The 57,154-nt window shown below is 30.5% G+C and overlaps 4 protein-coding genes across 4 annotated transcripts; 2 read left to right on the top strand and 2 right to left on the bottom strand.

Annotated features, from left to right (window-relative positions):
- Window positions 1-14,101: 14,101 nt before the first annotated feature.
- On the bottom strand, window positions 14,102-16,527 carry LOC127095703 (uncharacterized). The gene is made up of 8 exons (XM_051034355.1): window positions 16,237-16,527; window positions 15,724-16,108; window positions 15,296-15,574; window positions 15,024-15,103; window positions 14,852-14,931; window positions 14,441-14,519; window positions 14,278-14,342; window positions 14,102-14,165 (listed from the first exon to the last, which is right to left on the bottom strand). Exons 1-8 carry the CDS (start codon window positions 16,525-16,527, stop codon window positions 14,102-14,104), a joined length of 1,323 nt encoding a protein of 440 aa, XP_050890312.1.
- On the bottom strand, window positions 16,527-20,158 carry LOC127095702 (uncharacterized). Its single transcript, XM_051034354.1, has 6 exons — window positions 20,071-20,158; window positions 19,919-19,972; window positions 19,745-19,840; window positions 18,701-19,572; window positions 18,421-18,604; window positions 16,527-18,310 (listed from the first exon to the last, which is right to left on the bottom strand). The coding sequence occupies exons 1-6, from the start codon at window positions 20,156-20,158 to the stop codon at window positions 16,527-16,529; spliced, it is 3,078 nt and encodes a 1,025-aa protein (XP_050890311.1).
- An 11,890-nt stretch (window positions 20,159-32,048) lies between these two features.
- On the top strand, window positions 32,049-37,168 carry LOC127095701 (uncharacterized). Its single transcript, XM_051034353.1, has 7 exons — window positions 32,049-32,108; window positions 32,424-32,519; window positions 32,579-33,098; window positions 33,521-33,633; window positions 36,594-36,708; window positions 36,792-36,913; window positions 37,019-37,168. Exons 1-7 carry the CDS (start codon window positions 32,049-32,051, stop codon window positions 37,166-37,168), a joined length of 1,176 nt encoding a protein of 391 aa, XP_050890310.1.
- A 757-nt stretch (window positions 37,169-37,925) lies between these two features.
- On the top strand, window positions 37,926-38,804 carry LOC127095700 (uncharacterized). The gene is made up of 3 exons (XM_051034352.1): window positions 37,926-38,130; window positions 38,332-38,514; window positions 38,740-38,804. The coding sequence occupies exons 1-3, from the start codon at window positions 37,926-37,928 to the stop codon at window positions 38,802-38,804; spliced, it is 453 nt and encodes a 150-aa protein (XP_050890309.1).
- Window positions 38,805-57,154: the final 18,350 nt, after the last annotated feature.

The raw sequence follows: 57,154 nt of genomic DNA, 5'->3' as shown, positions 1-57,154 counted from the left end.
TAGTCAAATATAGATAGAAGGATTTGTAGTAGAAAAAATATCTCAAGATAAATTTCATTAAAATGACAAATAATAATCATTAACCATCTATTATGTAATACTATATGCCTTAAAAATCATAAATATAATAATGTAAAATAAATTGAACCAACAAACTTAATGAAATAATAGACTATATGTTTTAGCAAATTTGATAATTTTAGGCATGTTATATTTGTTCTTTAAAACAATTAATGGTAGAACTTAAAGAAGAAAATTATGAACATAGATTTAAAATATCATATAATACAAACAAATAAATCATCAATGAGAATATGCAATAGTTGATCATTACACTGAATCTCAAATAAAAACAAAAAAGAAAACATGGGCATATCTGTCGCTATCATCATAATGAGTTTGTTTCTTCTTGATCATCATACTAATGTTAAATTTGATCAATGTGAAAACATTGGCATCTTTGTGATAACATTATGAGAAAATGAGAAAAATATATGTCGTACGGTCATTAATGCCACCAACATGAAAGATCTCTCCTATTAATATCAATGTATTGGGGATTGGCAGCCATATTCTACATTTCTCTTGATAATAGCTTCCATGTTGATGTCACTGAAAATCCAAAATCTTCCCTCTTTTCCTTCTCTTATTTCCATATCCTTCTCTTTTTTATCTCAAAAAGTTATTTATATGTTCATGTGCAATAAAACAACACATAAAGGGGAAAATCAGTTTCTCATATAACAACACAACTTTAGTATAAAACATAAATATTAACTAACAATTCCATATATTTTAATAACAATTACAGTCAAGTAAAATGAAATATAATAATTAGAAAGACATAAAGAAAAAAAACTTAAATGGTGAAAGTAAAAGTTCAGTGCTAAATCACTTATCAATTATAGATAAATCATTTCCCAAATTTCTCAACTTTCCTCCTTAAAATCAACTTTAAAGCAAGTACGATGGTTTAAGTAATATGAAGAACTCAGAGGGAGATAAAAATCAAAAGGAGAGTGAATTGTGATATAGGCAAACAATTTTAGATGTTACAGAATCAGTTAAAATCTGAATACAATACAAAAAAATAAACTGAACAAATTTTGCAAATAGATAGTAATTTTGTAGATTCAAGTGGTAACTACCAAGAAGTTATATTGATGCATTATTTGTAACTGCTAAATGGAAGAACATGGAGGTTATATTGTTGTAGATTCAAGTGGTAACTACCAAGAAGTTATTATCATACAATTTTGTTTTATTATTTATTAAAAAATTAAAAGATTAAATAAGGGTAATTTTGGAAAAATAAAAGTCACTCCAAAACATTGTATCCCGTTTATATATAGGTATAGATTCATAATCTCTCTCCGCCTTTTAAGTATGCACACACGTAAAACAATTTTCTGTCCATAAATCTATTTCGATTTTTAACTAAATAGAAAAAAAAGACGGGAAATTGTATGCATCATAGTCAAATATAGATAGAAGGATTTGTAGTAGAAAAAATATCTCAAGATAAATTTCATTAAAATGACAAATAATAATCATTAACCATCTATTATGTAATACTATATGCCTTAAAAATCATAAATATAATAATGTAAAATAAATTGAACCAACAAACTTAATGAAATAATAGACTATATGTTTTAGCAAATTTGATAATTTTAGGCATGTTATATTTGTTCTTTAAAACAATTAATGGTAGAACTTAAAGAAGAAAATTATGAACATAGATTTAAAAATATCATATAATACAAACAAATAAATCATCAATGAGAATATGCAATAGTTGATCATTACACTGAATCTCAAATAAAAACAAAAAAGAAACATGGGCATATCTGTCGCTATCATCATAATGAGTTTGTTTCTTCTTGATCATCATACTAATGTTAAATTTGATCAATGTGAAAACATTGGCATCTTTGTGATAACATTATGAGAAAATGAGAAAATATATGTCGTACGGTCATTAATGCCACCAACATGAAAGATCTCTCCTATTAATATCAATGTATTGGGGATTGGCAGCCATATTCTACATTTCTCTTGATAATAGCTTCCATGTTGATGTCACTGAAAATCCAAATCTTCCCTCTTTTCCTTCTCTTATTTCCATATCCTTCTCTTTTTTATCTCAAAAAGTTATTTATATGTTCATGTGCAATAAAACAACACATAAAGGGGAAAATCAGTTTCTCATATAACAACACAACTTTAGTATAAAACATAAATATTAACTAACAATTCCATATATTTTAATAACAATTACAGTCAAGTAAAATGAAATATAATAATTAGAAAGACATAAAGAAAAAAACTTAAATGGTGAAAGTAAAAGTTCAGTGCTAAATCACTTATCAATTATAGATAAATCATTTCCCAAATTTCTCAACTTTCCTCCTTAAAATCAACTTTAAAGCAAGTACGATGGTTTAAGTAATATGAAGAACTCAGAGGGAGATAAAAATCAAAAGGAGAGTGAATTGTGATATAGGCAAACAATTTTAGATGTTACAGAATCAGTTAAAATCTGAATACAATACAAAAAAATAAACTGAACAAATTTTGCAAATAGATAGTAATTTTGTAGATTCAAGTGGTAACTACCAAGAAGTTATATTGATGCATTATTTGTAACTGCTAAATGGAAGAACATGGAGGTTATATTGTTGTAGATTCAAGTGGTAACTACCAAGAAGTTATTATCATACAATTTTGTTTTATTATTTATTAAAAAATTAAAAGATTAAATAAGGGTAATTTTGGAAAAAATAAAAGTCACTCCAAAACATTGTATCCCGTTTATATATAGGTATAGATTCATAATCTCTCTCCGCCTTTTAAGTATGCACACACGTAAAACAATTTTCTGTCCATAAATCTATTTCGATTTTTAACTAAATAGAAAAAAAAGACGGGAAATTGTATGCATCATAGTCAAATATAGATAGAAGGATTTGTAGTAGAAAAAATATCTCAAGATAAATTTCATTAAAATGACAAATAATAATCATTAACCATCTATTATGTAATACTATATGCCTTAAAAATCATAAATATAATAATGTAAAATAAATTGAACCAACAAACTTAATGAAATAATAGACTATATGTTTTAGCAAATTTGATAATTTTAGGCATGTTATATTTGTTCTTTAAAACAATTAATGGTAGAACTTAAAGAAGAAAATTATGAACATAGATTTAAAAATATCATATAATACAAACAAATAAATCATCAATGAGAATATGCAATAGTTGATCATTACACTGAATCTCAAATAAAAACAAAAAAGAAAACATGGGCATATCTGTCGCTATCATCATAATGAGTTTGTTTCTTCTTGATCATCATACTAATGTTAAATTTGATCAATGTGAAAACATTGGCATCTTTGTGATAACATTATGAGAAAATGAGAAAATATATGTCGTACGGTCATTAATGCCACCAACATGAAAGATCTCTCCTATTAATATCAATGTATTGGGGATTGGCAGCCATATTCTACATTTCTCTTGATAATAGCTTCCATGTTGATGTCACTGAAAATCCAAAATCTTCCCTCTTTTCCTTCTCTTATTTCCATATCCTTCTCTTTTTTATCTCAAAAAGTTATTTATATGTTCATGTGCAATAAAACAACACATAAAGGGGAAAATCAGTTTCTCATATAACAACACAACTTTAGTATAAAACATAAATATTAACTAACAATTCCATATATTTTAATAACAATTACAGTCAAGTAAAATGAAATATAATAATTAGAAAGACATAAAGAAAAAAAACTTAAATGGTGAAAGTAAAAGTTCAGTGCTAAATCACTTATCAATTATAGATAAATCATTTCCCAAATTTCTCAACTTTCCTCCTTAAAATCAACTTTAAAGCAAGTACGATGGTTTAAGTAATATGAAGAACTCAGAGGGAGATAAAAATCAAAAGGAGAGTGAATTGTGATATAGGCAAACAATTTTAGATGTTACAGAATCAGTTAAAATCTGAATACAATACAAAAAAATAAACTGAACAAATTTTGCAAATAGATAGTAATTTTGTAGATTCAAGTGGTAACTACCAAGAAGTTATATTGATGCATTATTTGTAACTGCTAAATGGAAGAACATGGAGGTTATATTGTTGTAGATTCAAGTGGTAACTACCAAGAAGTTATTATCATACAATTTTGTTTTATTATTTATTAAAAAATTAAAAGATTAAATAAGGGTAATTTTGGAAAAAATAAAAGTCACTCCAAAACATTGTATCCCGTTTATATATAGGTATAGATTCATAATCTCTCTCCGCCTTTTAAGTATGCACACACGTAAAACAATTTTCTGTCCATAAATCTATTTCGATTTTTAACTAAATAGAAAAAAAAGACGGGAAATTGTATGCATCATAGTCAAATATAGATAGAAGGATTTGTAGTAGAAAAAATATCTCAAGATAAATTTCATTAAAATGACAAATAATAATCATTAACCATCTATTATGTAATACTATATGCCTTAAAAATCATAAATATAATAATGTAAAATAAATTGAACCAACAAACTTAATGAAATAATAGACTATATGTTTTAGCAAATTTGATAATTTTAGGCATGTTATATTTGTTCTTTAAAACAATTAATGGTAGAACTTAAAGAAGAAAATTATGAACATAGATTTAAAAATATCATATAATACAAACAAATAAATCATCAATGAGAATATGCAATAGTTGATCATTACACTGAATCTCAAATAAAAACAAAAAAAAAACATGGGCATATCTGTCGCTATCATCATAATGAGTTTGTTTCTTCTTGATCATCATACTAATGTTAAATTTGATCAATGTGAAAACATTGGCATCTTTGTGATAACATTATGAGAAAATGAGAAAAATATATGTCGTACGGTCATTAATGCCACCAACATGAAAGATCTCTCCTATTAATATCAATGTATTGGGGATTGGCAGCCATATTCTACATTTCTCTTGATAATAGCTTCCATGTTGATGTCACTGAAAATCCAAAATCTTCCCTCTTTTCCTTCTCTTATTTCCATATCCTTCTCTTTTTTATCTCAAAAAGTTATTTATATGTTCATGTGCAATAAAACAACACATAAAGGGGAAAATCAGTTTCTCATATAACAACACAACTTTAGTATAAAACATAAATATTAACTAACAATTCCATATATTTTAATAACAATTACAGTCAAGTAAAATGAAATATAATAATTAGAAAGACATAAAGAAAAAAAACTTAAATGGTGAAAGTAAAAGTTCAGTGCTAAATCACTTATCAATTATAGATAAATCATTTCCCAAATTTCTCAACTTTCCTCCTTAAAATCAACTTTAAAGCAAGTACGATGGTTTAAGTAATATGAAGAACTCAGAGGGAGATAAAAATCAAAAGGAGAGTGAATTGTGATATAGGCAAACAATTTTAGATGTTACAGAATCAGTTAAAATCTGAATACAATACAAAAAAATAAACTGAACAAATTTTGCAAATAGATAGTAATTTTGTAGATTCAAGTGGTAACTACCAAGAAGTTATATTGATGCATTATTTGTAACTGCTAAATGGAAGAACATGGAGGTTATATTGTTGTAGATTCAAGTGGTAACTACCAAGAAGTTATTATCATACAATTTTGTTTTATTATTTATTAAAAATTAAAAGATTAAATAAGGGTAATTTTGGAAAAAATAAAAGTCACTCCAAAACATTGTATCCCGTTTATATATAGGTATAGATTCATAATCTCTCTCCGCCTTTTAAGTATGCACACACGTAAAACAATTTTCTGTCCATAAATCTATTTCGATTTTTAACTAAATAGAAAAAAAAGACGGGAAATTGTATGCATCATAGTCAAATATAGATAGAAGGATTTGTAGTAGAAAAAATATCTCAAGATAAATTTCATTAAAATGACAAATAATAATCATTAACCATCTATTATGTAATACTATATGCCTTAAAAATCATAAATATAATAATGTAAAATAAATTGAACCAACAAACTTAATGAAATAATAGACTATATGTTTTAGCAAATTTGATAATTTTAGGCATGTTATATTTGTTCTTTAAAACAATTAATGGTAGAACTTAAAGAAGAAAATTATGAACATAGATTTAAAAATATCATATAATACAAACAAATAAATCATCAATGAGAATATGCAATAGTTGATCATTACACTGAATCTCAAATAAAAACAAAAAGAAAACATGGGCATATCTGTCGCTATCATCATAATGAGTTTGTTTCTTCTTGATCATCATACTAATGTTAAATTTGATCAATGTGAAAACATTGGCATCTTTGTGATAACATTATGAGAAAATGAGAAAAATATATGTCGTACGGTCATTAATGCCACCAACATGAAAGATCTCTCCTATTAATATCAATGTATTGGGGATTGGCAGCCATATTCTACATTTCTCTTGATAATAGCTTCCATGTTGATGTCACTGAAAATCCAAAATCTTCCCTCTTTTCCTTCTCTTATTTCCATATCCTTCTCTTTTTTATCTCAAAAAGTTATTTATATGTTCATGTGCAATAAAACAACACATAAAGGGGAAAATCAGTTTCTCATATAACAACACAACTTTAGTATAAAACATAAATATTAACTAACAATTCCATATATTTTAATAACAATTACAGTCAAGTAAAATGAAATATAATAATTAGAAAGACATAAAGAAAAAAAACTTAAATGGTGAAAGTAAAAGTTCAGTGCTAAATCACTTATCAATTATAGATAAATCATTTCCAAATTTCTCAACTTTCCTCCTTAAAATCAACTTTAAAGCAAGTACGATGGTTTAAGTAATATGAAGAACTCAGAGGGAGATAAAAATCAAAAGGAGAGTGAATTGTGATATAGGCAAACAATTTTAGATGTTACAGAATCAGTTAAAATCTGAATACAATACAAAAAAATAAACTGAACAAATTTTGCAAATAGATAGTAATTTTGTAGATTCAAGTGGTAACTACCAAGAAGTTATATTGATGCATTATTTGTAACTGCTAAATGGAAGAACATGGAGGTTATATTGTTGTAGATTCAAGTGGTAACTACCAAGAAGTTATTATCATACAATTTTGTTTTATTATTTATTAAAAAATTAAAAGATTAAATAAGGGTAATTTTGGAAAAAATAAAAGTCACTCCAAAACATTGTATCCCGTTTATATATAGGTATAGATTCATAATCTCTCTCCGCCTTTTAAGTATGCACACACGTAAAACAATTTTCTGTCCATAAATCTATTTCGATTTTTAACTAAATAGAAAAAAAAGACGGGAAATTGTATGCATCATAGTCAAATATAGATAGAAGGATTTGTAGTAGAAAAAATATCTCAAGATAAATTTCATTAAAATGACAAATAATAATCATTAACCATCTATTATGTAATACTATATGCCTTAAAAATCATAAATATAATAATGTAAAATAAATTGAACCAACAAACTTAATGAAATAATAGACTATATGTTTTAGCAAATTTGATAATTTTAGGCATGTTATATTTGTTCTTTAAAACAATTAATGGTAGAACTTAAAGAAGAAATTATATGAACATAGATTTAAAAATATCATATAATACAAACAAATAAATCATCAATGAGAATATGCAATAGTTGATCATTACACTGAATCTCAAATAAAAACAAAAAAGAAAACATGGGCATATCTGTCGCTATCATCATAATGAGTTTGTTTCTTCTTGATCATCATACTAATGTTAAATTTGATCAATGTGAAAACATTGGCATCTTTGTGATAACATTATGAGAAAATGAGAAAAATATATGTCGTACGGTCATTAATGCCACCAACATGAAAGATCTCTCCTATTAATATCAATGTATTGGGGATTGGCAGCCATATTCTACATTTCTCTTGATAATAGCTTCCATGTTGATGTCACTGAAAATCCAAAATCTTCCCTCTTTTCCTTCTCTTATTTCCATATCCTTCTCTTTTTTATCTCAAAAAGTTATTTATATGTTCATGTGCAATAAAACAACACATAAAGGGGAAAATCAGTTTCTCATATAACAACACAACTTTAGTATAAAACATAAATATTAACTAACAATTCCATATATTTTAATAACAATTACAGTCAAGTAAAATGAAATATAATAATTAGAAAGACATAAAGAAAAAAAACTTAAATGGTGAAAGTAAAAGTTCAGTGCTAAATCACTTATCAATTATAGATAAATCATTTCCCAAATTTCTCAACTTTCCTCCTTAAAATCAACTTTAAAGCAAGTACGATGGTTTAAGTAATATGAAGAACTCAGAGGGAGATAAAAATCAAAAGGAGAGTGAATTGTGATATAGGCAAACAATTTTAGATGTTACAGAATCAGTTAAAATCTGAATACAATACAAAAAATAAACTGAACAAATTTTGCAAATAGATAGTAATTTTGTAGATTCAAGTGGTAACTACCAAGAAGTTATATTGATGCATTATTTGTAACTGCTAAATGGAAGAACATGGAGGTTATATTGTTGTAGATTCAAGTGGTAACTACCAAGAAGTTATTATCATACAATTTTGTTTTATTATTTATTAAAAAATTAAAAGATTAAATAAGGGTAATTTTGGAAAAAATAAAAGTCACTCCAAAACATTGTATCCCGTTTATATATAGGTATAGATTCATAATCTCTCTCCGCCTTTTAAGTATGCACACACGTAAAACAATTTTCTGTCCATAAATCTATTTCGATTTTTAACTAAATAGAAAAAAAGACGGGAAATTGTATGCATCATAGTCAAATATAGATAGAAGGATTTGTAGTAGAAAAAATATCTCAAGATAAATTTCATTAAAATGACAAATAATAATCATTAACCATCTATTATGTAATACTATATGCCTTAAAAATCATAAATATAATAATGTAAAATAAATTGAACCAACAAACTTAATGAAATAATAGACTATATGTTTTAGCAAATTTGATAATTTTAGGCATGTTATATTTGTTCTTTAAAACAATTAATGGTAGAACTTAAAGAAGAAAATTATGAACATAGATTTAAAAATATCATATAATACAAACAAATAAATCATCAATGAGAATATGCAATAGTTGATCATTACACTGAATCTCAAATAAAAACAAAAAGAAAACATGGGCATATCTGTCGCTATCATCATAATGAGTTTGTTTCTTCTTGATCATCATACTAATGTTAAATTTGATCAATGTGAAAACATTGGCATCTTTGTGATAACATTATGAGAAAATGAGAAAAATATATGTCGTACGGTCATTAATGCCACCAACATGAAAGATCTCTCCTATTAATATCAATGTATTGGGGATTGGCAGCCATATTCTACATTTCTCTTGATAATAGCTTCCATGTTGATGTCACTGAAAATCCAAAATCTTCCCTCTTTTCCTTCTCTTATTTCCATATCCTTCTCTTTTTTATCTCAAAAAGTTATTTATATGTTCATGCGCAATAAAATAACACATAAAGGGAAAAATCAATTTCTCATATAACAACACAACTTTAGTATAAAACATAAAAATTAACTAATAATTCCATATATTTTAATAACAATTACAGTCAAGTAAAATGAAATATAATAATTAGAAAGACAGAAAGAAAAAACACTTAAATGGTGAAAGTAAAAGTTCAGTGCTAAATCACTTATCAATTATAGATAAATCATTTCCCAAATTTCTCAACTTTCCTCCTTAAAATCAACTTTAAAGCAAGTACGATGGTTTAAGTAATATGAAGAACTCGCAGGGAGATAAAAATCAAAGGGAGGGTGAATTGGGATATAGGCAAACAATTTTAGATTTTACAAAATCAGTTAAAATCTAAATACAATACAAAAAAATAAACTGAACAAATTTTGCAAATAAATAGTAATTTTGTAGATTCAAGTGGTAACTACCAAGAAGTTATATTGATGCATTATTTGTAATTGCTAAATGGAATAACATGGAGGTTATATTGTTGTAAATTCAAGTGGTAACTACCAAGAAGTTATTATCCTACAATTTTGTTTTATTATTTATTAAAAAATTAAAAGATTAAATAAGGGTAATTTTGGAAAAAAATAAAAACCACTCCAAAACATTGTATCCCCTTTATATATAGGTATAGATATAGATATAGATTAAGATAAAATAATTTATCTCAATAGTTGATACATTATTTTATCAAAAAATCAAAGATATGCATTAAAAATATTTTATTTTATCATATTGAAATATCAAATAAAAAAATATGGTAAATAATAACACAAAAATAAAATAATTGATTATTTTTTTATGTTATTTCGGGTTAAGCTTGTTAGTGTTATAGATAAGTATAAAATCCAAAATGGTTGAATATAAAATAGAAAGTAATATTTCTTTAAAAAAAAGTTATATAAAATTACAATAACCGAAAAAATTCGAAATGTTAAATAGGAATTTGGAAGTTATTTAAGGTTACAACTGCCCTACGGCCATTATGTGTTAATTCTTTTTATTTTAATTATTATTATTTTTAAATAATAAACAAATATAAAAAAAGAAGTTGCTTTTTAAATAATAAACAAATATAAAAGAAGAAGTTAATTGAGGGTATTTGTGGAAGAAATAAAGGCCATACCAAAATCACCTATCCCCTTTATATATAGTTATAGATTGGAAATATTAGACTAAATAATATTTTATACTAATTAATAAATGTTTAGACTAAATAGTTAATAAATGTTTAGACTAAATAATAATAATCAGTACAAAAAATATATTAGTTACAAAAAAGTTATATAAAATTACAATAACCGAAAAAATTGAAATGTTAAATAGGAATTAGGAAGTTATTTGAGGTTACAACCGCCCTACGGCCATTATGTGTTAATTCTTTTTATTTTAATTATTATTAATTTTAAATAATAAACAAATATAAAAAAGAAGTTACTTTTTAAAATAATAAACAGATATAAAAGAAGAAGTTAAGTGAGGGTATTTGTGGAAGAAATAAACGTCATACCAAAATCACCTATCCTCTTTATATATATATATATATATAGATATATATATATATATATATATATATATATATATATATATATATATATATATATATATAACAGAATTAATTAATTTTTTTTAAGAATATCGTGTCTATTCAATGTACTGAACTTATAATATTCTTTTATTTATAATTCTTAATCCGTCGTGGGACACCGGTTAATATGACCCATAAAGTATTATTTGTCTTTACTAATAATACGTTAATTTTAATTGTATTATAAATATTTTAAATTGAATAAAATGTTTTAATTACAATTTAACATATATTTATCAATTCTACGAAAAAAAATTGAAAAAATAATTTATCAGGTATTGCAAAGGATATCCATTTTATATATAGGTATAGATTTACATTTTTCTTTATTACAGACTTATCAATATCAGTGTGATGTTATATGATTGCAGACACATAGTAACAATTTCATTATGGATATGTAGGCTAACAGGAACTTTGCATCAAAAGGAAGATATAGGCGATTCTGTATGTTGTTATAGGTTTTGACTATTTTTTGCGTTATTATTATGTTTTCTTTTAAAAGAAAATATGTAGTGGCAGTCATTTGATCTCTTGTTTTCCTTTACATTTTTCATAAAATATAACAATCAATATGATTCTAGAAGTTGTGGACATGACAATCCACTAAATCAATTAAATATAATTAATTAAAGAGTGATTATCCATTAACTAACTACCCTTTCAACATGGTGGCTAACCAATTCGAGGTTAAATGTTTCCAAATCTATATATTTCATTAAGAATTCCTTTCTTATAAATTGATAAAGATTCAAGAATTAACATGTGAAACTGACCACATAGAACTTCCCCAAGATTTTCTGCACTATCTTGTATTTTTTTGGGTGCAGGATAAGGAAGTGAATAATATGAGTATGGGAGTTGGGTCTTTATTGATGTTAATTTGTTTACTTTCACTTTCAAAACATCTCCCTGCAACAGATAAATATTGAGCAAGTCAGTTAAGGACATAAGAAATAGACCTACAATGAATCCTTATAATTATAATCAGATCAAGATTATGACAAAAAGATATCATATTTTACACAATCCATGACTTTTTTGCAACAAAATATCCATAGTATAACTTCAGTCCTTATAAAAAGCTACATGAATATTCAATTGATTTCTGCGTATTTCACAATTACCATTAATTAAGTCAAAAATTCAACAATGGAAGTTGATTTGATGACATATCCTTCATATTTAGAAATACATCACTGTGTTTCACCTTAGACAATAAGAACAACTATCTCTAACCTCACACATCTTACTATAACACCCATCACTCAATCCATCCATTCAAACAGACACTGCAATCCGTTTTAGGCCAAATTAAGTAAGTGATAAAACACAGAAAAAGAGTAATAGAAATCAAAACCTAAACCACATAATCCTCCATATATCAAAAAGTTAAATCAATGAACATTTTCGTAGAAGCGATCCACTGAAATTAAGATTCAATTCATTTCAAACACACTCGTACCTCTTATTTCAAAATGAATTTGAGAAAATGATTTGGTTATGGAAGAGAGAGATATAGTAAAAGAGGAAGGAGGCAAATGTGGGGTTGGTATGGTTATGAATTTTTCTCCTAACTTTGGCGTGGAGAGAAAAAGAAAGAGAGAGAAAGAAAGAAATGTTTTTATTTTTGAAATATACAGTTATCATATATAGTGGTGTAGGAGGAAGTTATTTAGTATAGTTGATGTGTTGGAGGAAGTTATTTGTAGTGTTCATGGAGGTTACATAATTAATAAATGAGTTTTTTTTGTATTTTTTTTTAATTTAATAATTGATAAAGGATAAAATTGGAAGAAAAAATACAAAAAATATTTTTCTCTTTTAATATTTTTCTCTCTCTTTTAATTAGTATAAATAAAAAAAATTTCTCAAATAATATTAAATAAAATACATAACTATACCAGTACAATAAATATTTTAATTGGAAGAAAATATTATTTAGTCTAAACATTTATTAATTGGAAGAAAAAATACAATAAATAATTTTTGGAAATATTAGACTAATAATATTTTATACTAATTAATAAATGTTTAGACTAAATAGTTAATAAATGTTTAGACTAAATAATAATAATCAGTACAAAAAATATATTAGTTACAAAAAAGTTATATAAAATTACAATAACCGAAAAAATTGAAATGTTAAATAGGAATTAGGAAGTTATTTGAGGTTACAACCGCCCTACGGCCATTATGTGTTAATTCTTTTTATTTTAATTATTATTAATTTTAAATAATAAACAAATATAAAAAAGAAGTTACTTTTTAAAATAATAAACAGATATAAAAGAAGAAGTTAAGTGAGGGTATTTGTGGAAGAAATAAAGGCCATACCAAAATCACCTATCCCCTTTATATATATTGGAAATATTAGACTAAATAATATTTTATACTAATTAATAAATGTTTAGACTAAATAGTTAATAAATGTTTAGACTAAATAATAATAATCAGTACAAAAAATATATTAGTTACAAAAAAGTTATATAAAATTACAATAACCGAAAAAATTGAAATGTTAAATAGGAATTAGGAAGTTATTTGAGGTTACAACCGCCCTACGGCCATTATGTGTTAATTCTTTTTATTTTAATTATTATTAATTTTAAATAATAAACAAATATAAAAAAGAAGTTACTTTTTAAAATAATAAACAGATATAAAAGAAGAAGTTAAGTGAGGGTATTTGTGGAAGAAATAAAGGCCATACCAAAATCACCTATCCTCTTTATATATACTAGCGTTCAGACGGGCACTCCCGTGCCCGTCTGCCCGCTTTTTTTAATGCGCACAGCGTAGAGGAAAATAAATATTTGTTTTCTTTTTATGAGGTTTTTACTGTAGGTCGCATTAAAAATAATATTAATACATTTTGAAAACGGTAAATAAAGATATTCAAAATTATATCGAAACATGCAAAGTAATATTGATACTGTGTAATCAATGACGTTCTTTAAGAGGAATGCCGAACATGAAATCTCTATTCGAAGTATTTTCTTTTTCCCTGCAATTGTTTTCCGTAGTAAAGAAAAAATGTAAGACTCTTAAATTAGATTTTTTTTAAAGAAAAAGATAGTAAAAATAATAGTAAGTAGTGTAATATAGCTTTTGCTTACCTTATAAAGATTCGAATCAATTCTTCGTACATCCCTTTATCAATGCGCTCTTGAGATTTAAAAAACTACAAATACATGATGAAATGTCATATTATAAAAGAAATACATTCAGAACACTTGACTCGTTTGAATATAATATGGTTTATTGCGACTCAAATAATACCTGGAGAATGGAGATACTTTGTTTTAGTCTAGATTTCGTAGAACAACAATTATGACTTGTTTCTGAATTACCTGGATTTCTGGTAAATAAGGAAAACAATGGAGTTAGTAAATATATATGGTTTTATTTATATAAACCACAAGTAGCAGTTAAATTCATGAATTCAAAAATAATCTAGAGTAAATATATTCTTAAATGAATTAAATAAAAACCTCTCCATTCTTTGAGATATTATTTCTCTTTTCACCATTTTCCAAAGTTGTGTTTTATCTGTTATTACCGTGGAGCTCCAACCGATGGAGTAAATTTTCAAACGTTTGACCTGTTTCAATGAGGATGATAAAAATGTTAGTGAAAGAGTGATGAAAGTGCAAGAATTTTTTCCATACGTATTACAGAAAAGATAAATACATCTTATTGTCGAGTTTGCCGATGGATGAAATACTTTGTTCATCCTTCCACGTGTTCCATTTATCTTCAAAGTCTGTTATCTAAAATTTATTGCATAAGAATAGTGAGAATAACTATCACCCCATTTATATCTAACATAAAAGCATAAAATAAATGATTAAGTATAACTTACTTTCATGTCGAAGCAAGTTTCAACATTCTTTCGTCTCAACTCCCTACATAATTGGAAGATTTCATCGTGTTCTAGTTTGGCTGTATATTAAAGCAAAAGAAAATTATATTTAGTTATTATCTATCTATGATATAAATAATACAATATAAGCTTGGTATGTCGTGTAACCAAAATGGGAATCAACGTGTGAGCAATTTTTTCATTGTACTTAATAAATACCTGCGAGTGCGATAAAAGAATTTGTTTGTAGACTACATTTTTTGTGTAGTCACCATCTTCTCCTTTCAATTTTCCTTCCCTGGTTAAAACTCTTGTTGTAGTCTGTGAAACACCCCTGGATAAAGCCACATATAACTGTCCGTGACTAAAAACATGTCGTGGAAGATATATTCCAACATTTGGAATGGTTTGTCCTTGTGATTTATTTATTGTAATTGCAAAACTTAGTCGCACAGGAAACTGCTTTCTACTAAGGACAAAAGGCAGTCCATCACTTGCAGATGTTTTTATTTTAATTCTAGGCAAAAAAGCACGTTTTCCTGCGTTGATTCCTGTCAGGATTTCCACATCCAACATATTCATAAATAAACCACGACATAATAACCGGGTCCCATTACACAATCCATATCTAGGATCTAGATTTCGTAACAACATCAATGGTGCACCCTTTTTATCTTTAGAATATGAGGTGGCAAACTACCTTGTGCAATTGAGTTTAAGAATTCTTGCTGGTATAAATTATGATTATCTCCTTCAACCTCGTCAAACGATAACAAATTATGTTCTTCTCCTGGAAACTGATCGATAATCATATCATTCAATTTCTGGACATCATCATTTGTTGGTGTCAAAATAGCTCTTTGTACCATATATGGGGCATCCCAACCATGCAATTCTAGATCAGGAAAAATATGTTGGATAAGTACTTGTATGGAATGTTCACCTTCCCATGGGATTGCAATATGTAAAGGTAACCTCACCATGTCATCTGGTTTGGTAGGTTCGACACCATCACCAATGCGAATAAGAAATTCTGCAAACTCTTGATCATGCAATGATCGCATATTTTGACGCAAATGCAAAATCTTGGTATGAATCCATAAATGAGACTGAACAATAGACGCTGAAATCATTTGTGCCTTAGTACCTTTTCTTACAACAGGAAGAACTTGACGAAAATCCCCCCCCCCCCCCCCCCCCCCATGATCAGAACTTTTCCACCAAATGGAGCACTGTTGCTACAAATGTCTTGTAATGATCGATCTAAGGCTTCCAAACAATTTTTGTTTGTCATTGGTGCTTCATCCCAAATTATTGCGGCAGCAACTCTAATGAGATTTGCAAGATCCTTTTGCTTTTCAATACCACAAATGGAACTCGGTTGAATATCAATAGGTATCTTAAATCGAGAGTGTGCAGTCCTACCATCGGGTAACAATGTTGCAGCTATACCAGATGATGCAGTTGCTAAGACAATTTCTCCTTTACTTCTTAAACTTGCCATTAATGTTCTATAAAGGAATGTTTTACCTGTTCCTCCTGGACCATCAACAAAAATACCCCACTGTGTTTTTGAACAATTACATTCATAATGGTGTTGAATGCAATCATTTGATCATTATTTAACTTAGCAATAGATTCAATATCTTCATTGGGGATATTGATCGCTAACTCCTCTTGTATGATACTTGGAACTGCACCTCTGTCTATTGTATTAGGGGGTAAAGATGGGAGATCATAATCATCAATCTTTTTACCGTGCAGGTTTAAAAGTTCATTCAAGTTCTTCAACAACATATTAGTTAAGTTTGATTCCACAACATTGTTAGCTGTTTGATAATCCTCTACCATATGTGTAAAAAACTCATTCCAAAGGCCTCTAACATCAGTAGGTTCACAAAATATTAAAATCGTCACGAATAACCTTCGTAAAGCATATGGCATTCGGAGACTCGTAGCCTCAACCAAACAATCACGAATACTATGATCAGTCTCTAGAAATCCCCTATCCTCGGCTGATTTTTTGAATGTACTGAAAGTCATGCCATTATTTGTAAGAAGATATTCCCAACTGGTTGGACCTATGACATGCGATAACAACAGTCGCAAGTAAAACTTATCTCCCTCCGAAGGTGATACCGTATAGATTCTCCCGATAACTTTTCTTGTTGATCGCCTACGATGCCATTCCATATCCCGCTTGTTCCAACAATAATGCTCTGGAATCTCTCTATACAAATACTTTCTTGCTTGTGGATCTCGTAGATTCAATGCAAAAAATTGTGTGAGCATTGTTTTGGAGTTGCGTTCATTATTTAACACATCTGCAATTTGTTGATGATCATAAAGGCACACTTGATGGCGGTTCGGCAAGTGGATCTGCAATCTTTCAACCGAAGGATATAATCGGTAAAGAGTGAATCGAAATATTTTCCATAATGCCTCGGGAGCACAAATCCATCTTGCATCAACATATTGCTGAACTTCATCCATGTATGATCCTTTATGAACCTCCATAGCCACACGATCAGGGCCCTTGTACACATATTTGTATAGATACTTGATACTTTTAATGCTACTGCAAATCTCTACATTGATGTGACAGTCATACTTTAACAGTAACCAAGGGTTATAAGGAACCACCCATCTATTATCGATAGACTTATCTCTACCTAACGATACAGACTCATCAAACCTTCTCCTATACTCGGGATATGAGTCAGTGCCTTGACGTGTTTCATCCAAGAACTGTTTGGGATACCTTTTTTTACAATGTCCGTCTTTCATACATGGAGACTTTCGGTTGATTATGCCGCAAGGTCCGTGGATCATATGTCTTACAACAGCTTCATGCAACTGTGGTTCACATTCTAATTTAGGTATTTCTGCTCTTACCATACTATCATAATCTTTTGGGTCACGCAACTTATCGTTACTTTCTAAGACCAATAACATATGCACATGCGGCAGTCCTCGCTTTTGAAATTCAGTGACATACATGTAGCTTTTAACTTTACCCAAGACTCCTTTATTAATAACATCATCCTTCAATTTCTCAAATTTCGAACGAAATATTCTTGTTAGCAAATCTGGACGATCTTGTGGTGTTTGAAAAGGCAAAAGTTCTGATGTTATCTCACTCCAAGAAGGATTGCATGTCATTGTTAGAAAAATATCTGGTTTACCGCCATTAAGAACAATAGCCATGCCATCTTCATAACGTTGTGTCATGTCTCGACGACTGCCAATAAATGATGATGGCAATATTGTTCTTTTTCCAATGTTCTCTACGATGATTCATGAAATGCATTAGTATTAGAATATATGAATTATTAGCATTAGAAGTACAACTAATTATTAATCCAAAACTGTATATTTATGCTATATGAATTTGTACCTGCATTAGTTTCACCAACATGCAAAGCATCATGTAAACCTTGGTACAATTCAGAACGTATATCACTTTGGTGCTCTTTAATCCACCTTAATCTTCCTGATTCAATTTTGACATAATTGTCTACAACATATTGTTGCAACAGTCGACCCGCATTTAACAACATTGATTGATCATTTGGGCGAATCTACAGTTGATTGAAAAAAATGTCGGTGTTAAATGTAAAGTTTTTTAAACAACGCTTAGCTAAGTAGATTATCTACTAAAATTAATCCAAATTTACCTGAAGCATGTAACTGTAATATGCTCGACATGACACTCTTCGTCCATTGCAATTTGTTGTGTTGATGTCCCAACCATGCGTCCCAAATGGAAACAATACAGGGTATTGCAAAGGATCATAATATCCCTTTGTCTCTTGAACTTTCTTGAGATTTCCATCACAACGAATGACATTAATATCCCTTCCATAATCCATCGAATCTGTATCACATCCAACAATAATTGCCGCAACTTGTTCAGCAGTTGGAAGATTGTATTGATGGTGATTACGTGGACGCTCTTTAAGTATGAGGCTACATTCACTGATATTTGGAAGTATTGAAAGTTGCTTGAACCTAATTACAAAAGGATTAAACTGATGGAGCATTTTCTGTAATTTGTGAACTATATTTTGGTGCAGCCGTGGATTTTCCTGCATTCTATTATGTAGCTCGTTATCGGTGTCGTAGATGTATAGTTGTAAGAAACGCGGTCTGACACCCTCATTTGGATAGAAACCTCCTATGTTATGGTAAAAAACACCTTGAGCACGAAATGTGTATATACCACGACCAGATGCAAGAATATTCTCATCAACATGAACACCAATTGAAGTGAATGAAACCACATGGTTATAACTTCGAATATGTTGCCTAAAATGTTTTCCTTCAGCTGAACTATCCAAAAATAATTGTTGCAATACTATAGGAGCATCAACTCGTGAGAATGATACATTTCCACCATTACAACACGTATCACGTGATTCATGATGAAACAATCTTGCATTGCAGTGTCTACAGGTAAATGGATGAGGCAACCGGGCTTTTGCCATCATCATATTATTTTTGAAATTTCGAGCAATATTGTGCTTTGCTCGAAAAGCATGTCCTGATTCTACAGGCAGGAGTTTGATATTGATTACTAAATATTATCTAAAATCTAAAATACAAATAAAAAATATATGCAAGATGCCTCAATTATTATATTTTAATATTGCATGATTTGAAATTTTACGTCACATGAGCAAATGCTACATTTATTTGAAGCAAAATTTTTACGAACATACCTTGAGGACGACGTGATAATGCACCATTTTCTCTGGCATCCATGTTAACATATGATATTACTGCATCCTCTAAAGCTTCGTCAACATCCATATCATCTGATACAAAAATAATAATTAATATATATACATTTGTAAAAATTAATACTCGCATACTTAGAACTATATCACTTATACCTGTATCGGATTGACTCGTGATGTTTTGTTGATTAGGTGATGTACAATTACGATCTGCGGGTTTAAATACATAGAATAAGATATGGCGAAAGCGAACAAAATTATGAAATATAACGTATAATATATATATATATATATTGATCATCACCAACCAGGTGCAACATTATTAACATGTGTAATTCTACTTGGACCGGCTTCACTGTCATGAGTTCCTTGAAAGTGTGATCTTGGAAAAGTCATATTTGTAAAATTTTGAAATGGAACTCTCGACTGACTGTTTATATGGCGAGATGTTTGAGCTTGTTTCTCTTGCTCTTTTCGCCGCCTATAATTTTCACGTCGTCTTGACAAATTGTTTTCTCTCTGCTCGTTGCTCATATTTTGTCTCCTCTTCCTTTCATTTTCGGCCCTTCTTGACCTCTGTTGTTGACTTGATATTTGACGGATATTATTTTCCATTTTATTAATGTAATTGTCAACTGGAAACTATACCGAATCCTCTACAAAAACAATTGATCGAAAACTGATATATCATCAGAAGATGATTTGATATAAATTTTCTTCTTCAATCACTACATATTATAGACTAAATAAAATTAATTATGCATGTTATAAGTTATCTATACCTATATATAGATGGCATAATTTATCTTTAGTTAGTTCTTTTTAAATAAATAACACAATATAATTAAAAAATTGTGTACTTGGTAATTATTTTCATACTATGTACTTGGTAATTATTTTCATATTTAGATGCATAAATATTACACAGTATCAAAAATATTTATTTCATCTTCATCTTTACCGTAAAATTAAAATTAAAAAAAATTGTATTCTATAAGAGAGAACAAAGTCAAAATGCAATGCAAAATAAATATGAAAAAGCATATCACAAAATTGATTATACAAAATTGTAAATAAAATAGTTTAAATGATGGGAAAACTACATAGAATAATCAAAATGCAGGTAATAATGAATTCCGGATATATGAATGACGACAACAATAAAAAAAAATTGGCCATTACATCTGAATAATTTATTTATTTATTATTATTTGGTTGATTATGATTTTTAAAATTTTAGATGAGTATTTTCATTCTTTAATTTAATGTTCTAACAAAATAAAATATAACTGGATTTTTTCATAATTGTTTTTTTTACATATTATATAGTATAATTGTTTTGAGACAGAAATTTAAGAATCCATTACATTTATTCTGTAATTTTATCGGAAAGTTTATATAATGTTTATCTTTTATATTGATTTTTTTTTAACAAAGGCAAGGCACCAAATTTTATTCCAATTGATAATAGCTAATACAGACCCCAACAACTAAACAACTAAACATTCTCAATCACTACACAGACCCCAAATAGATCTTCACAATACAGACCCCAAGTACTAAACATTCTCAATCACTACACTATGAGCTAATCGAATAAGAACAACATAATATATATTTTTCAATTATAAAGTGTGGGAAATGCTAATAAGGGGCATTAGTTAAGAAATTCATTAAAAAGTAAGTTGAACCGTTTTTAAAAAATTAAAAATATATGTTTTTTTCTAATATATATATATATATATATATATATTATATTATATATATATATATATATATATATATATTATCTATATATAATATATACTATATATATATAACAGAATTAATTTTTTTTAAGAATATCGTGTCTATTCAATGTACTGAACTTATAATATTCTTTTATTTATAATTCTTAATCCGTCGTGGGACACCGGTTAATATGACCCATAAAGTATTATTGTCTTTACTAATAATACGTTAATTTTAATTGTATTATAAATATTTTAAATTGAATAAAATGTTTTAATTACAATTTAACATATATTTATCAATTCTACGAAAAAAAATTGAAAAAATAATTTATCAGGTATTGCAAAGGATATCCATTTTATATAGGTATAGATTTACATTTTTCTTTATTACAGACTTGTGAATATCAGTGTGATGTTATATGGTTGCAGACACATAGTAACAATTTCATTATGGATATGTAGGCTAACAGGAACTTTGCATCAACGGAAGATATAGGCGATTCTGTATGTTGTTATAGGTTTTGACTATTTTTTGCGTTATTATTATGTTTTCTTTAAAAGAAAATATGTAGTGGCAGTCATTTGATCTCTTGTTTTCCTTTACATTTTTCATAAAATATAACAACCAATATGATTCTAGAAGCTGTGGACATGACAATCCACTAAATCAATTAAATAAATTAATTAAATTAATTAAAGAGTGATTATCCATTAACTAACTACCCTTCCAACATGGTGGCTAACCAATTCGAGGTTAAATGTTTCCAAAGCTATATATTTCATTAAGAATTCCTTTCTTATAAATTGATAAAGATTCAAGAATTAACATGTGAAACTGACCACATAGAGTGAATTTTCAATACGGTCAACGCGAAGCACTTCCCAAAGATTTTCTTCACTATCTTGTATTTTTTTGGGTGCAGGATAAGGAAGTGAATAATATGAGTATGGGAGTTGGGTCTTTATTGATATTAATTTGTTTACTTTCACTTTCAAAACATCTCCCTGCAACAGATAAATATTGAGCAAGTCAGTTAAGGACATAAAAAATAGACCTACAATGAATCCTTATAATTATAATCAGATCAAGATTATGACAAAAAGATATCACATTTTACAAAATCCATGACATTTTTTTGCAACAAAATATCCATAGTATAACTTCAGTCCTTATAAAAAGCTACATGAATATTCAATTGATTTCTGCGTCTTTCACAATTACCATTAATTAAGTCAAAAATTCAACAATGGAAGTTGATCTGATGACATATCCTTCATATTTAGAAATACATCACTGTGTTTCACCTTAGACAATAAGAACAACTATCTCTAACCTCACACATCTTACTATAACACCCATCACTCAATCTATCCATTCAAACAAACACTGCAATCCGTTTTAGGCCAAATTAAGTAAGTGATAAAACACAGAAAAAGAGTAATAGAAATCAAAACCTAAACCACATAATCCTCCATATATCAAAAAGTTAAATCAATGAACAATTTTCGTAGAAGCGATCCACTAAAATTAAGATTCAATTCATTTCAAACACACTCGTACCTCTTATTCAAAATGAATTTGAGAAAATGATTTGGTTATGGAAGAGAGAGATATAGTAAAAGAGGAAGGAGGCAAATATGGGGTTGGTATGGTTATGAATTTTTCTCCTAACTTGGTGTGGAGAGAGAAAGAAAGAGAGAGAAAGAAAGAAATGTTCTTATTTTGAAATATGCAGTTATCATATATAGTGGTGTAGGAGGAAGTTATTTAGTATAGTTGATGTGTTGGAGGAAGTTATTTGATGTGTTCATGGAGGTTACATAATTAATAAATGAGTTTTTTTTGTATTTTTTTTTAATTTAATAATTGATAGTAATTGTAACAATTGATAAAGGATAAAATTGGAAGAAAAATACAATAAATATTTTTCTCTTTTAATATTTTTCCCTCTCTTTAATTAGTATAAATAAAAAAATATTCTCAAATATATTAAATAAAATACATAACCATACCAGTACAATAAATATTTTAATGGAAAAGAAATATTATTTAGTCTAAACATTATTAATTGGAAGAAAAAATACAATAAATAATTTTTGGAAATATTAGACTAAATAATATTTTATACTAATTAATAAATGTTTAGACTAAATAGTTAATAAATGTTTAGACTAAATATTTTAATCAGTACAAAAATATATAGTTACAAAAAAGTTATATAAAATTACAATAACCAAAAAATTGAAATGTTAAATAGGAATTAGGAAGTTATTTGAGGTTACAACTGCCCTACGGCCATTATGTGTTAATTCTTTTTTATTTTAATTATTATTATTTTTAAATAATAAAAAATATAAAAAAGAAGTTATTTTTAAAATAATAAACCAAATATAAAAGAAGAAGTTAAGTGAGGGTATTTGTGGAAGAAATAAAGGCCATACCAAAATCACCTATCCCCTTTATATATAGTTATAGATATATATATATATATATATATATATATATATATATATAGTATATATATATATATATATATATATATATATATAATATATATATATATCATATATAACAGATTAATTAATTTTTTTTAAGAATATCGTGTCTATTCAATGTACTGAAATATATAATCTTTTATTTATAATTCTTAATCCGTCGTGGGACACCGGTTAATATGACCCATAAAGTATTATTTGTCTTTACTAATAATACGTTAATTTTAATTGTATTATAAATATTTTAAATTGAATAAAATGTTTTAATTACAATTTAACATATATTTATCAATTCTACGAAAAAAAATTGAAAAAATAATTTATCAGGTATTGCAAAGGATATCCATTTATATATAGGTATAGATTTACATTTTTCTTTATTACAGACTTATCAATATCAGTGTGATGTTATATGATTGCAGACACATAGTAACAATTTCATTATGGATATGTAGGCTAACAGGAACTTTGCATCAAAAGGAAGATATAGGCGATTCTGTATGTTGTTATAGGTTTTGACTATTTTTTGCGTTATTATTATGTTTTCTTTAAAAGAAAATATGTAGTGGCAGTCATTTGATCTCTTGTTTTCCTTTACATTTTTCATAAAATATAACAATCAATATGATTCTAGAAGTTGTGGACATGACATTCCACTAAATCAATTAAATATAATTAATTAAATTAATTAAAGAGTGATTATCCATTAACTAACTACCCTTTCAACATGGTGGCTAACCAATTCGAGGTTAAATATTTCCAAATCTATATATTTTATTAAGAATTCCTTTCTTATAAATTGATAAAGATTCAAGAATAAACATGTGAAACTGACCACATAGAGTGAATTTTCAATGCGGTCAACGCGAAGCACTTCCCCAAGATTTTCTGCACTATCTTGTATTTTTTGGGTGCAGGATAAGGAAGTGAATAATATGAGTATGGGAGTTGGGTCTTTATTGATGTTAATTTGTTTACTTTCACTTTCAAAACATCTCCCTGCAACAGATAAATATTGAGCAAGTCAGTTAAGGACATAAGAAATAGACCTACAATGAATCCTTATAATTATAATCAGATCAAGATTATGACAAAAAGATATCATATTTTACACAATCCATGACATTTTTTGCAACAAAATATCCATAGTATAACTTCAGTCCTTATAAAAGCTACATGAATATTCAATTGATTTCTGCGTATTTCACAATTACCATTAATTAAGTCAAAAATTCAACAATGGAAGTTGATTTGATGACATATCCTTCATATTTAGAAATACATCATTGTGTTTCACCTTAGACAATAAGAACAACTATCTCTAACCTCACACATCTTACTATAACACCCATCACTCAATCCATCCATTCAAACAGACACTGCAATCCGTTTTAGGCCAAATTAAGTAAGTGATAAAACACAGAAAAAGAGTAATAGAAATCAAAACCTAAACCACATAATCCTCCATATATCAAAAAGTTAAATCAATGAACAATTTTCGTAGAAGCGATCCACTGAAATTAAGATTCAATTCATTTCAAACACACTCGTACCTCTTATTTCAAAATGAATTTGAGAAAATTATTTGGTTATGGAAGAGAGAGATATAGTAAAAGAGGAAGGAGGCAAATGTGGGTTGGTATGGTTATGAATTTTCTCCTAACTTTGGCGTGGAGAGAAAAAGAAAGAGAGAGAAAGAAAGAAATGTTTTTATTTTTGAAATATACAGTTATCATATTAGTGGTGTAGGAGGAAGTATTTAGTATAGTTGATGTGTTGGAGGAAGTTATTTGTAGTGTTCATGGAGGTTACATAATTAATAAATGAGTTTTTTTGTATTTTTTTTTAATTTAATAATTGATAAAGGATAAAATTGGAAGAAAAAATACAAAAAATATTTTTCTCTTTTAATATTTTTCTCTCTCTTTTAATTAGTATAAATAAAAAAAATTTCTCAAATAATATTAAATAAAATACATAACTATACCAGTACAATAAATATTTTAATTGGAAGAAAATATTATTTAGTCTAAACATTTATTAATTGGAAGAAAAATACAATAAATAATTTTTGGAAATATTAGACTAAATAATATTTTATACTAATTAATAAATGTTTAGACTAAATAGTTAATAAATGTTTAGACTAAATAATAATAATCAGTACAAAAAAATATTAGTTACAAAAAAGTTATATAAATTACAATAACCGAAAAAATTGAAATGTTAAATAGGAATTAGGAAGTTATTTGAGGTTACAACCGCCCTACGGCCATTATGTGTTAATTCTTTTTATTTTAATTATTATTAATTTTAATAATAAACAAATATAAAAAGAAGTTACTTTTTAAAAATATAAACAAATATAAAAGAAGAAGTTAAGTGAGGGTATTTGTGGAAGAAATAAAGGCCATACCAAAATCACCTATCCCCTTATATATAGTTATAGATATATATATATATATATATATATATATATATATATCTATATATATATATATATATAATATATATATATATATATATTATATATATATAATATATATATATATATATATATATATAACAGAATTAATTAATTTTTTTAAGAATATCGTGTCTATTCAATGTACTGAACTTATAATATCTTTTATTTATAATTCTTAATCCGTCGTGGGACACGGTTAATATGACCATAAAGTATATTTGTCTTTACATAATACGTTAATTTTAATTGTATTATAAATATTTTAAATTGAATAAAATGTTTTAATTACAATTTAACATATATTTATCAATTCTACGAAAAAAAATTGAAAAAATAATTTATCAGGTATTGCAAAGGATATCCATTTATATATAGGTATAGATTTACATTTTTCTTTATTACAGACTTATCAATATCAGTGTGATGTTATATGATTGCAGACACATAGTAACAATTTCATTATGGATATGTAGGCTAACAGGAACTTTGCATCAAAAGGAAGATATAGGCGATTCTGTATGTTGTTATAGGTTTTGACTATTTTTTGCGTTATTATTATGTTTTCTTTTAAAAGAAAATATGTAGTGGCAGTCATTTGATCTCTTGTTTTCCTTTACATTTTCATAAAATATAACAATCAATATGATTCTAGAAGTTGTGGACATGACAATCCACTAAATCAATTAAATATAATTAATTAAATTAATTAAAGAGTGATTATCCATTAACTAACTACCCTTTCAACATGGTGGCTAACCAATTCGAGGTTAAATGTTTCCAAATCTATATATTTCATTAAGAATTCCTTTCTTATAAATTGATAAAGATTCAAGAATTAACATGTGAAACTGACCACATAGAACTTCCCCAAGATTTTCTGCACTATCTTGTATTTTTTTGGGTGCAGGATAAGGAAGTGAATAATATGAGTATGGGAGTTGGGTCTTTATTGATGTTAATTTGTTTACTTTCACTTTCAAAACATCTCCCTGCAACAGATAAATATTGAGCAAGTCAGTTAAGGACATAAGAAATAGACCTACAATGAATCCTTATAATTATAATCAGATCAAGATTATGACAAAAAGATATCATATTTTACACAATCCATGACATTTTTGCAACAAAATATCCATAGTATAACTTCAGTCCTTATAAAAAGCTACATGAATATTCAATTGATTTCTGCGTATTTCACAATTACCATTAATTAAGTCAAAAATTCAACAATGGAAGTTGATTTGATGACATATCCTTCATATTTAGAAATACATCACTGTGTTTCACCTTAGACAATAAGAACACTATCTCTAACCTCACACATCTTACTATAACACCCATCACTCAATCCATCCATTCAAACAGACACTGCAATCCGTTTTAGGCCAAATTAAGTAAGTGATAAAACACAGAAAAAGAGTAATAGAAATCAAAACCTAAACCACATAATCCTCCATATATCAAAAAGTTAAATCAATGAACAATTTTCGTAGAAGCGATCCACTGAAATTAAGATTCAATTCATTTCAAACACACTCGTACCTCTTATTTCAAATGAATTTGAGAAAATGATTTGGTTATGGAAGAGAGAGATATAGTAAAAGAGGAAGGAGGGAAATGTGGGGTTGGTATGGTTATGAATTTTTCTCCTAACTTTGGCGTGGAGAGAAAAGAAAGAGAGAGAAAGAAAGAAATGTTTTATTTTTGAAATATACAGTTATCATATATAGTGGTGTAGGAGGAAGTTATTTAGTATAGTTGATGTGTTGGAGGAAGTTATTTGTAGTGTTCATGGAGGTTACATAATTAATAAATGAGTTTTTTTTGTATTTTTTTTTAATTTAATAATTGATAAAGGAAAAATGGAAGAAAAAATACAAAAATATTTTTCTCTTTTAATATTTTTCTCTCTCTTTTAATTAGTATAAATAAAAAAAATTTCTCAAATAATATTAAATAAAATACATAACTATACCAGTACAATAAATATTTTTAATTGGAAGAAAATATTATTTAGTCTAAACATTTATTAATTGGAAGAAAAAATACAATAAATAATTTTGGAAATATTAGACTAAATAATATTTATACTAATTAATAAATGTTTAGACTAAATAGTTAATAAATGTTTAGACTAAATAATAATAATCAGTACAAAAAATATATTAGTTACAAAAAAGTTATATAAAATTACAATAACCGAAAAAATTGAAATGTTAAATAGGAATTAGGAAGTTATTTGAGGTTACAACCGCCCTACGGCCATTATGTGTTAATTCTTTTTATTTTAATTATTATTAATTTTAAATAATAAACAAATATAAAAAAGAAGTTACTTTTAAAATAATAAACAAATATAAAAGAAGAAGTTAAGTGAGGGTATTTGTGGAAGAAATAAAGGCCATACCAAAATCACCTATCCCCTTTATATATAGTTATAGAAGATATATATATATATATATATATATATATATATATATATATATATATATATATATATAATATATATATATATATATATTAGATATATATATTAGATATATATAGATAATATATATATATATATATATATATATATATATTATATATATATATATATAGATATTATATATATAATATATATATATATATATAAATATATATATAACAGAATTAATTAATTTTTTTAAGAATATCGTGTCTATTCAATGTACTGAACTTATAATATTCTTTTATTTATAATTCTTAATCCGTCGTGGGACACCGGTTAATATGACCCATAAAGTATTATTTGTCTTTACTAATAATACGTTAATTTTAATTGTATTATAAATATTTTAAATTGAATAAAATGTTTTAATTACAATTTAACATATATTTATCAATTCTACGAAAAAAATTGAAAAAATAATTTATCAGGTATTGCAAAGGATATCCATTTTATATATAGGTATAGATTTACATTTTTCTTTATTACAGACTTATCAATATCAGTGTGATGTTATATGATTGCAGACACATAGTAACAATTTCATTATGGATATGTAGGCTAACAGGAACTTTGCATCAAAAGGAAGATATAGGCGATTCTGTATGTTGTTATAGGTTTTGACTATTTTTTGCGTTATTATTATGTTTTCTTTTAAAAGAAAATATGTAGTGGCAGTCATTTGATCTCTTGTTTTCCTTTACATTTTTCATAAAATATAACAATCAATATGATTCTAGAAGTTGTGGACATGACATTCCACTAAATCAATTAAATATAATTAATTAAATTAATTAAAGAGTGATTATCCATTAACTAACTACCCTTTCAACATGGTGGCTAACCAATTCGAGGTTAAATGTTTCCAAATCTATATATTTCATTAAGAATTCCTTTCTTATAAATTGATAAAGATTCAAGAATTAACATGTGAAACTGACCACATAGAGTGAATTTTCAATGCGGTCAACGCGAAGCACTTCCCCAAGATTTTCTGCACTATCTTGTATTTTTTTGGGTGCAGGATAAGGAAGTGAATAATATGAGTATGGGAGTTGGGTCTTTATTGATGTTAATTTGTTTACTTTCACTTTCAAAACATCTCCCTGCAACAGATAAATATTGAGCAAGTCAGTTAAGGACATAAGAAATAGACCTACAATGAATCCTTATAATTATAATCAGATCAAGATTATGACAAAAAGATATCATATTTTACACAATCCATGACATTTTTTGCAACAAAATATCCATAGTATAACTTCAGTCCTTATAAAAAGCTACATGAATATTCAATTGATTTCTGCGTATTTCACAATTACCATTAATTAAGTCAAAAATTCAACAATGGAAGTTGATTTGATGACATATCCTTCATATTTAGAAATACATCACTGTGTTTCACCTTAGACAATAAGAACAACTATCTCTAACCTCACACATCTTACTATAACACCCATCACTCAATCCATCCATTCAAACAGACACTGCAATCCGTTTTAGGCCCAAATTAAGTAATTGATAAAACACAGAAAAAGAGTAATAGAAATCAAAACCTAAACCACATAATCCTCCATATATCAAAAAGTTAAATCAATGAACAATTTTCGTAGAAGCGATCCACTGAAATTAAGATTCAATTCATTTCAAACACACTCGTACCTCTTATTTCAAAATGAATTTGAGAAAATGATTTGGTTATGGAAGAGAGAGATATAGTAAAAGAGGAAGGAGGCAAATGTGGGGTTGGTATGGTTATGAATTTTTCTCCTAACTTTGGCGTGGAGAGAAAAAGAAAGAGAGAGAAAGAAAGAAATGTTTTTTTATTTTTGAAATATACAGTTATCATATATAGTGGTGTAGGAGGAAGTTATTTAGTATAGTTGATGTGTTGGAGGAAGTTATTTGTAGTGTTCATGGAGGTTACATAATTAATAAATGAGTTTTTTTTGTATTTTTTTTTAATTTAATAATTGATAAAGGATAAAATTGGAAGAAAAAATACAAAAAATATTTTTCTCTTTTAATATTTTTCTCTCTCTTTTAATTAGTATAAATAAAAAAAAATTTCTCAAATAATATTAAATAAAATACATAACTATACCAGTACAATAAATATTTTTAATTGGAAGAAAATATTATTTAGTCTAAACATTTATTAATTGGAAGAAAAAATACAATAAATAATTTTTGGAAATATTAGACTAAATAATATTTTATACTAATTAATAAATGTTTAGACTAAATAGTTAATAAATGTTTAGACTAAATAATAATAATCAGTACAAAAAATATATTAGTTACAAAAAAGTTATATAAAATTACAATAACCGAAAAAATTGAAATGTTAAATAGGAATTAGGAAGTTATTTGAGGTTACAACCGCCCTACGGCCATTATGTGTTAATTCTTTTTATTTTAATTATTATTAATTTTAAATAATAAACAAATATAAAAAAGAAGTTACTTTTTAAAATAATAAACAAATATAAAAGAAGAAGTTAAGTGAGGGTATTTGTGGAAGAAATAAAGGCCATACCAAAATCACCTATCCCCTTTATATATAGTTATAGATGAAGATAGTCATTAATATTGTTCTGAATATTATGGATACAACTTTTGTTTATGTTTTTGGTGTTATTAGCATTAGCTCTTTGCAGGTCCTAATGTAACTCCTTGACAGTCTTTTATATGTTACCAAAATTTGATTTTCCCCAATTCCAAAGATTCCTACGAATATAATGAATTTTATCAGTAGTTTTCCTTCTTGAGATTTACCAACTATTCTGCATAATCTCATTGATGTTAGAATTTCCCAGCCAAATATTATCAAAATTGAAGCAAAACATAGGGAGTTTTTCATAGCATAATCCAATTCACCCCAGTAGTTATGCTTTTAATGTACATACTAGGCTTGATGGGTTTATCAACCATGAATTTTGATTTTGACTTTGACGATGGTTGTCTGTCTTCCATCTCATAAGTGCTTGCTTCTATGACATCTCCAAGTCTTGCATCAAGTTTGGAGCTCATTTGAGGGGGTTTTCCATTCATGGAAAGGACCCAAATCTGAACCTAAATAGGAGCCCTACTAAAATCCATGAATTTAAAACCATCCCATTTATGGAGGATAAGCCAAGAATTCCTGAAAATCCAAAGACTTCCTTTCATAATTCTTTTATGGTCTTCGAGTTTATCCATTATGATCTTGTAGACATTTGGCTCAAGTTCTTGCACCATGAGAATAAGAGGCTTGCACCATATATTAGCTAGGGTCAATTGAATAGAAGCTCTGTGGATTAGTTTTTTCGTTATTATCTTGCCTAGAATGCAAGGAAACTCTAAATCTTGAATTTCCTAAAAATCTTTCTCTTCAAAAATGTAGAAATCAGAATTGAAAGTGTTTTCCAATTCATCTTCTTCTGTAGATTGTTTATGGTTCAATCTGGGAGGCACAAATATTTTCCTATCAGTTTTCATTTTTGAGATATTTTTCAGATTCAGAATGTTTTTATTGGTGTTCTTAGGTTGATGGAACTGAAGATCCAATTGGCGATCCAAATCTTGATTGATTGTGGAATTCATGCTACTAGGGTAGGTACTAGTGCCAATGTGCTAAGTTTTGGAAGTGAGAATGTGGTTAATGGTTCTAGGGTTTATCTATTGGAAGTTTGGATGATTCTCCATTGAAGAAAGAGAAGAAACAACGCGAGGAAACACGTGGGAAATGGATAACCAATGCAGACAAAACAAGGGAAAAACATAGCTCAAAACGCAAAAGCTACCAAATAGGGAAGAAACGCTTACAAAGAAGGAGCTGGACGAGAAAGACAAAACACTATTTGAGGGAAGCAATACACCAGGTGGGTGAGGTAATAGACATTGAGATGAAGAAACATGAAGGGAAAGAGGGAGAGAAACATATGAAAGAGATTGATCTTGATGAATTCTTAAAGGGGATCTTTGATGGAACTCATTACCTTCAGAGAAATCTTCTTCCCACCCTTCAATTTGTACTTGGCACCCCAAAATACATATTCTTTTACCATATTATCCTTGAACTATTTTATATTTTCATTCACAAAAACAATTGTAAAATATTGAATGTTTTCAAAAGCTCTCTAATTTTCTGGATTTTCAAAGACACTACCAGACATTTGCGCTTAATGACAAGTAAGTATGAATTTTTACCGTATTTTTAACGTTTTTCCAGATTTTTCTTGAATTTTTACCGAATATTCCAAAAAGTCCATAAAAAATGCATAATTTTCTGAATATTTTGAAAATGTATGGTAAAAATGCATAAGTTCTTTCGTATATTTCGAAAAATGCATAAATATTTCTGGATTATTCAAAATATCCAGAAAAAATGAATATATTTGAACGGACATTTTAAAAAATCCAGAAAAATGCATGCTATTTTGTCGGATATTATGAAAAATCCGGAAATATTTATGTATTTTTTATGCATTTTTAGAAAAATCCGAAAGAAGTTATACTTCGTTACCGCATATTTAGAAAAATCCAGAAACTCCATAAGTTCTGATTATATGAATAATCTGATAGGTTATAAAATTTTGTTTTTTTTTCTTCAGTGAAGATTCGAGGCACAAATGGTATGATTGTTGGTCGACGACGTGATAGAGATGTTGTGAGCGCTGGAGATATGAGAGGTGATGTAGACGACTCGCGTCTTCGGGAAAGGAGAGTGATGAGAATTCTCCTTACCCATCATAGACATTTCAAATTCTCCTTACCCATCATAGACATTTCAAATTCTCCTTGCATGATTGATGAGAATTCTTCGCATAAAGATTCAACTGTGGATCCAAATATAATGTCATATGCATATATTTGCACTAAGATAATATGATGGTTAGTTCTTTTGATAAAGAGAGTAGTGTCAACTTTACCTTTTTCGAAACCATGTTCATAAAGAAAGTTACTTAACCTATAATACCAAACTCTGGGTGCTTACTTCAATCCATACAAAACCTTTTTGAGTTTGTACACATGATCATGATGTTTGAAGTATTCGAAACCTGGAGGTTGACTTAATAGACTTCTTCTAGTATGTATCTATTTAGGAATACGCTTTTGATGTCCATTTGGTACAACTTCTTCGTACTTTTCGTCAAACTTATCGAGATTGTCTTTGTCATTGTTTAGAATAAATCACTTACATCCAAATATGTGAAAGTGGGCAATGTTTGGTTTTCTTCCCTTGAAGAGTTCATATGGAGTCTTTTTCAAAATTGGTCTTATAATAACTCGATTACTTACATAGCATGTCAGGCTTACCGCATCTGCCCAAAAATACTTTGGTAGATTTGAATCACTAAGCCTTGTTCTTGTAAGTTCTACTAGAGACCGATTCTTTCTCTCAACCGCTCCATTTTATTGTGGAGTCCTTGGTGCTGAAAAATTGTGAAAGATCCCATGTTCTTCATAAAACTCTTCAAATGATATATTTTGGAACTCTCTACCATGATCGCTTCTTATGGAGGCTATATTTAGTGATTTCTCATTCTGAACTTGTTTTGCATACCTCCTGAATGCCTTAAATGCATCACTTTTCTGCACTAAAAAGAATCTCCAAGAATATCTAGAAAAGTCATCAACAATAACTAGAGCATATACATTACCTTTGAAGCTTCTCATTCTTGATGGACCAAATAAGTCCATATGCAACAATTCTAGTGGCCTTGAAGTAGAGACCGTATTATTGGGTTTGAAAGTTGATTTGGTTTGTTTTCCCTTTGGACAAGTATCACATAATTTATCTTTGACAAAATTTATTTTAGGTAAACCAATGATAAGATCATGCTTGACTAGTTTGTTTAAATGTTCCATAAGAATATGAGCAACTCTTTTATGCCATAGCCATGAGTCATTATTGTTTACCATGAGACATTTTACTTTCAAAGATAAATCTGTTAAGTCTAGTGTATAGTGATTGGCTGCATTTTGGAAAAACATGTATTCAAGCGAGATGTTGGACAAGATGTTTTAACATGTTGGTTCAACATTAGAGTGTGGCTTGTTTTAGTTTCTTGAAAGATTTGTTTCTATTGTGAGATATCTGAAGATCCTCTGAAGATTTATTTCATGAGATGCATGGTTCAAGAAACGTGTGTTCTAAAAGTAAAAGACCGTTTTGCTTTTCCTTGTTTTCAAAATAAAGATGTCAAAACATTTTATGAAACATCTGATATAATTGGAATCAAATCTACAGAAGATTATGTAGAGTCCTTGGATCTGCTATTAATCAAGCCTGAAGCCCATGCCCTTCTAAGGTTATTTAAAGATCATTTCTAAACCTAAGAAAAAAACGAAGAAGTGATGAATATTGTATGTTTTAGGATTTAGTTGTCGTTGTTTATGAGCCATTCAAGTATCTCCTCGATACTTGAATTGGACCTGTTTTATTGAGTTGTAACTGTGAATCCCTCATAAGCTTTTAAGCAAGAGTGGATTATGTTTATTGTTAGAAGTTGATGTCATTGTTATGTGAGTGAAGGGAAGTGAGAAGGGTCTCATATCTGGAGAGTCTTAGATACAAACTTCCATGGGTAGAGATTAGGTGAGAAGTTTGTAAAACATGAGGTTGTTTAGAAATTTGAACTAATTATGTCATTAGTGGATTTCCTTCCTGGCTTGGATTCCCTCAGATGTAAGTGACATTGCACCGAACTGGGTTAACAACTAGTTATGTTATTAACTTAAATGCTACGTATTTTAATCCTGATATTGCTTGTGGTGTGACAATGTGTTGTCCTGGTGTCGTAACATCAGATACGACATCTGGGATCTGCTTACCAGAATTTCAATTAGTATCAGAGCAGGCATCCCGCTCTGTGTCTGGGTGAGATCTAGGGAAGATACTTTCTAGTACCATGTACAAGGAAAGAGGATTTATTAACAGACCACCCATCTTAGATGACACCAACTATGACTATTGGAAGGCACAAGTGGTGGCTTTCCTAAAATCTATAGATATCAAGACCTAGAAAGTTGTCATCAAGGGTTGGGAACATCCTGTCGTAAATGACAAAGATGGGAAGGCTATTGTTGACCTGAAGCCTGAAGAAGACTGGTCTAAGGAAGAAGATGAACTGGATCTTGGAAACTCCAAAGCGTTGAATGTTCTATTTAATGGAGTCGACAAAAACATATTCCGGTTAATAAACACATGTACTGTGGCCAAAGATGCATGGGAAATTCTCATAACTACACAAGAAGGCACATCTAAAGTCAAGATGTCTAGACTTCAGCTCCTCACTACCAGATTTGAGAATCTAAAGATGAAAGATGATGAGAGTATTCATGATTTTCACATGAATATTCTTGAAATAGCTAATTCATCTAGTGCCTTGGGAGAAAAGATGTCAGAAGAAAAGCTGGTTAGAAAAATCCTTAGGTCCTTACTAAGAAATTCGACATGAAGGTCACAACCATTGAAGAAGCCCAAGACATTAGCACCATGAAAGTTTATGAACTTGTTGGGTCACTCCAAACTTTTGAATTGGGAATTAGTGGTAGATCTGAAAAGAAGAACAAGAACATAGTTTTGTATCCAACACTGAAGATGAAGAGGACCAGTGTGACTTGGATACTGATGAATGAATGACTAATGCTATTATACTACTTGGAAGATAATTTAACAAGGTGCTGAAGAGAATGGACAAGAAATCAAGACCTAATGTCAAGAACATCCCTTCTGACATCAGGAATAACAATGAGTTTCAGAGAAGAATAAGAACAGAAGAAAGGTCCGATCAAGGTAAAGGAATTCAATGTCATGGGTGTGAAGCATTTGGACACATTAGAGCATAATGCCCCACATATCTAAAGAAACAAAAAAAGGGTTGTATGTTTCTTGGTATGATGATGATAACTCTGAAAGTGAAACTGATGATGAAGCTGCAAAACATGTAACTGCCTTAACTGGAAGTTATGAATCTGATGAAGATTCATGTGATGAAGAAGTATCCTATGATGAAATGGCTACCTCTTAAAAATAATTATGCATTAGAAGTGATGAAGTTTGTTAGCTAGGAGAAAAACATAACAAAATTATATCTCAATTGCAGGCAGAAAAAGAAGAATATATGTCTACCATCTTTGATCTTCAAGATGAGGTGACTCTATTGACTTCCAAACTCGATAGCATGATAAAGTCTATAAGAATGTTGAACAGGGGTTATGATGTGTTAGATAAAGTTATGAAGTTGGGAAAGTAGTTGGAGATCTAGGTGGGATAGGCTTTAATTGTCAATCCTTAAACAAACAAGGAGAAAGTCATATGACAAACTTTGTTCTTTCAAAAGAAGAGTCTGAGCCTGTAATGTCTAAACATGTGCCTCAACATCGTGCCAGACATCAGAATACTCAAACTGGAGGCAAGCTATTACGCTGGAGATGCCACTACTATGGAAAATTTGGTCATATAAAAGCCCTTCTGCTTCAAACTGTATGGGTACTTAAGGCATCTAACACATCCCATGACTAATGAAGTGGAAACTAAAACTAGAAGGGAGTGGATACCCAAGCCTATTATCACTAATCTCATAGGTCACACCTCTCTTAGAGCTTCATCTAGGGAAGACTGGTGTCAAAAAGTTCTCGGAGGGTATCAAGTCTTAGTCCATTGGTTATGTCACTTTTGGTGATGGGGCCAAAGGTGAAATTAAAGGAGTTGGAAGACTAGCTTGTACATGACTCCCAAGTCTTGATGATGTTTTGTTGGTAAAAGGTCTGACTGCTAATTTAATTAGTATCACTCAGTTATGTGATCAATGTCTTAAAGTTAATTTCACTAAATTGGAGTGATTGGTCATTAATGAGAAGAATGAAGTTCTGATGAGGGGAGTTATGTCTAAGGATAACTACTACTTATGGACATCTCAAGAAACTAATTTCTCTGCCACATGCTTGTTGTCCAAAGAATATGAATTCAATATATGGCACCAAAAACCTAGGCATTTACATATGAAAGGCATGACGAAGATTGTGTCTAAAGAAGCCATCAGAGGTATTCCAAAGCTGAAGATTGAAGAATGTAAGATTTGTGGTGAGTGTCAAATAGGGAAGCAAACCAAGATGTCACATCCAAAGTTGCAACATCATACTACTTCAAAGGTTTTTGAACTTTTTCATATGGACTTAATGGGTCCCATGCATGTCCAGTGCCTTGGTGGGAAAGGTATGCCTATGTTGTTATTAATGATTTTTCAAGATTCACTTGGGTGAACTTCATCAAGGAAAAATAAGATGTCTTTGAGGTCTTCAAAGATTTATGTCAAAGGCTTCAAAGAAAAAAGGAAAAAGGAATTGTCAGAATTAGAAGTGACCATGGCAAGGAATTTGAAAAATAGTAAATTTGCTTAATTTTGATCCTCTGAAGATATTGGCCATGAGTTCTCTTCTCCCACCACCCCTAAGCAAAACGGAGTTGTTGAACGCAAGAATAAGACTCTACAAGAATCAGATAGAGTCATGCTTCATGCTAAGCATCTACCCTACTATTTTTGGGCTGAAGCAATGAATACTACTTTCTATATTCACAATAGGGTCTCTATGAGAATTGGTACTTCAACTACTCTCTATGAATTATGGAAAGGAAGGAAGCATATTGTCAAACACTATAATGTGTTTGGAAGCAAATGTTACACTTTGGCTGATCGTGAACAAAGAAGAAAGATGGATCCCAAGAATGGTGAAGGAATATTTCTATGCTACTCTACAAACAGTAGAGCCTATAAAGTTTTTAATTCTATAACAAAATTCATGATGGAATCCATCAATGTTGTAGTGGATGATAATATCACAGAGAAAGGAACTAATGTCGAAGAAGATGTTGGCACATCAGCAAACTGATACTTCTGAAAATGAGGGAGTTATTAAGTTAAACATTGAACCAATAGGCATTGAACCAGACAACCATCAAGTCAACAAAGGTCCCTCTATTAGAATTCAGAAAGATCATCCAACGAAAGTTATTATTGGAAATCTTAATGAAGGGATCCCCACTAGATCTAGAGATGTGATATTAAATGCTTACTTTGTCTCAAAGTTTGAACCTAAAAATGTGAAGGAAGCCTTGACTGATGAATTTTGGATCAATGTTATGCAAGAAGAACAAGGGTAGTTTATAAGAAATGAAGTATGAGATCTAGTTCCTAGGCCTAAAGGGATGAATGTTATTTGGACAAGATGGATCTATAATAATAAATTTGACAAAAAGGGAATTGTGATCAGAAATAAGGCTAGACTTGTTGCTCAAGGATACACTCAAATTCAAGAGGTTGATTTTGATGAGACTTTTACTCTTGTTGCTCATCTTGAGTCCATAAGATTGCTTTTAGGAGTGGCTTGTTTGCTTAAATTTAAGCTATTTCAGATGGATGTGAAAAGTGCCTTCTTAAATGGGTACTTGAATGAAGAAGTGTATCTTGAACAACCCAAGGGATTCATAGATCCTAACTTTTCAGATCATGTTTACAAACTAAGGAAAGCTCTCTATGGGTTAATGTAAGCACCTAGGACTTGGTATGAAAGGCTAATTGAGTTCCTTGTCAATAATGGTTACAGCAAATGAGGGACATACAAGACCTTGTTCGTTAAAGGAGAGCATGGTAAACTCATGATAGCTCAAATATATGTTGATGACATTGTGTTTGGAGGGATGTCAAACCAAATGGTTCAACATTTTGTCAAACAGGTGCAATCTAAATTTGAAACGAGTCTTGTTGGTGTATTGACTTACTTTCTTGGCCTCCAAGTCAAACAAATGGATGATACTATCTTTATCTCTCAAAGAAAGTATACTAAAAGTATAGTAAAGAAGTTTGGCATGGAAAATGCAAGTCATAAAAGGACACCTGCACCAACCCACTTGAAGTTGACTAAAGATGAAAAAGGTGTAAATGTGGATCAAAGTTTGTACATGACTATGATTGGTAGTTTGTTGTATCTTACATCTAGCAGACCTGATATTACATTTACTGTAGGAGTGTGTGCAAGATATCAATCTGAATCCAAAATGAGTTATATTAATCAAGTGAAAAGGATCCTAAAATACATCAATGGGACTAGTGACTATGGAATGTTGTATTCTCATAATGAAAATTCCATGCTTATAGGATATTGTGATGCAGATTGGGCAGGTAGTGTTGATGATAGAAAAAGCACTTATGGAGGATGTTTCTTCTTGGGAAATAATCTAATTTCTTGGTTCAACAAGAAGAAAAAATATGTGTCACTATCTACGGATGAGGTTGAATATATTGCAACAGGAAGAAACTGCTCTCAATTAATTTGGATGAAACAAATGTTAGAAGAATATAATGTCCAGCAAAATGTCATGACATTATATTGTGACAACCTAAGTGCCATCAACATATCTAAAAATCCTATTCAGCACAATAGAATTAAGCATATCGATATTCGTCATCATTTTATCAGGGATTTTGTTGAAGACAAAATTGTTACTCTTGAGCATGTAGCCACTGAGAAGCAACTGACAAATATTTTCACTAAAGCTTTGGATGCAAAACACTTTGAGAAGTTAAGGGGTGAATTTAGGATTTGCATGCTTGAAAAATTATAACAATTACTGATACGAAGATATGTAAGTCGAATTTTCTCTTTTCTCCATTTAATGATGCACAAAACTCAAGGAAAATCATTACAAACCTTCCTTATTTTTCCAACACGCCATCCTACCTACTCCATCATTATCATTCACGTTACCCTCATAATTATCAATACTCCCTCTTTGAACTTTACACCGGTTACCTTCATCTCACCACCTTCTCTCTGAACTCCACTTCTCAAAATCAAAATTCCAAAATGTATCAACCTTCCGCCTCAACTCCCAACAAGCACACCAAAGAGCAATCGAACCCTAAGAATGTCGGTACTAATATAGATCTTTATGAAGTTATTACTGATGAGGTTGAATATATTGCAACAGGAAGAAACTGCTCTCAATTAATTTGGATGAAACAAATGTTAGAAGAATATAATGTCCAGCAAAATGTCATGACATTATATTGTGACAACCTAAGTGCCATCAACATATCTAAAAATCCTATTCAGCACAATAGAACTAAGCATATCGATATTCGTCATCATTTTATCAGGGATTTTGTTGAAGACAAAATTGTTACTCTTGAGCATGTAGCCACTGAGAAGTAACTGACAAATATTTTCACTAAAGCTTTGGATGCAAAACACTTTGAGAAGTTAAGGGGTGAATTGAGGATTTGCATGCTTGAAAAATTATAACAATTACTGATACGGAGATATGTAAGTCGAATTTTCTCTTCTCTCCATTTAATGATGCACAAAACTCAAGGAAAATCATTACAAACCTTCCTTATTTTCCCAACACGCCATCCTACATACTCCATCATTATCATTCACGTTACCCTCATAATTATCAATACTCCCTCTTTGAACTTTCCACACGGTTACCTTCATCTCACCACCTTCTCTCTGAACTCCACTTCTCAAAATCAAAATTCCAAAATGTATCAACCTTCCGCCTCAACTCCTAACAAGCACACCAAAGAGCAATCGAACCCTAAGAATGTCGGTACTGATATAGATCTTTATGAAGTTATTACTGATGTCGTTCCTCTCTCTATGGCTCATGGCCATGCAACCCCTATAAGGAAGCCTAAAACATTTGCTTCGAGAAAGGGCAAACCCTCTAAAGTAAGTACCTCTTCATCTCCATCTATGGCTGCTAGTAATGTAAATATTCTTGAACCCTCTACTGTTGTCAAGAAACCTCATTCGATGACTAGCCTATACCTTGATCCTATTAATGTAGAACCTAATGTTGATGCTTCTGCAAAAATTCTTGTTGTCCCAAATGTTATGGAAAATGTTAAAACCTCTGAAAACACTAATAAACCTAGATCTGTTACGACTCTAAGTAAATCTAGTATGATTGTTGCTGAAAGAGACGGTGTGGATAAAAATATTCTTGTGCTAATTTCTCAAGTTTTGGGTATTGAACCTAAGACCAGTGTTATGTCGGATGTCTCCACATCCTTGGCCCAAGCTGATAACCCTACTGAAACCCCTATGGATAAATCTGATGGAATTGCTTCTACTCAGTCCCCTAAAAAATCATAAGAAAAAGTTGATTCTAATGGCATGTCTAGTAATTTATATAACAAAGAAAAAAACTCTAGAGAGAAGAATGATCAATCTACAGACATTGTGAATGTGGATGATCTAAACTATGATGATGAGCCTATTGGTAAAAGATTGGCTCTAGGAATAGCTAAAAGGTTAAAGAATAGAAAAGGTAAATCAGTTGAATCCTCTAGCATGCCCTCCAAATATCTCAAGAGAAGTACTAGTGCTGGCCCTACAAAAGGATGGAGCAAGGTTGTCACTCCTGTCTCAAAGAAGAGATCCCTAAAGAGGAAGGAAGTCCCATCTGAGTCTAGTGAATCTGACTATAATGTCGAACACGATGTTCAAGACATCGTTTCTGCTACAAGAAAGCAAGCTTCTGGAAAGAAGATTCCAGCAAATATTCCTGAAGTTCCAATTGACAACATCTCCTTTCACTCTGTGGAGAATGTAGGAAAGTGGAAATTTGTTTACCAAAGAAGATTGACGCTGGAGAGAGAACTTGGAAAAGATGCTTTTGAGTGCAAATAAGTAATAGGTATGATTCAAGAATCTGGATTTATGAAAAGTGTGATTGGCTTTGGCAAGTGTTATGAAATGCTTGTTAAAGAACTTACTATGAATATATCTAAGGAGTGTGATAACAAGAGGAGTAAGAAGTTTAGAAAGGTTTATGTAAGAGGAAGGTGTCTGGAATTCGCCCCTGAAATCATAAACAGGTTTTTGGGCAGAAATGAAGAAGAACAAGTTGAAGTGAAGGAATGGCCTAGGAAAGGGAAGTTATCAGTAAGTTGCTTGAGTGTGAAGTATGCAGTACTTCACGGGATTGGAGTTGCTAATTGGGTGCCAATTAATCATACTTCCAACATTGAAACAAGATTGTGTAAGTTCATTTATATTGTAGGGACCATGACATATTTTGACTTTAGATCCTATGTCTTTGAACAAACAATGAAGCATACTTCCTCCTTCGCTGTAAAGTTGTCTATAGCCTTTCCCTCATTAATTTCTGGTGTTATACTAAGTCAACATCCAAGTATTTTGCTCAGTTCTGATAGTGTTTGTAAAATAGACCCCCCTTTGTCATTACATTATAGGCTTTTTACTGGGAAATATGTTTCAGATATTGTCACGACATCTGTAACACCCTTATAAACCCCATGTATAATTAACAGAATTAATTAAATAATCACCAACACAAGGGTATCACACTTCATAAAAGATAAGCTATCCTTCCCCATAACACGGGTTACAACTAACATATTAACCTGTCATCGCATGCCCACCTTCATTTAGGTATCATCGCAGCAGAATTCAACATCAACATTCAAAGAAGGTAGAAGAGTATACGACATTTAGTCTTAAACTTCAATTTTAAAAACATCATAAAGGGTTGTAAGTAGTTCAACTCAACAACTTAAAATATTCAACATAATATGATTCATCATAAAACATTATAATTTAATCAAAACATTCGACCCCAACCCGGTGTTACATGATCAAAGCAGAATTCCACTACATAACGACAACTAATGGAAGTCACTACAAAATTGTCTTCCACTTACTTCAATAGGGTCTACTCCTGGATATCTGCATGATGCTCACATAGAGGCAACATTCAATTATAAAAGGCATAACATGAAAGATAAATTTCACTCAACATAATCATTCACCACAACATATTATAATTCTCACACCTAAATCATCATCAACATCATACACAACAACTTCTCAATTATCATCAACATCATACACAACTAATATAAATGCAACACTTATACAATGGGCTCAACGCTGACTCGAAATACATATGGTACCAAACATGAACAGGTTCATTTCACTCCATGATCCCCATCATAGGATCGATTCCCTCTTGGAACCAGAGCACACCAAAATCGCTACCATCACCATAGGTAACGCTTAACTAATCCCCTATAATAGGAATTAGCTACTCACACTCGATCTATCACCATAGAATCTAGGCTCACCAAATAAATAGAACCGAAGTTCCGACAACATGGATTCATGACTCCCAACATGCAACAATAACATATCATCAACACATACACATCAATCCACTATTGACCGTGTATGCCAACATCAACACCACATCATCAACATAATATCATCATGTTCATATTATCATCATAAAAACACCAACACAACAACATCAACACAATCATCTTAATAACATCATTATAGCAACACCGACATAACAACATCATTGTCACACAACACATATTCATGTTTAATCAATCATATATTATTGGCATATATTCATCATTCATAATTTACTACATCATACCGATTAAAATCATGATAAATCATTAATTGACATCAAAACAACATCATAAAGAAGCTAGTAGTAGCCAACAACCAACAAAACATGGAAAATTGACAATTGACACTTTCACATAAACAACTTCGATATAACAACTAAGGCATCAATAATAATAATGCATTACCAATTAGTTCAATGTTAAATACATCATATTCATCCTCTTAAGGAATCACCATGAGATAGTATTATGCATTATCTTTCTAACGCTTTGAACCGCGCATCAAACGGAGCTACGGAGCTCAAGTTACGTCATTTTCAATTTCCTAAATTTTTCACGTAACATTGGTAACCGATTAACCTCAAACCGGTAACCGATTACAGGCTTAGAAAACAGCCCAGAAACCTGTTTTTCAAGTGGTAACCGATTACACTCAGACCGGTAATCAGTTACAGGTTCGAAGAACGACCCTAAAACTTATTTTTCTCTGTTGGAGGTCTTCCAGACCTCCGATTTCGATTCCGTAAAAAGTATCGATCTCAGAACTCGAAACCCAACACTTATCCAATAATTAAAATATCAAATTTACGATTTATCACCTATTGGCATCAATTAAATCATATAATTCATAACTTTATCAATTCCATAAACCTTTGAAACTCTCAACAATGGTGAAATTATCCCAACATTCAAAATAGAAAATACAGCTGCACATAGTGCACAGAAATCATCTATAATCACAATATATAACATCAAGATATCATAAATATTGATAATTTAGTAAAATCTCAAACGCCATATTGGAGTTTAAGGACTCTTCTACTCTACCCTTCATGCATATACCCTTATTATTAAAATAATTTCTCACCCTTACCTTAGATTTTCTCTTGCGAAAATGCTTCTCAATCTCTAACAATGGTGCTCCTCCTAAGCCTTTATTTTGCCATACACTTCTTCTCCTTTCCAATTTTTCACGTACAAAATGAGAACCGTCTCTTCTCACCTCTCCTCCACTCTAATAACGTATTCCCTTTAAATTAGGATTTACCACCTCTACCCCTAACTTACTCTCAAATAACCACATTGCCCTTATTTTCTCTACACATCGATTTCTTTTTATTTTAATTAAATAATTATATAAGTTATTTATTCATTTAATATCATGATTCCAACTAACCTCTTAATTATCGTCATGCCCTTCTTGACTCTAATTTTATTTTAATAAAAATAATACTAATAATACTCTCCTTTTATTTTATTATTTTATTCAAGTAATAACACTAAAACATTATTTTATTACATTAAATAGTTCTAAATGAATCTACCAACCTCGAATTAGCCACACTCTCTACCTAAGGGTCACCCACCCTTGTCGCCCTAAAACATCTCAATGATTACACAACAAAATAATTAGATACACACATAAAATCATAATTAATTAATATAAATAATTTCTAGAAAAACAGGGTGTTACAACTCTCTCCCACTTAAATAATTTCCGCCCTCGAAAATTATCTCAAGTGAACATATTCAAATACGAATCCCTCATCTTCCTCTTCAGGCTCTCAAGTTACATTTCCACCTGCTGGTCCTCCCCACGCTACCCTCACCAAGGCAATTTGATAGGCTACTCCTCATATCCTCTACAAAATCTGGTAAGGACCAACAAAAAGCAGTGTGAACTTTCGAGACTTCAAATTCCTACCAACATCGGTTACCGGCATAACTCTCAAAAACACGTGATCTTCCCCCTTTAACTCAAGTGCTTTCCTCCTCTTTTCATGGTAACTTTTATGAAGACTTTGTGATGCTTTCATCTTTTCTTGGATCACCTTGATCTTTTCAATCGTCTGGTGAACAATCTTAGGTTCGAGCACACCACTCTCGATTGACTCATACCAACATAAAGGAGTCCTACACCTCCTACCATATAATGCCTCGTACAGTGCCATTCCAATACTAGAATGATAATTATTGTTGTAGGTAAACTCAATCAACGACAAGTAGCTATCCCAAGCACCTCATTATTCTAGCACATAAGCCCTCAACAAATCTTCCAACGATTGGATGGTCTTCTCTGTTTGAATGTCCATTTACGGATGATAAACAGAACTCAACCTCATCTTAGTATCCAAATTTGTCTACAAACTCTCCCAGAACCTCAATGTGAATCTCAGATCTCTATCAGACACAATACTTGAAGGAATACCATGCAATTTCACAATCTTATCAATATACAATTCGACAAGCTTCTGCAAAGAATAATTGATCCCCATCAGTATAAAATGAGCCGATTTAGTCAATCTATCAACAATCACCCAAATTGAATCGCATCTCTTCGAAGTCTTCGGAAAACTTGTCACAAAATCCATGGAAATGCTATCCTATTTCCACTCTGGAATATTCAACAGTTGCATTAAACCCAATGGTTTCTGATGTTCAATCTCTGACTTCTGACAAGTCAAACAAGCATACACAAACTCAACTACTACCTCTTTCATTCATGGCCACCAAACCAATTTCTTCAAGTCTTTATACATTTCTGTGGCACCGAAATGAATATTTAACTCACTTTCGTGACACTCCTCAAGAACTCTCTTCTTAATTTTGGCACATCTGGAACACACACCCTATCTCTGAAACCCATCACATCATTCTCATCAACCCGAAAATCACCCTTGTTACCTTGGTTGATTAATGTGATATGATCCACCAAACCCAAATCATATTCTTGACCTTCTCTGATTTCTTCGAGAATACCACTAGTTAGCTTCAGCATACCCAACTTCACACTGTTATGAGTCTCTTCACACACTAGACTCATATCTCTGAATTGTTCAATCAGTTCTAACTCTTGAACCATAAGCATTGACATATGTAAGGACTTCCTACTCAACACATCAACTAAAACATTATCCTTACCCGAATGGTAACTCAATTCAAAATCACAATCCTTTAGAAGTTTAAGCCATCTCATCTTCCTCGTATTCAACTCTTTCTGATCAAAGAGATACTTCAGGCTCTTATGATTGCTAAACACTTCGAACCTAGATCCAAAAAGATAATGCCTTCAGATCTTCAAAACAAAAAGCACAACTACAAACTCTAAGTCATGCATAGGATAATTCCTTTCCTGAACTCTCAAATGTCTCGAAGCATAAGCCATAACCTGACCAATATGCATCAACGCACCTCCCAGACACATCTTTGAAGCATCACAATATACAAAAAAGGACTCACTTGGATTCGGAAAAATTAAAACTGGAGCAGACGTTAACTTCTCCTTGAGTTCTTGGAAACTCTCTTCACAATGCACATCCCAGACACGGGTTTGACCCTTTCGAGTCAACTGAGTTAACGACAATGCTAACTTTGAAAAACCTTCAATGAACTTCCTCTAGTAACCAACCAATAAAAAAAACTTCCAATTTCATTGACTTATATCAGAGTCTCCCATTGTAACACGACATCTATCTTGAATGGATCCACATCTATACCACCACTAGAATCACATGACCAAGAAACTCATTTGTCTTAACCAGAACTCGCACTTAGAAAACTTTGAGTATAATTGGTTCGCTTTTAATGTCTGCAATACAATTCTCAGATGTTCCACACATAGCTTCATACTATTGTCCTTCTTCTTCACTAACAGTGTTGATGCACCCCACGGTGAAACACTCAAATGAACCAACTTTTTCTCAAGCAGATCTTCCAGTTGCTTCTTCAATTCACCCAACTCTAAAGCATACATCTTATAAGGAGTCATCAACACCGGACTAGTACCAGGTACTAAGTATATAGAAAACTTCATTTCGCGCTTTGGCGGTAACTCACTGATTTCATCTAGAAACACTTCCAGAAATTCACACACTATAAGAAGATCACAAATTACTCTCTTTCCTCTGGCTTCCAACGAAGCTAACATCACAAACACTTGTGCCCTAACCTTCACATACTCTTTCACTTACTTAGTTGATACAAACGTCAACTTTTCACCTCCATCAAACTCATATTCACGCTCTAGAGGCAAGTCACAGATATCTTCAAGAAAACATCAGGAATCACACACCACTGGTATAACATTATCCATCACATTTCTCTTTACTCACAAAGAAGCAAAATCGACAATACCTGGTCATTTTCCCTAAAGACATCTCAACTTGACCAGCAGACAAGAATCTCGAATCCCCAACATCTTCAGTGTCAGGAACAACACAACTTCGACATCACATGGGCTCTTGGGATCAGTGGCACACTACACCAACTTATCAAAACAATTGGTAAACACTTGGTTTAACTCTAACCAATTCATTCCGAGAATAACCCCAACTTTTTTCAACAAAATACAAACCATACACATCCTTAGGGAACACGTCGGGATACTCAACACACCACTGGCTCATCTCTATCCAAAACATCTCCTTCTCCATAAAAGGAAGCGACCAACGAGAACACTTGACTATCTTCTTTCAAGGATCACACCATTTGCTAACCGACACCATCCTCAAATCCAAACTCTCTTCGGGTTCAGGAAGAGCACAACATTCTCAAAACAGTTGAATTAGCCAACAATGCACTCTCGCATGCAACAACATAATGTCCAAGCTCTCTACAGTTGGAACATCCAAGAGAAGCATATGCTTCTCCCTCACTTGTTTCATTCCCAACCTACAACCGGAAAACAAAATAAGCATCGACAGTGCTCTTACACACATGTCGCATACTAGGGAACAAACATAATTAAACAACCTGGTCGGACGGACCGGCCTGCTCTGATACCACTAATGTAACACCCTTATAAACCCCACGTATAATAAACATAATTAATTAAACAATCACCAACACAAGGGTGTCACACTTCACAAAAGATAAGTTATCCTGCCTCGTAACACGGGTTACAACTAACATATTAACCTGCCATCGTATGCCCATCTTCATTTAGGTATCATCGCAGCAGAATTCAACATCAACATTCAAAGAAGGTAGAAGAGTATACTACATTTATTCTTAAACTTCAATTTTAAAAACATCATAAAGGTTTGTAAGTAGTTCAACTCAACAACTTAAAATATCCAACATAATATGATTCATCATAAAACATTATAATTTAATCCAAACATTCGACCCCAACCCGATGTTACATGATCAGAGCAGAATTCCACTACATAACGACAACTAATGGAAGTCACTACAAAGTTTTCTTCCACTTACTTCAATAGGGTCTACTCTTGGGTATCTGCACGATGCCCATATAGAGGCAACATTCAAACAGAAGGGGTGAGAAATCACAATCAATTATAAAAGGCGTAACATGAAAGATAGATTGCACTCAACATAATCATGCACAACAACGTATTATAATTCTCACACCCAAATCATCATCAACATCATACACAACAACTTCCCAATTATCATCAACATCATACACAACCAATATAAATGCAACACTTATGCAATAGACTCAATGCTGACTCGACATGCATGTGGTACCAAACAGAAACACTCAGGTTCACTTCACTCCATGATCCCCACCATAGGATCGATTCCCTCTAGGAACTGGAGCACACCAAAATCGCTACCATCACCATAAGTAACGCTTCACTAATCCCCTATAATAGGAATTAGCTACTCGCACTCGATCCATCACCATAGAGTTAAGGCTCACCAAATAAATAGAACTGAAGTTCCGACAACATGGATGCATGACTCCGAACATGCAACAATAACATATCATCAACACATACACACCGGTCTACTCTTGACCGTGTATGCCAACATCAACACCACATCATCAACATAATTTCATCATGTTCATATTATCATCATAAAAACACCAACACAACAACATCAACACAATCATCTTAATAACATCATTATAGCAACACCGACATAACAACATTATTGTCACACAATAATTATTCATGTTTAATCAATCATTTATCATTGGCATATATTCATCATTTATAATTTACTACATCATACCGATTAAAATCATGATAAATCATAAATTGACATCAAAACAATATCATACAGTAGCTAATAGTAGCCAACAACCAACAAAACACGAAAAATCGACAATTGCAACTTTCACATAAACAACTTGCATATAACAACTAAGGCATCTACAACAATAATGAATTACCAATTAATTCAATGTTAAATACATCATATTCATCATCTTAAGGCATCACCATGAGATAGTACTATGCGTTAGCTTTCTAACACTTTGAACCGCGCGTCAAACGGAGCTACGGAGCTTAAGTTACGTCATTTTCAATTTCCTAAATTTTTCACGTAACAGTGGTAACCGATTAACCTCAAACTGGTAACCGATTACGGGCTTTGAAAACAACCCAGAAACCTGTTTTTCAAGTGGTAACCGATTACACTCAGACCGGTAACCGGTTATAGGTTCGAAGAACAGCCCTAAAACTTGTTTTTCTCTGTTGGAGGTCTTCCGGATCTCCGATTTCGATTCCGTAAAAAGTATCGATCTCAGAATTCGAAACCCAACCCTTATCCAATGACTAAAATATCAAATTTACGATTTATCACCTATTGGAATCAATTAAATTATATAATACATAACTTTGTCAATTCCATAAACCTTTGAAACTCTCAACAATGGTGAAATTATCCCAACATTCAAAACAGAAAATACAGCTGCACATAGTGCACATAAATCATCTATAATCACAATATATAACATCAAGATATCATAAATATTCATAATTTAGTAAAATCCCAAACGCCATATTGGAGTTTAAGGACTCTTCTACCCTACCCTTCATGCATATACCCTTATTATTGAAATAATTTCTCACCCTTACCTTAGATTTTCTCTTGCAAAAATGCTTCTCAAGCTCTAACAATGGTGCTCCTCCTAAGCCTTTATTTGCCATACACTTCTTCTCCTTTCCAATTTTTCACGTACAAAATGAGAACCGTCTCTTCTCACCTCTCCTCAACTCTAATAATGTATTCCCTTTAAATTAGGATTTACCACCTCTACCCCTAACTGACTCTCAAATAACCACATTGCCCTTATTTTCTCTACACATCAATTTCTTTTTATTTTAATTAAATAATTATATAAGTTATTTATTCATTTAATATCATGATTCCAACTAAGCTCTTAATTATCGTCATGCCTTTCTTGACTCTAATTTTATTTTAATAAAAATAATACTAATAATATTCTCCTTTTATTTTATTATTTTATTCAAGTAATAACAATATTATATTATTTTATTCCATTAAATAGTTCTAAATGAATCTACTAACCTCGAATTACCCACACTCTCTACCTAAGGGTCACCCACCCCTGTCGCCCTAAAACATCCCAATGATTACACACAAAAATAATTAGATACACACATAAAATTATAATTAATTAATATAAATAATTTATAGAAAAACAGGGTGTTACAACATCTGGGCAGAAACCTTTCAGGTCTACTATTAGATCAGGAATCCTTGCTGACCTAAAAGATAGCTGCAAAACCTTGGATGAAACTATCAAGGTTTGTACTGAGAGGAAGAGCAGGTTTGAGATCCTAATAAAGGCCTTTTATGAAGAAGAAGGAAATTTGAAAGGTGATGATGCGGATGAAGAAGGTACCGATGCGTGTGATGATGAAGAGACAACCAACGGTGATGAGAAGTGAAGTATTTTGGTTCTTCTATGTTTTTTTTTGTGCTTCTAGTTTTTTGTGGGCTATGCCCTGAATATTTATGCATTTTAAAGTGCTCTTGGCCTGTAACTTAACTGTTGTTTACTCTGCTACTTCTAAGGTTTGATTATGTTTGTCAACTGTTTTGGCTAAAAAGGGGGAGTAATTATGTGATAGACATGCCATGACTCTTTCCCCTTAAGGGGGTACTTAGGGATGGGGAGTAGCTCTTACCCATGTTCTGCTCAGAGGGAGCATATGCTTTTTGAGCCTATGGTGATAGGCTAGTTTTGTGTGGGTTTCATGTGTTAATAAAGTCAGATCAAATGTATTTACATCCTGACTAAGAGAATTTATTTTTCTCTCAAGCACGTTCTTCATGTGATAGGTTATTTCTCTCTGATGTGAGGCTATGTTCTTTCTGCTGCGCATGCCTCTGTTGTTTTTGATTTGTAAAAGATCATTTTTTTTATTTTCCTATGCTTGTGTGTTTTTGTCTATTGCTGAGATATTTACCCTCGTTCTAGTGGGGCTATGCAAAGGTTGTTTTAGCCAAAATTTTCCAAATGGGAAGATTGTTAAGTCTGGTGTATAGTGATTGGTTGCATTTTGGAAAAACTTGTATTCAAGCGAGATGTTGGACAAGATGTCCTGATATGTTGGTTCAACATGGAGTGTGCCTTGTTCCAGTTTCTTGAAAGATTTGTTTCTATTGTGAGATATCTGAAGATTTATTTCACGAGATGTATGGTTCAAGAAACGTGTGTTCTAAAAGAAAAAGATTGTTTTGCTTTGCCTTGTTTTCGAAATAAAGATGTCAAAACATTTGATATGATTGGAATCAAATCTGCATAAGATTGTGCAGAGTCCTTGGATCTCTTGTTAATCAAGCCCAAAACCCATGCCCTTCTAAGGATATTTAAAGATAGTTTATAAACCTAAGAAAAAAACTAAGAAGTGCTAAATATTGGTTGTGTTAGGGTTTAGTTATTGTTGTTTGTGAGCCATTCGAGTATCTCCTCGATACTTGAATTGGACCTATTTTATTGAGTTATAATTATGAAACCCTCATGAGATTTTAAGAAAGAGTGGATTTTGTTTATTGTTAAAAGTTGTTGTCACTGTTGTGTGAGTGAAAGGAAGTGAGAAGGGTCTCATATCTAAGAGAGTCTTAGATAGAAACTTCCACTGGTAGAGATTAGGTGAGAAGTTTGTAAAACTTGAGGTTATTTATAACTTTGAACTAATTATGTCAATGTGGATTTCCTTCCTGGCTTGGATTCCCCCAGATGTAGGTGACACTACACCGAACTAGGTTAAAAACTATTTATGTTATTTACTTAAGTGATACGTATTTTAATCCTAATATTGTTTATGGTGTGACAATATGCTGACCCTGGTGTCGTAACATTAGATACGGCATTTGGGATCTGCTTACCAGAATTTCAAAATCATCTAAGGAAATAATAAAAATATTATTAAACCTCTTACCTTTGAGTTTTACCTCATGAGTGGCTTCATCTTCAATCAAGCATTCATCCTTGGTGTACTTTATCTTGAAGTCTTTGCCGTAAAGTTGGCTTATGCTAAAAAGACTATGCTTTAGTCCTTCAACATAAAGAACATCTTCAATAGATATGAAAGGTGGCGCTCTAACTTTGCATATGCCAATAATTTTTCCTTTGTTGTTGTCTCAATAAGTGACATATACCTAGACTTTAAGCACTAAATTTGAAAAATTGTTGACATGTGTCGTCATATGCTTAGAATAACCACTATCGATATACCATAAATTTGTAGTGGTTTTCAAGCATACCTACAAAAAAAATTAGGTTTTGTTAGGTATCCAAATTGACTTGGATCCTTCATAATTATTTTCTTTCTTGATCCATACATAATGCCCACTTGCCACACTAAAGTTCCTTACATAGCAAGCATTAGGTGTGTGACCAATTATACCATAATAGAAACAAGTAGGAACAAAATTACTTATATATCTAGGAACATAAGATTTTTTCTTAATAATTATTTTCCTTTTAAGATAATGATGAATATTGTTTGCTTTGTTCACTTTTTCTTTATTGGATTGATCACTAGCCTCAATAAAGATGGTTTTACTAGAACTTGATTTATTAAATTTAGAATAATTAAGTCCAATTTTATCATTGGAATATCTTTGTTGACTAAGGACACCCTCAAATCCAATTTGTCCTTTTTCATATCTTTCAAGAACTCTTTTCAATTGGACAATTTGGAGAGAAAGTGACTCACACTCTTTGCATACAAAATTCTGTTTTTGTTCTTTAACAAAGTTTTGTTTTTCAACTTCAAAATCTTTTTCCATGGTGTCAATCTTTTCTTCAAGAGATAAAATTTGTTTCTTTTGATTTGACATTGTTTTATACAAAATTTTGCATTCGTTGAGTAGTTCATCTATAACACCTTGTACATAATTATCATAAATGGAAAAATCATTACTAACCTCATCATCTTCATCATCGGAATGGTGTGATTCCATCAAAGCAAGATTTGCACATTATTCACTTTCTAAGTCGGATGATGAACTTATTTCATTATCTTCCCATGCAATGTAGGCTCTTTTAGATTTTGACTATTTTCTACTTTTAAAGTCGTTCTTCTTGATGAGTTTTGGACAATTCATCTTTATGTGTCCTTGATTTCCATATTCATAGCAAGTGACATTTGGAGTTGAAGTGGAAGCATCCTTTTCCGAAAATATTTCTTTCTTTTTGCATAATTCAAGGATTTTTCATTATTACTAAATAATTTACCAAGTCTTTTTACAAGGAGCATGAAGTTTTCATCTTCTTTCGAAGCATCATCTTCTTATTCTTCTTTTGAGTCAACTTTCAAAGCAATGCCTTTGGATTTATTTTCTTGATTCTCATGCTTTTCAAGTATTCCAAGTTCCAGTTCATGCTCTTGAAGTTTTTCGAACAAGGATGCGGACGTCATGGTAGAAAGACTTTTCTTTTTTGATATTGTTGTCACCTTTGATTGACATTCCCTAGTTAAAGACCTAATCACTTTAAGATTAAGATCATCGTTAGTAAAAGTCTTACCGAGAGCAATCGAGTGATTTACAAAGTGTACAAATCTCTTTTGCAACGCAAAGATAGATTATCCGGGTTGCATTATGAATATCTCGTACTCTTGACTTAATGTATTCAATCTAGATTTCCTTACTTCAGCGGTTCCTTCATGAATTTATACCAATGTATCCCATTTTTGCTTTGATCTTGTACATTGAGAGACACGAAAGAATTCATCTATGCTAAGTGCACTTTGAAGTATGTTGATTGCTTTCTTATTGTAAAGGACTTTTTTCTTATCATCTTCATCCCATGAACTCTTAATATTTGGTGCCCCAACCCCATTGTCAATGCTTATAGGAACAAACAGACCATTATCCACAACATTCCAAATTTCTTCTCCTTGTGCTTCTAAATGAGCCTTCATGCGAATTTTCCAAAAGTCGAAATATTCATTAGAAAATATTGGAGGTTTATTGCTACTGCCACCATCTTTGAAAACAGGATTTGCACTTGCTAAAGCCATTCTAGATCTTTAGAAACAAGTTACCTATAACTTGCTCTGATGTCAATTGTAAGTTATGAGTAAGCCTAAGAGGGACGGGAGGTGAATTAGGTCTATAAAAATTTATTCGGTTTCTTGTGAATATTAGTTCTATCTTTTTTGGTTAGGTTAGGCGATGAAAGCGGTAAAGTGCAAGAAATAAAGAACACCGAGAATATCCTGGTTCCCCTTACAATTCGAGAGTACTTAAGTCCCCTTACAACATGTAAGAGATTTTATTATAGTTAGATCTTCCTAAACATGACTCTAACCAAGTTATCAAGAACAATCCTCTTGAAACTTGTTCCACAAGAAAAGAAAACAATTCTCCATTTTCTTGTAATCTTATCCCCAACAATCTTGGATGATAAGCAACCACGCCTAATATTAAACAATCATTGATACTTAGGAATTTGTAACAAAATAATAATTTGTATAAGAAGAAAGTTAGATAATGGACAAGACTTAATCAAATGACTAAAGTCTTCTTCTCTTTCAAATATGAAGATTCAAGAACAAATATTATCTAAGTGCTCAATGATACTTTGTTGAATATGATATGAAAATGTATTTCAAAAAGTATCTAAGTATGAAAGTTCTGTTGGAAATTATGCAGAGAGATTTAAAGATTAATTTGAAAGAGATAAATGTAAAATGAAAATTTGAATTGTATTTATAGTGATGAAAACAACCATTGATAAATCATGGCAACGATTAAAGATATTCTGAAAATTCATAAGTGAAAAGACATGAAGGTTGCCATGAAGAGGGATGATGAAAAGGTGTAAATGAACAAAACATTTTTTCAGAATTAACACATGTCCAATCGATTGCTTCAAAATTACAATAGATTATTCCAAGCGCGTCGATTTTTTTTTTGAAAGTTTCCCTTGTGACAATCGATTGTTCTAAGATGACAATCGATTTTCATGCTTGAAAAATGCAATTTTATGGATGGCATGGAAAATAACAATCAATTGTTGCTTTTAAACAACCGATTATTATGCTTAAAAAGTTGAAAAAATTCTAAGTTGAAATTATAAACATGTATTCATTCATAATTTTAACCAAGGCCATAAACCAACCTTAAAAAGAATTTTTTCTAAAGTCATATGCATGAATCAAGATGTTTGAGCACTAAGATTATAAATGTCAAGAATTTCATATACCATTAAATTTGATTAAGAAAAACTTCAAATGAAATCAATTTTTCCACATCTTTTCTTTCTCCTTCTTTGATCAAGTCGTTGTTGAGCTTGTCTTCATCAAAACATGTTGGAAGTTTGTCTTCACAGCAGAGCCGTTACTAGATGCTTAAGAACTTCTATCTCAAAAGTAGTGAAGGGCGGGCGAAGGCCCAAAACCAAGTGGTGTGACCGCTGCTTATTGGCCGCTAGGGCCATTGGTAATGGATGTAGCAGTTGGCTTAAGATTTCATCCTTATTTTTCATATGAAAATATGTGGCTAGAATATTTCACTTTACCTATCAGGGACTTGATTGCCATATCTCTTAACTACCTT

Source organism: Lathyrus oleraceus, chromosome 6, assembly GCF_024323335.1.
Source record: "Lathyrus oleraceus cultivar Zhongwan6 chromosome 6, CAAS_Psat_ZW6_1.0, whole genome shotgun sequence".
In the NCBI taxonomy this organism is placed as follows: domain Eukaryota; kingdom Viridiplantae; phylum Streptophyta; class Magnoliopsida; order Fabales; family Fabaceae; genus Lathyrus; species Lathyrus oleraceus.
Note: the sequence above shows the minus strand (reverse complement) of the source record. Positions and strands in the feature narration are given on the sequence as shown.

Bases quoted from the DNA above. Each gene is read 5' to 3' on its own strand.
- LOC127095702 (XM_051034354.1), bottom strand. From the start codon at position 20,158: ATGACTTTTCCAAGATCACACTTTCAAGGAACTCATGACAGTGAAGCC. The intron at 19,973-20,070 runs GTTGGTGATGAT...TTAAACCCGCAG, and splicing joins TGTTAATAATGTTGCACCTG to ATCGTAATTGTACATCACCT. The intron at 19,841-19,918 runs GTATAAGTGATA...TTTTTGTATCAG, and splicing joins CACGAGTCAATCCGATACAG to ATGATATGGATGTTGACGAA.
- LOC127095703 (XM_051034355.1), bottom strand. From the start codon at position 16,527: ATGGCAAGTTTAAGAAGTAAAGGAGAAATTGTCTTAGCAACTGCATCA. The intron at 16,109-16,236 runs GTTCTGATCATG...ATTCATACCAAG, and splicing joins GTGCTCCATTTGGTGGAAAA to ATTTTGCATTTGCGTCAAAA. The intron at 14,166-14,277 runs GTAAGCAAAAGC...AAACAATTGCAG, and splicing joins TTGATTCGAATCTTTATAAG to GGAAAAAGAAAATACTTCGA.
- LOC127095701 (XM_051034353.1), top strand. From the start codon at position 32,049: ATGGAGGATAAGCCAAGAATTCCTGAAAATCCAAAGACTTCCTTTCAT. The intron at 33,099-33,520 runs GTAAGTATGAAT...TTTTTTCTTCAG, and splicing joins ACATTTGCGCTTAATGACAA to TGAAGATTCGAGGCACAAAT. The intron at 33,634-36,593 runs GTGATGAGAATT...TAATTTAACAAG, and splicing joins CGCGTCTTCGGGAAAGGAGA to GTGCTGAAGAGAATGGACAA.
- LOC127095700 (XM_051034352.1), top strand. From the start codon at position 37,926: ATGACGAAGATTGTGTCTAAAGAAGCCATCAGAGGTATTCCAAAGCTG. The intron at 38,131-38,331 runs GTATGCCTATGT...GATCCTCTGAAG, and splicing joins CCAGTGCCTTGGTGGGAAAG to ATATTGGCCATGAGTTCTCT. The intron at 38,515-38,739 runs GTACTTCAACTA...TCAATGTTGTAG, and splicing joins TAGGGTCTCTATGAGAATTG to TGGATGATAATATCACAGAG.